Genomic DNA, 69,135 nt, shown 5'->3' with positions numbered 1-69,135 from the left:
AAACTATGCATACAGCTACATCAGCCCCCTAGATTGTGTAGCCTCGGAAATCCTTTGCCTTTGCCATAAATAAATAGGAGTCTTTCTTTTTAATCTATTCTCTCTATCTTCTTTCCCAGCTTTAAGAAGTGGAGGAGAAGCCTACATAACTTGAGTGCATTCGCCTAATCCAGCATTTCTGTTCCATTTTCTTTCTCCCCAACCTCCCCCTTTCCCCCCCCTCCCCAAGAAAAGTCACTCTGTCTGTCTGCACACAGAAAGACAGAGAGATAGAAGGAGAGAGCCCTTGGTCGTCGGCAAGTAGCTTGTTTTTACGTCCGTCAATAAAATTTTTATGAGGATCATTTGATTGTTCATAAATGTGTCTTTCATTAAATAAAAGTGTAGGATGTTTTTGGAACGAGAAAAAGGCAATGCTATGTTGGGAGAAGGCAATTTCTTCAAGGGGTATAAACTGAAGTCCAGGAGAGAGGGTAATATGGTTGCGTGGGAAAGGTAGGCAACTTTATTTACATCCAGTGGAGAAGTTGATCTTCCCCATTCCCCTTTCTCTTATGATTTGAACTAGATGCTCATCTCCACTACCTCATGACACTTCTGCCTGCTACTTCTGTATGTCTGTCGGTGTGTCTGTCTTTCTGTCAGTCTGTCTGTCGAGAGAAATAGGTAAGGGGAGATCTAGACAAGCATAGAAAATTCGATATGTGGGGAACCAGGGATGGAAGAAGGGAGAAGAGAGGGAAGTCTTGGGTTGGAGCAGTGCCCCCAAGAACAAATCGGGTCTGGCGCAGAGAAAATTATACAGAACGACTTAGGAGAGAAAGGAGGGTAACATTTCAGGGTCACGGTGCAGGAGACCCAGGATCTATTGTAGGGGGGGGGAGGGGAGGGGGAGCAAAAGAAATTGAGTTTGATGAGTCTCTGAACAGCGACGGTGAAAGTGGGATTCTCAAATCAGAGGAACATCTCACCCTGTCTCTCTTCCATCTCCCCCAGGATAGGACCAAACAGGGGAGGGGTATGGTTTTCTTTTTTGTTGACCCCTCTGTATTGGAAATGACAGGGGTAAATTCGTCCAGGAGAGGGAGGAAGACTGGGAAAGAGAAGGGAGGAAAAGAAGAGAAAGAGGGAGAGGGAGAAAGAGAGAGAGGAGAAGGAAGAGGAGGAGGAAGGAAGGAGGAGGAGAAGAGGAGAGGAGAGAGAAGGGGGAAAGGGGAGAGAGTTGGGGAGACAAGAAAGTTAGCAGGGACAAAGAAATAATGGAGGAGAAGACCTTAGAAGGAACCCCAGGTCTGTAGGCCCACTCTCAGCTACTCTTCCTCTTTCCTCCAACTTCTCCCCAATTCAGAGGAGTTCTCAGTTTCGGTGGAGCGGGGCTTGATTTTCGACGCATGGGGGATAGAGTGAGCTCTCACACTGACTATGCTGCCCGAGTCCCTTAGTCCGAGAGCGATCTCTCGGCTCTTGTTCCCTTTCCTCTCTAGTGGGGTGGATAGAAATGAATCTCGGCAGGAGAATGGCGCTGGGGGGGGGGGGGGGGTGGAGAATCGGAAAAAAATCTCACTAAGAAATACAAATATCCCTTTGGCCTTGATGGAGTGCGGTGTTGAACTGTCAATCAAAAATATCCACCGGCTAGTTCAAGGAAAAGACCAGATCCTGGCCCCTTAGGCAGCGGCTTCCTCAAAATTCCATGCTATCCAACAACTTCGCCCTGGCGATTGTCCCCAGCCTCGGTGGGGAGCAGGTCGACAGCCCTGGCTCTGTCCCGAGAGTGGTGACAGCAATGGGATATGAAAATGTCCTCTACAATGGGGGAACTGGGAAGCAATCACAGAGAGGGGGGGCGACCTGGGAGACAGATTCAGAGACATAGGCGGGAATAAAAAGGGAGGAAAAGAGAAGAGGGAAGGAAGGGAGGGGAGAAGGAAGGGAGAAAAAATAGATAGGAAGAAGGAAGAGAGGAATGGGGGAAGGAGAATGAGAGGAAGAAAGGAAAGAGAAATAGGGAAGAGCAGAGCCTGGAGAAGAAAAGGGAGGAGGAAAGAAGGATGGGCTAGAGTAGCGGAAGAGCTGCTCGGAGGAGAAATGCCATTGTGCAGACAGGCATGTCCAGCCCCGCAGCCGGCAGGGACCTGGCTTGTTGGCCGCCCGGCCCGGCCCGGCCCCCTCCCCGGATGCAGGGAGTATAATTCCATCCGGATGGAAGGACACAAAGGAGGGAGCTGCGGATAGGGGGCTTCCTCTCTGCTCGGCCCGAGGGGGTGCCCTGCTCGAGAGGCTGCTGCAAACCAAATTGAGGAGTTGGGAGCAAGTGAATCAAATACACCCTTTCTGGAAGCCTGGGGAGTCCATCTAGGGTCTAACTCACTTCCTATTCATGAAGAATATAGAGAAAAGGAGAAAATTCAACACCACCTCCCCCAAATCCCATTCCCACCCACTCCTGCATCCCAGTCAGCCTTAAGTCGAATCTACCTCAGCCCTCAGTCTCAGACCTACTGATAACCCTTCCAACAGGGTTTTTCGCAAAGAAAAAGAATATCCTGAAGCTTTATTTTCTTTGGGGGTGGGGGGTGGGGGGGGGGCAAGATACGATAAAGAGGGAGAGTGTCCCTGAAATATAAATTGTTTCTATGAATTGTGGTCTCCTTCTCTCGTCCCCCTCTAAGCACCCCCTATCCCTTTTCAACTTCATACAGCTGTCTTCCGATCTCCTGACTCCTCTAATTATTCCATGACAGTCCAAGTCCCCTGACTTCTCTTCTGGCCTCCGGATTTCTTCAGGAGCTAAATCCCCCATGAAACTGAGAGGGGATTTTCGCCTCCTTCTTTGGGGACTTTAACTTGGGCACTTCCTCCTTCGCTTCGAACCAAGTGGAGGAGGCGTACTCCCACCACCACCCACAACTCAGTTTTAAAATGCCATATTTAGCTCCTTAAAAACTCTGCGGAAATATCTCTTTGAGGACTAGAAGGAGGGGTAGGTTGCAAACCTACTGAGTACAAGTTTTGCCTCAGAGAAGCTCCCCAATAATGCCTCTTTCTTCTTGCAAGTTCCCATTGATTTTGCTAACCGCCCCCAATCTCTGAGGTCCGGTGTTTTGGGGTGGAGTGGGAGGCCAGGGAGATGGGACAGAAAGAAACAAGCTAGTCTTCAGGAGGCAGAGGAGCACAGTGGAACAAGGGGAGAGGATTGCTTGAAAAGACTAGATCATTTTTCCTGGCTTGTGCTTAGTTATTCGAATTTCCTGCTAGATTCTGCGCCGCCCCCCCCCCCCCCTTTCGCCTTTCACTTTCGCGCTGAGTGAGATATGAAGAGGACAGACACTGCATACAGCTGGATGAGTCCGAGGCCACGGAGAATCCCCATGGAAGGAGGGGAAAACATTCGCCAGTTTGTTTTGTTTCTAATTTTTGTTCCCCTGCCTCCTTTCTGCTACCTAGGGCTCTCTCTCCCCCAGTAATTCCTCTCCAGGCATATGATGCACACCCCCAGATCGCTGGAGGTCTTGGAGAAGGAGGAGACTTGATGATTCCTTACCACTCCCCCACCCACGCTGGCCTGGGCAGCTGCGACCACGCCAGGGCTGGGGGACCGACAGACAGACAGGCAAAGAGAGTTGTCGTTCCCCCCCTCACCCCGTTATTCCCCCCCCCCCCCCCCACTTCTTCTCTCCTGCTTTGAATTCACTCCAGTTCAATCCACACCGTCAAGTTCGGATTAAAACTAAAATAGACTTTTCTCTAGCGTCAGTCCCATCGGCCCCTCTCTGCCCGCCTCCTTTCCCTAGCGGCGGGCGCCTTCAGCCCGTCTCCCTCACTCTGCCCGGAGCTCCCCTCCCACCCACTACCCAGCCCTGACTCTCCCTTCCTGTCTTCGGTTCATCTGCTTTCATTCTCGTCTGTTCCAGATATAGGTTCATTTAAAGTATTCGGGTACGTTCTTTTCCCCTACCTTTCTCCCATCCCCTTTCGTGCTCCCTCTTCACTTTCGCCCCTTGTTCTGTCCTTTCTCCCTCTTTGTTTCCGAGGAAAGGCTTGTTCTAAAGCCTGGTTTGGAAGAAGAAACTGAGTCTGGAGCAGCAGGTCTGATTAGGGAGGGAACCCAGACGTCCTGGCTGCATGCAGGACACTGGTTTGTCCTCTTCAGGTCAGTACCTATGATCCGTCAATACAAGAATTGGGTCTCCAAAGAGAAAACGGAGGAAAATGTGCACCAGCACTATCAAACATACACAAACACAGCATCACACACACACACACACACACACACACACACACACACACACACACACACTCAGCAAAGCAAAGCAAACTGGATGGGTTGCCTTCCGATCAACAAACATTTCCCAGCCGGCCCAGGAGCCTAACATTCTAAGGAACTTGTTCCAAGGTCTCAACATAGGGCCTATTTTTCCAAGGAACGAAGCTGAGTATGGGCTAGGGGTGGAGTGGGGGACCAGAAACAAGGGGAAAGAACTGGGGACCTGCCCCCAGGGCTGGAGGCATCTGGCCGCGGCCCCCCTCCCCCCCCCCCCCACTCTACAACCTTCATATTGAGTTGTGTTACCTGCCCCTTTGTGTCGTGTTTGTGTTGCAAAGGATTTTGCAGTGACTTTGGATTCTAGACTAGGGAGTCGAGGTGGCGAGAGAAGAGACAATACAATCAACCCGAACTACAATTAAGGAGCCTGAGCTGCTATTCTCTCCCCCTCCCTCCCCGCCTACACCTACCCCACCCCCTCCCCTGGATGGAAGCCTGCCTGCAAGCCCGAAATCTCCAGGCGACGCTGGAGCCCCAAGCTCAACACAGGACCCACGATCACCACGGAAAGGAAGAAAGAAAAAAGAAAGAAACCCCCAAACTTCTTATATTTAGGCTCAGTCCTGAACAGTGCAAAAGAATAAAAGATATTTCATCTTGCATTCCTGAGATCTTGCAAAGCAATTTAAAGCCGACATCAATGACTATGTTGGTGGTGGACCTTACATCAACAGAGACATTAAGCACCCAGACACACACATCAGTGTGTGTATAAAAATCAAATACAGGTTCAACATGACATGGGGCCTTATGACGCCGCAGGCACATTTCCCTACCTTATCTTCTTTTTCTGTGGCCTCCCATGCCAAGGACCAGGACGCCATGGTTCCCCTTCCATGGGCCCATCTTGCCCCTAGGAAGAGCCTTCTTTACCTGCTGGTCTGTCTCCCTGCGGCGGCCGCAGCTGCCGGGTCGGCTCCTCCAGAGGCGGCTCCCCTCCCCGCCCGCCGCCGGGGAGAGGAGAAGCCCCCAGCAAGCCGCAGCCTCCCTCCCTCCCTCCCTCCTCCCGCTTCTCTCTGGGCCCTCCCGCGGGCGACCTGCTCTGGACCCTGTCCAGGTAGCTCCAACTAGGATAAAAAAAAAAAAAACCTGGCCCTTTAAAAAAGGAAGAAAGAAAACCCTAACTTTTATTTATTTTCCGTTCTCTGGCCATTGGTCCATATCTGTGGAACCTCCTGGAAATTACCCAGTCATCAAAGAACAAGAATTTCAGCCAGTGTTCACAAGGGGGAGAAGTCTAGAGCATTGGCTATGCTATATATCACATATTAAATAAGCAAAGCACATATGAATATATATAAATATATACATGTATAATACATATATAAATGCACAAGCACAAATAGTTCTACATATAGCTTTTTACCCCCTGATTTTCCCCAACACTAAATCCACCGAAAATTCTCTTAAGACAAATAGGAAGGCCGGCTCCTCTCCCAGTTTCATAGAAGGGAGCTTTACCTGAGTCCAAAAGCAAAGCTGTGCTCACCTTCTTCTTAGACTACTTCTGTACCAGTGGTCCTTTGCCTTTCCTCCCCTCCAGCTGCTGCTCCACTATAGGTCTCTGCAGTTCTCCCTACCCCCTGGGCAATCCTTCTAAGGACCCTAATCTCTCCCCCACAAAAAAAAAAAAACACAAAGACCCCAACACTAGTTTCTCCTGCACTCCCATTCTCCCCCTCACCTCCCCCTCCCTATTACAGCCTGCACTGTGGTTTTCACCTGTTCAAGAGATCGTCTGTCAATCCCAAGAGATAGAAGAGAGTCGAGGGTACCAGAGTCGGGGCCCACAAGAGGCCAGAGGGGAAGCGTCAATTTAGATAGGAAGGGTCCGAGGAAAAGCGAGCCCACTGTGGCTGGTTGTGTGTCTCTATGACCAAGCCTCTCCCTCTCCCTCTCTCTCTCCTTGCCTCCTTCCCCTAGCAAGTCTCAAACACACACGCCGAGAGTTCAGCTCTATAAATCCTGGCTCCTCTTTCCCATATCATAATTAAAAAAAACCAGTAGGGGAGGTTTTAACTTTTATTGCGATTTCTGGAGTTGGGCTGAGGAGCATATATTAAGTTTACGCTTATGCGCTCTCGGCGGGGAGGGTCCTTTAAGAAATAAAAATCCATCTTAATATCCGCAGACGAGAGAGATAATTTTTTTTCCTCCTCTTCACGCTGTTCTTTCGCAAGACGCCCTTCGAGCGAAGCGAATAAATAATAATCACCATCTTAGATAAAACCTCCCGAATCAGGGCCAGAGAGCCACCAACTCAGGAGGCGAAACTTGGCCCTCGCCAGGGCCCTGGAACTTCTGGCTAATTTCTAGGGATCCAGGGAAAGACATTCCCACAGTTCACCCCCATAGCCACCCCCTCCCTGGCCCCTAGAGAAGGACCAGCGAAATTGGGAGACCCAAAGCCAGAAACCAAGCAAATCGTTTGAGCATTTCGGTCCATCTGGGAAAATCTCATTCTCACTGCAGCCGGGGATTGGGGCCCTCAGCCAGGAAAAGCCCACAGGGTCTGTACTCCCGAGGAACTGGAAGCTGTCCATCTTCTGCCCAGTTCTCAACCCAACATCATAGCCAAACCAACTAGCAATAGGACTGAGAGAACTAGCAGAATCAGCAAGCAAAACTCCCAGGCCAGAGGAGTCCCTTGCTTCCCCCCAGGCTGAGGCGGGCCTCTGTTCGCTTTTCAGAATTCCTCCCTGCCCCCACTTCCTTCCCAGGGATCCATCCAAATGCCAAGGGGTGATCCCCTCCCCCCCAATTCCAAAAAGTGAATCGGGATTCCTGGACAAGAAGAAGAGACAGACAGACAGACCAGCTCAGCCCGTAAAAGGAAAGACTTTCATTTTCCTTTCCAGCTTCCATTTGGTTTCTGAGGAGTTTCAAAATAGATCCCTTTGTAATATAGTGATTGAAAAATAAGTGTATATGCATCATATTAAGTATATGTATATGTTTTAGCATACATTTACACATTATACATGAAGAGGATCTACACACATATATACATCTATATACATGTACATATATACGCATACATCATATATACATATGTGAATATATAATGTGTATATATGTGAATTTGCATTATATGTGTGTGTGCATTGAGGAGAAATCTAGTTTTATAGTTTTTTTCTTCCTCATTAAGAAGGATATATAATGTAAAAAAAATTAGAATAATTAATGGAGCTTCCATTTCCTGGCTCGTCTGTCCTTATCGCCCTGGGTAAAGGGGGGTTCATCTGCCCCATATTCCCTGCCTACTCTACTCCTTGACAGGGAATCCACGTCTTTGAGGCCTCAGAAGTGACCTAAAGGTTCCAGACTGAACTGGGAAAGTGGAGGCAATGACTTGAGCAGGAGTCTTTGCAAAGTTTTGGTATCTCTCAATGCCCCCTTTCCCATGCACTATCCAATATCTTGCCAAACTGATATGCTAACAGACGAAGAGGCAATGCCCAGCCATTTACTGCCTAGACATTTCTTTTAGGAAAGTGGGTCAGATGGACTCATAGCCTCAAAGAGACAGAAGACACAGGCAATTTCCAGGAAACATTGGCCCTTACTGTCCAGTAGGATTGGGGAAGGTCGCTGTTACTTCTACTTGGACTTGAAGGCTTCCTTCCAGTGCAACATACCCCGAATCAACCCACATTCTTTGATTCAAAGATCAAACGGGGGGGGGGGGGGAGTAGCTTGGCTAGAATCCAGAGCTCTCATCTTTCTTCAAAGTCACCTCCAACTTTCTAAAGGATCCTTCCCTTTTTAATTATATCTATATTCTTACAGCTCTTCAAAGAGATTCTTTCCTAGGACCATAAGCTGGGGGAAGAGGGGGAAAGAGAGAGAGAAACAGAGAGAGAGAGAGAGAGAGTAACCATCCAAGAGAAACTCTACTCTTAATTTCCCTATCAGATTCTCCCCCTTTGGCTCCCCATCTAAACTGGACCGAGCACCAGTCTCCACATTTTCATAAAAATTCAGCAAGAGTTTCTTTGTCTAGTTAGATCATATGGGGGACTGGAGACAATGGCTGGGGGGAGGATTCATCTCCCTCCACAACTAGAATTAGGTAAGTCTGGGGAGGGGCTGGTATAAAAGAGGGGTTCCCCAAGACCTATACCTTCCGTCCTGGGCTTCTCCCCCCGTTTATGCCTCGCCCTCCTCAGCTTCCACCAGCTTGATCCCTGGTGGGGTGGTGGAATTGGGGTGAACCCCCAGGGAAGGTAGGGGGCGGGAGTGGGGGTGGGGGCCCTCGACGAAAACCGACTGATGTAACTCAGGCAGTTTCTTGTTGCCGAGTTCAAAACTCAATCCCAACAACATGAAACTACCTAAGCCACAGATCAGCTGAGCGAGTAGGGCGGGAGACTCGGCTCTCCGGAGGAGAAGAAGGGAAGGGGGAAAAAAGGAAGAAATTCGCCCCCCGTCCCCCCTTTCCACCCCCCATAACCTCCCTATCCTTATCCTTTTGTAGAGAAGAAAGACTAGCTTGTGGGTTGGCCAAGCATCCTGATATAAGAAAATCTCCCAGAGAAAATAGTAGGGAGAAGATACCTTCCTTTCTACCCTAGCGCCCTCCCCGTCGCCCCCCCCCCCCCCCCCCCCACTGCAGTGGAGAGATTGCTCTGTCTGTCCCTAGTCATCTATGAGGAGAGGTGGACAGTTGTCTTTCCTTCATCAACAGAGCTCACTTCCTGGAGTTGTCTTTCTGTCTAGCTGTCTGTCTGACTGTCTGAGCTTCTGTTTGTCTAATCTTCCATCTGTCTGTCTGCCTAACTGAATCCCTTCCCCCACCCACCCTTCTTTTTCTTCCCTTGGCTTCTTTCTCCCTCTATCTTTTCCTTCAGGGCACACACTCTGATTTGCCCTCCTTTGCTTTTCAACTGCAGGAGCGTGGACTGGAGACCAAAGCGTTCAGGGCCGCTCCAATCCGCTAGCCACTCGGTTTCGAAACCACAGCGGCCACGGGAGTGAGGATAGAGGGGAAGGGAAAACGTCAGGAAACACCAAGTCGACCAAAAGACACCCAAACACTAAATCTAAAACCCCACTGCCACACTCCCTACTCCTTCAGTCCATCCCCAACAGGCGCTCAGACCCAGCAACACCTAGTCAGAGAATATCAAGACAGTGGAAACCCCTCGTGCCCTCGAGAAACCCGAACAATCTGCTCCCCAAGCAGTGCAGTCCTTGCCTCCTAACCCCCATCCACCGCTGTTACGACGAAAGGAGAAAAGGTGGAAATCTGAGCTGCTCACCGTCTTTCCCCTTCGCTGGTAGAAGCGGATAGAAAAGTCCCCCGATGGCGCCCTTACACGGCTCAGTCGAGACACCTTAGACTCTTCCCTTCCCACCTTGCTCCTTCACCTGGGGAGCTCGATGAGTCCCCCACTCAGCTTCGAAAAGGAGAGAAAGAAATCTCTTCTCTTACCTTGGTGCCTTCTGCTAGTGGTGTCGAGGTGGAGGAAGAAGGGGGGGGGGGTTGAGTTCCTCTCCCCCCTCAGGCGCTTAAGTTTATTCCTCTCCTTAGGTGGGTGGGTGCGGGGGGGGGGGGGGTGCCTCTCCAGGTCCCCCCCTCTAGGAGCATTGGGGAACGGCTCCCAGCCCTAACACCCCAGGCAAGCAGATCCGTCTGCCTCTCAAGATTGCAGCTTCGTCTCTGCCTCTCTTTCCCTCCTCCAGTCACCTTTAAATGCATCTTTTACTGCGGCACCACATTATATTTGCAGATCATAAAATCCACCTCTCGCGCGTACCAAGACCGTCCTGACATTACTGTTTTATGACCTTGACTTATTGTGGTCACCTGGATAATATTTAAATCAGCGTTATGGCCTCTCACTTATATTAAACCCGCCAAGAGACGTTCTAGAAAGCCTTTAAAAGATGAGTCTAACACACAAAACACACATACACACTCACACACACACACACAAGCTCCCTGGGAGGAGGAAAATGGAGCTGAAAATCACTTTTAAAAAATATACCCATTTGAGGAGTAAGATTCTGGAAATTTATTAGGATTTTTTTTCTCCATTAAGGAAGCTACATGCAAAAGATACAACATACAGAATATCTTTAAATAACACGACGACCAGAGCTGGACTTGTTCAGTCTTGGGGGGAGGGGGGACAGTCATTCTGTCTATGCCCTTTCCTTTTCTTCAGAATTGTTCCTCTGGAGAGACTCTCTGAGATGTCATTTCTCAGGGTAGGGATGGAGGTGGGGGTGTCGGGCTGGGGGCTGGGGGGAGGTGGGGGACAAAAGCTGTACAAGTACAAGACACGGAGCAGATTTCTCAGCTTGACTTAGCGCTACACTCATGGGGTGGGGTAGGAATGGGGGAGGGGGGCGTCGGAAGCGCTGGGTGGCTACAGCAAACACACAACACTAGCCAAACTTTCCAAAACGTCTATTACCCTAAACATACAATGCAGAGGAAGGAACGATTCTTATCGTGCTGCTGGGGATACCTTACATTTTTTTGTGTGTGGGCTTTTCTCTCTCTTTCTTTGAACAATTTGGATGGATTTAACCTTAACTCTACATGGATTACAAGGATGCTGAGTGAGTGTATGCACACACATATATAGTCATAGGTATAGATATCTAGATCTTCTCTTGCTTATATTGAACATTCTTCGCTGCACCAACATGAAGTCTCTCCGAAGGAGAGTCTGAGATCATTTTTTTTTTCTTTTTGCATACACAGTGCATTTATACTGGGGGAAAAGACTCAGCCCGCACAAAGGGGGAGGAGGGGGCGGGGACAGAGAGGGGGGCGGGAGGGGGCGGGGAGCCTGCGCGCTCAGGTGAAATTAAAATTGGAGGTCAGTTCGCGAATTCGATTCTCTCGGTTCATTTTCTTGAGTTTCATTCTGCGATTTTGAAACCAGATTTTGACTTGTCTGTCTGTAAGGTTAATCGTCTTGCTAATCTCCAGGCGGCGCTCTCGGGTCAAATACATATTGAACAGAAACTCTTTCTCCAGTTCCAACGTCTGGTGTTTAGTATAGGGGCACCTCTTCTTCCTTCCGCTCTTTGCTGTCAGCCAATTTCCTGTCGTGTTTTCTGCCTTTATATCCTCTGTTAAAAATAACATTATTGATATAAGTATCCCACTAGGACTCAAAACATCGCAGCTCTCTATAGACTTACAAGGACTGCGGTGGGGAATAGGAACTAAGAGGGGAGAGGAGCTGTCCCCACCCCCACCCCCTCCCAGAGATAAGGTGTCCGTGGCTCTGACTTTAGGACTGAACAGTATCCTTAGGGCTTAGTCCTTTTTCAGGAAGGGGCAAGAGGGAAGGGGACATTTTCGAGTTTCCATTGGGTTCATTCGTTCTTATTTTTTAGGGCATTAAATCCAGGAAGAACTAGAAGAACCCAAGAGATCTAAATTCCTCTTAAGTATTCTCTTCTAAGACTGGTACCTACGGGTCACCCCTACCCGTCTAACCCTCCTTTGGCCCTATTTCACCTGGGAAAAATCACCAAGAAAAGTCGTGTTTGAGCTGAGGGAGTCCGTTTGCTCCAATCCAAGAGACAACTGCAAGGAATCGTTGGCCTCCAGTGGCCTTTTCAGACTCTAACAAGGGAACTTGCCCGAGTCCTTTCGGGTTGGTTACTTCCACACTTTCCTCCACTAATTGTCCCTTCCCCTCCTTTACCTTCCAACCCCCAGAAGCAGCGTCATACAGGACCCTGACTTTCTCCAACAATACTTTCTTAACTCCTCTCCAGTTCCCTCCACAAAGGTATGTTGGAGGAAAAGGGGAGGGGGAGGCGTGGAGACTGTTAAGTCCCACATATTAACACAGAGGCATCCAAGAGACACCTACTTAGGAAACCTCCTTGACTGAGAGGAGCTAAGGAGGAGTAAGAGGAAGATTTGACCAAGATATCAACTCAATCTTATGGTCCCAGAAACTGTATATGTATACGTGTGCATACACACACATACACACAATACACATATAAAAGTGTGTGTATATACACATATGTGTATATGTATAATATGCATATGTGTATATATTTCTGCAATACAAATATTTATGTACATAAATATTTTACATATATAAACAAAATGCTGTGTAGATAACACATACGCTAAGTGATATATACATGTATATATTGTGTACTTTGATTAGATTAAATGTATATGTATGTGTAATAAATTTCAAAATACACAGTGATATTGTGTATTTAGATTAGATTATAATGCATACACATATACATGTGGGGCTCTATGGCAGGACTCTGTATCTTATATGAGCTTTATCTGATTCAGTGAAGAAGACCTACAGCCTAGAGAACCCCATACCTTAGCCATATGCATCTCACAAAATAGATCACAAATACATTACATCTGAATTTCCTGAGTTTCCTCACCAACCAAACCCCCAAACCCTCTCCTGTATGTATGTGTGCACATATAAAATATACAGGTATATGAATATATGCTTTCATATGTATATATGAGTATGTACGCACAAGCGCACAGATCCCTTTCCTTTATACATTGCTTAATAAAAAAGGAGAGAAGGCTTTGGAGATTTGGTTGTGGAAAAAACTTAGCTATTTAGTTTGGCTATTGGCAAATTAAGAAATAGTTTTCTGGAAAACATACATATTGCTAAGCTATTGACTTCGCTAAGTTACATGTCCTGGGCCCCTCCTTGCACCAAGTAAAGCTCATATCAGCTCTGCCATTGTTTGAAGAAATTGAGGAGAATGACTAGGCATAAGAAAAATGCAAACTTGAGTATTCAGGGGAGAGAGCCGAATACCCCAAATTGTCTACCGCTTGTTCTTTGCCACCTCGACCTGTTTTATGAAAAAGAAGGCCACCGGACCCAACCAATATCCTGGACATTTTAATTTCGGTATTGTAGGGGTTGGGCTTTTGGGGGGGGGGTAATGACTGAAACAAGAAAATTGCCTTCTCTACCCTCTACCACAGCCCAGGTGGAGGAAGCTGGAGTAGAGGAAATGTATACATATGAAAAAAATACTGGTTGAGTGAGATATACCCACACAATAATGGGCTAAAAAGGAGAGGGGCGCATTTGGGGTAGTTGAAGAAGGAGGAGAGGAAAGGGGTATTGGTTTTTGTTTTTGTTTTGTTTTGTTTTTTGGTTAACCTTGACTTTGTGTTGTGTAAGGTTGCTTTGCAGCTCCCAACAAAGTACATCTTCCTGCATGTCCGGGTGCATGTGTGTATCGTAATATGCACGCAAATATTACAGACTCCCCAAACCTATATATGAGCGTGAATAACGCAAACACGCACGTATCCTTCTCAGTCTCTCTCCCTTTGGGGTTAAGGGATGGAGCCCTAGAGGGCTGGATTTTGTAAAGGCCAATTCACCAAGGTGATTTTAGGATGCCTTTGCATAGCAGGACGGGAAGGTTGAAAGTCTCTTACCACAACCCACCAAAAACCTTATATGTGAGTGTGTGTGTGTGTGTGTGTGTGTGTGTGTGTAACACACACGAGTTTCAAGATATACATGTATATGTTTCATTCATATACAAAGAAACATAACCACGATGGCTCCTGGGCACTCAATATTTCATCATCCTTTATACCCAAATGAGTACCCCTTATATACAGCCTCGAGCTCACCAGCGGCGTGGGGAGCGGGTTTATCCCTCCCTGTTGTACTATTCTGATGCATTTCTCTCCAACTTTACTGAGAAATTCATTTCCCCCACTCATCTAGCCCCCCTCCCCCTTCATTCCAGCTCCATTTCCTCCGAATCCTTTCTAGGGAGCCAGAGAATCATCCTGATCATAGAGATCCAGATTCCTTCAACACAACTGAATCTTGAACCCTGCGCTTCAGCGGAAGGAAGCTTCTGTCCCTCCAACCAAAATCACATTCATACCCAGTCAAAGCCACATTCATCCCGGACTGAGAAGAAACCGCTCTCGACAAGCCACACGCCCACATAGCTCTCAAGCCCTCACTTGCAATTTACCCTAGAAGCCAAAATTCAAATAATAATAAAAAAAAAAAAAGAATAAGAAAGAGAGAGAAAATCTCAAACTCCAAACCGAAAGATGACCAAGCTCAATTCTCAGTCCCAAATCCCAGCAGTCTCTGGACCAGAGCATCGAGGAAAGAAGGTCTGAGAGCACCTTCAGCTCCTAATAGCCTCTCTCTCTCTGCAACCTCGCAGCCCAGAAAGCCAGAACAAAAACCAGTCAGAAATATACACAAAATATTCTAACGAAAACAACCACGGAAACAACTTTCAACCGGGAGGACGCAATCAATTGAATTTTCGTTTCTTTCCCTAAGCGCTCGGCTGGGCCGCTCTCTGCCTGCAGATCGCCATTTTAAGCTATTTTCAAGCCTCTGACTTCAGGCAAAAAAAAAAAAAAAGTAAAAATAATAAGCCTCCAAATCGGCAGCTCCTAAGAGGCGGAAACGCAGACACTGGGAAGCTAACAGAAAGCCCCCAATAGAAAGGAGCACCCCACCCCCAACCATTCTGCGGGCAGACGCCCAACCCTGCGCCTTCCAAGCCTAGTTCGTTCCGGTTCCGCAATGTTCTCTCCGATATTAATAATAAGAAGCCACATCATCCATTCCAGTGTTATTAATATTGGTGTTGTTATTATTAATTTCGGAGAGGGGGCAGGAATCCTCTTCCTGCCCCAGAGTTTCTGATCCACTACTCATTTCTCTCCCCCGCCCCCCCTCCCCGCCAAGGTTAAGAAGACCAAGTTCCCACCGGTCCCAGCCGGGACCCCTTTCCCTCTAGCCCGAGCTTACCTTTCGCTTCGTTATCCGAATTATCGGTACTGGTGTCTGTAGTCTTACTCAGCTCCTTCTCGCTTTCCGAAGGGCTGGTTTTGGGTCCTACCAGGCTCTTCTCCGTTTTGATTTCGTTGGGGCTTGGGGTCTGGCTGTCCGACTTGGGAGTCTCCGGGAAACTCACTTTCCCCCCAAGCGGAGGCGATTCCAGATGTTCACTCCGGGGATGGAGGCTAGCCCGGGGTTCGAAACTCGCCTCGAACTCGGTCGCCCCGGAACAGTGGGGCGGTTTCTCCAGGGTGGGGTAGCTCTGGCTGGCTCTATAGTAGCTGGGGACGGGGACTTCATGCTCCCCGAGGCAGGACTCGGACAAGGGGTTAGGGTAGAGGGCTGTCTCAGGACCACTTTTTGCCCTTTTCTCGGCGCTATACATGCAACACACATTCTCCTCCTTGACACTAGTTGGGTAGGAGCAGGACGACAGCTGTCTGCCAACAGGTTGTTCTATACGGTACGCGGTTTTGGGATCGCACCACGAGTCCAGCTGCGAAAGGTAAGACGGGTAGGTGTTGAGAGAGAGACTGGGGCTGCCGCCCTCGTCTCTCTTGGAGAGAGAGGGCACGATCCCACAGTTCCTCATCACCCCACAGTTGAAGTCACTCCCGGATTGCATGTACATCCCTGGGTTGGACGTATAGGTCTCCGCTCTGCAAGACGCAGCCAGGGGCTCCAAATACGAGTTAGGAGTTACATGGCGAGGGCATGTCATTTTCAGAGAGAGGGGTTTTTAAGGAGCAATACTACAGCCGAGGAGCTGACATCTTTTTTTTTCCCCATCCGGGGGTGGGGGGTGGAGGGGGAGTGAAGGGAGCGACGAGGGAGGGAGGGGGGGAGGGCCTCGGAGAAAATATCAGCTCCATAATTATCCAAGCACCCGGTCCTCACCATGTGACCGCTAGACCAATGGGATTTGAAAATGGCCTTGACGATTCAGACGGCCGTGACGTCAGAGGGGTCAAGTTGTAGGCAGAGAGAGAGCGCATCGTGGAGTAACAGCGCCACCTAGCAGTCGACGCTGGGTAAGGCCGTCAGAGACCTTCACGTTGAACAAAGGAAGAGACCTGAGAACTGGTGGACCAACGGGCGGGGGCGGCGATGAGGGAGGGGAGAAGGTGAAGGAGATAGAGTTGAAGGGGTTATGGGGTTGAGGGGAGAGTGGGGTTTATTTACTAATAGCTAAAGTGTATTTGCTGGGAAGGGGGGGAGTGAGTGAGGCAGGAAGACAACTGGAAATAAAAACAAAGTCAAATTCAAATTAAAAGGTCAAGATATGCTTCAGGTACTTATTTCTTTCCACTTCTTCCTTTTCTCTCCTTCCTCAACCCCATTCTTTCTCTCAATATATGTGTGTATGGGGGTTGGTGAGCTTTTAGGAGCTTTAAGTCATGGGGGACCCTAAGGAAGGGGGAAATCCAAGAGGGACTTCAAATTGAACTAAACTTTTCTCCTTCCTTCCTCTTCTTTCCTAGATCTCTTCGGGTGGTAATTTGAGACTGAGACGGGCTAGAGCAATGTTTCTCAAGGAGAACAGTTAAGGGTCAGGTTTTTGCTGGAGTTTGTTGGCAGAAAAGAAATCCACTTTTTTGGGGGGGGGGGGAGAGTCACGGTAACTTGGTGGATCCTGCCGAAGGAGTTTCTGATAGGATATCATGCACTCCCAGAACAAGAAAATATTCTCTCCCTCTCCCCACCATTCCTGTTTTAACCCCCTTCCCCCATTATTATTGCCTTCTTTTCCACTTCTCTATCCTAGCCCGACGGGTTTGTAAATGCCATTGTCTAGGAGGCTCGCCTTATATCCGGTTTCGTCTCCACTTGAAAAAGAGCAAGGAAACCCTCTCTATGTGATTCATGAACTTGCTCTCCTTACTCCTTCCCCAAATGGGGAGACATGTACCTGGAAAGAGAAAGAATGGGAAAAAATCAGGAAAATAGTTTCGTTTGTGAGGAACCAGCGGCCGAAGGCAGAAACCCAGGAGACAAGTCGAAGAAACAGAATCTAGCCCAGGATAGCCTAATGTACGAATTGAAACGAGGGACGAGGGAGACTTTTAAGGCAGTAGGTGTAGGGGAGAGTGGGTCTTGTATAATAGAGAGAAACAGAAGCGATAGAAGTTGGAAGTAATTATTTTCCCATATCCCGCTCGCCTTTCTCCCAAAGCGAACTACATTCTCGCCCTGTTTCTTTCCCCTTCCTCCTCTTAGAAACGGGACCAAAGAATAACTGGTCATTCCGGTAGCCCCACATTTTTTCCCTGGCTGTCTGATCCTTTTCCTGGGTTCCCGCTTCTCCAACGGTTCACTGCTGTCCCGAACCCGCTAGGTTGGGGCAAAAGAAAGAAATAGAGCTGACCACCATTTGCTGGGGTTTGAAGAAGCAAGCCGGGGTGCCTCCAAGGGAAGGCAGCCCGGCCTTGACCAGCAACAGTAGTTCCAAATCCTGGGGCCAACTAAGAAAACATGAGAGGTGGAGGGGATTTCGAGAATAAATTGGATTTTCCGTCCTCCAGGTCAGAAAGAAACAAGATTTGGAGCTCTCTGAGGTAGAAGACTCCCACCCAGAGAACAAGAAGTAGGGTGACCCAGGTCCCCTGCCCCCAATTTCCAGAGGTGGAATTGGTTTGAAAATGGTTTGGGCCGAGAGTCTGCAGGCGTCTCTGTACTTGCTTGGCAGGGGAAATAGCTCTGTGGCCAGCCGAGCCATGTCGCGCCGTTTTCTTGGACAAGGTTAAAGGCTTCAGGCAGCAGAAGAGGCTCAATCGGCTTCAAGCAAAGAACCATTTGTCCCCCCACCCCAAGCCTTCTTCATCCCCTCCCCCCTTCCAAAGCGACCCGACGCTTTACGGCCAGTCTGTTTGTATTATCTGCATAGTCCTTTCCCACCAGTTTGATCGAAACCGTTCGCTTTTACGAGGACCCAACGAAAATTCCCCCGTCATATTTATCAGCCGAGGATAAAAATTTAGTATGGGAACTGATATTTCCTCATTTATAGGGCGATGAAATTAAAGACCAAAGCAATTGAGAATTATATGGCTTTGGGGGGCTCTCCCTCCCCCTCTTTGGCTGAGCTTTTATTTTCCTTCCTTCCGGGCCCTCTCCCCTGTCTTTATCATCCACGGCCCCCAAACTCGCCTAGGAATTTGTGCCTCACCCCCTCCATCCCAATTCCCCAGCCCCACTATTTTTGCGGGCTTGTCTGTGGCTTGACGGTTCTCATCGGCTCCCTGGGCCTCGGAACTGGGGGGAAACTGAGCCCTCTCCGCTACTGCATCCGTGGAGCCCTTGGACTATGTGGCTGTGCTGAGTCTGCGGCCCCTTGGACCTTGGAAAAGGGGCTGGGGGGGGGGGGCGAAGGACTGGAGAGAAAATCCAGATTCCCCCTCAAAGCCAAACAAAACCTCCATCCAGACCCAACCTAGGATTTAAACAGAGAAAGCAGAGGGAGTAAAGTTCCCGCCCTGCAATTCTCTCCCCTCCACCCTGCCCCCCCATAAAATATCTACCCCCACCCTTACCCTCATTTCAGAGCTTGTGAAGGGGGGATGTATACTAATAAGAATCTTCAGGGTTATTAATAATAATAATACCCCATCCAAGGAGGTGGAGACTGCCTTTGCCTCCCACCTCCTCACCAGAACAAATAGTGTTTAAAGTTGAAATAATTAGAAGTATGATAAACACGGTCCATTAATGAAAAAAGAAATCAAATTCATCAGCTTAAGTGGGACCCCCGGTGGGACAAATGTTCGCCTCTAATTACGCAGGATAAAAGCGAACGCGGCTCTATTAAAGCAGGAGACAGTGAACAAGGAGGACTTTAATAACTTATTGAGGGGGGGTTAGAGAGTTTGGGAAGGGAAAGTGAATGAAGACCACGGACCCCAGAGTGCCCTGGGAATAGGAAAAGAGACAACTTTAACTGGGGGGGGGGGGGGGTGAGGGAGTGCGGCTAGAGGCATTCTCTTTTTAGGGTTCGAAATTTGGAGAAAATTCAAGATCTTCCCTGGGCCTCCGCCCTCTTTTCCCTGACTCTCCCTTTCTCTAGGCCATGAGCAAAGACAGAATCCATCCTATTGTCCCGATCCTGGCGTTCAAAGACACCCAGAAAGCGGCGGCAGCGTTTCCCCTGCCTGAGGGCTCTCGACCTAGGCCCTAGGCCCCAGACTTCAGGGAATGGGAGCTCCCAATCACACACTCCAAATACTTTTGCTCCCTTCTCCTGGCTCCTGCCCGCCAGCTCAATCAGTAGAAGAGGAAAGAGGGCAAATTCCTTTCCAGAATTTCAAAAGTTTAGTTTGAATAAAAATGGGGGGGAGGAGGAATTTTACTTTGGTACAGATCCCATCAATGCCCTCCACTTCCTTTCTTTTCAGAAATTTGTTCAATTTTTTTCTTTTAGTTGCCATCTCATTTCCTTTCCCTACCAGTATAGTAAAATCAGAGATCCCCCTTCATTTGATGCGGGTAAGGATTTGGGGGATGTTTCAGCCATCTAGGAGATCCATATGTCTAGGCATAGGCCCAGTCCCTTCTTTGCACACATCGTTTCCAATTTCCTAGTTTATTCCGCTGCTTCTCTTTCCTCCCTAATTCTAGGGCCAAGAAGAGACATCTTCCTTGGGGTGGCCCAAGGCCATTCAGTTAAAACTCTCTCAGAGTTGCCTGCTGGGGACCCCACTCTCCAGCTAGGAGGATCCTTATCAATGCTACATTTACTAAAACCGGAATCCGCTGTACTAGAGATGATTCTGCTCCATAGTGAGGATTATGGTTCTCTGTCTAAGCTTAACTCTGACTGTGGATAGAAAGAACCAGGCATCAGAGACTGGGCCAGAACAGGCTAAGAGGCCTTAATTTTAAAGCAGAAGATGAGAAGGCAGGAAAAAATGACAGGAGACCTCGAAAAGAGACTGAAAGGACACCCTTACTTACTCTCCTAAAAAATAAGGGGACTTTTCTCAGAGACAGGGATTCTTTTTTAAATTCCAGAGATGGTTAAAAAATCTAATGATTCCGTCCCCAAACCTGGTCTTTTTTTGCACGTTTGCTTATTTCTACGTATGTGTTGTAATCGCTTCCAGCGAAAGGAAGATCGAAGGGCACAGAAGGCATCCAGGCTTTTCAATTACAGGAATTTTGAGATTTTTAGATTTCCCCAAACTTGTGACCAAAGAAAAATCCATTTTTCTTCCCCCTGAAAGAAAAGGTTTTGTTCACTTTGCTTAGTCCTGGGTATGGCTGCCCGTCATAAAAATTTTTTGTGAAATCTAAAGAAAGCTGACTGACCCGAGGAAGATTGAAAAGAAAAAATAAGTAGATATCTTTGGAGGCCTCAAACATGAAAATATACACAAATTTAGGTTTTGAAATCTCTTTGGTTATGAAGAAATGCAATCATGTGTGTCTTTAGCTGCCGTGTTTTGATACGTGTAAAATAAGCAGCAGCCTTTACTACATATTTGAATGTGTATTTACATATATATATGTATGTATTATATTTCCTACACGTATATAGGTATCTGGATATTTACAATGTACATGTTTGTATCTAATAAACACAGATATGGATGCAACATGCACAGAGCAGAAACCTTCAGGAGAATGTAGCGATCAAAAAGATCACCACACACCGATCTGATATTCTTTCCGATGTATACAGATAAACATTTTCCGTTTCTCACTATATATACAAGAGCAACACCACCACCCCCAGTCTGAGCACTAATCCTGCCAATTATTTTCTTACCTCACTCAACATTTACTCGATTCCCTCCTCCCTCCCCCCCAAAATGACCCAGACAACAAAAGCGTCGAAGAAAAACAGCAGAAAGCAAGCAATTCTGGGGGGTTTTTTTGAGGGCCACAAGTGACCCCAGCCCTTTGGTTTTATGGTTTATTTCCCAAATGCCCCTGTCTCCCAATCCCTGAATTTGTCTCTCCAACCATCCCCGGCTCCTTGGGAGGGCATGAGTTGAGGTTAAGTGGGACAGGCGGGCTGGGATTCTGAAGGCAGAAAAGGCAGAAAGTCTGTGTTTTCTTTAACCTTATTAAATTCCTCTTTCAGGGATGGATCCCAAAGTTTCTTAGTCCACTGTTGCTCCAGCCCAGACCAAGGCACCTTTAGAAAATTGATTTTTGACCCTTTCCTTCCCATTTTCTTTTTTCTGTTTTTCCTTTATTCTTTCTCTTTCTCATTTCTTTCTGCTTTCTTCTTCCTTATTTCCCTCTTTCCTTGTTCTTCCTTTTTGTCATCCTTTAAAATTTTCCTTGACAAAATTAATACTGCAGCAGTTCTCATCTCTCCTGTCTGTCTGCCTTTCTCTAAGAGAAAAGCTGTAGGATTTTTAAATGAAAACTCTGAGGCTCCCCACCGAACACCCCAATCCTAGTAGATTTGCTGTTGACCTTCTCAGGTTGCTCCCAGAGGGCGGCGCCAAGGAAGACGAGAGCTCTTCCTGGATAAAAGGTGAAGGATAGGGGTGCCATCATCCAGGCCCCAGAAAAGGCCATTTGAAGTAAGGAATATAGAAAACAAGAAAGTTTCTTCATCCTTAGGAGGGCTTATGGATCACCGGCTCTATGTCCATACAACCTCCAAAAAGGTTGATAACTGATTCTAATACTCTCTATCAGCTCCACATGACTTTCTCCCCTAATAGGACACACCATACTTCGTTTTCTCAACCTTGATTGGCACCATAGGACAGATATTAATTTGGGGGCACTTTGCCCAAAGTCTGTAGGACTGGGAAGTGGAGAAGAAAGATTTAGCTGGTTGGGAAAAGTAGGTGGCTTTCTCACTATCCCTTCTCCATTCTTCCCCTTGTCCTGGTATCCCGAAAATTAGTGGCAAACTGGATCAGATAATTCGCCCAAAGACCTATGGGCAGTGAGAGAGCTTCTAGTTTTGCGGCTTCAAGTCCACTTTCCAACGCTCAGAGCCTTTGTTCTCAGTTCTCCGCCGGGTCCCGAGGTCGACAACTCTCCGGAAGCGACTGCTGAGGACCCTGGGTTTCTTGACTTCTCAGTCTCTCTGTTTCTCGCCTCAAAGCCTCTTCAAAGCCATTGTTGGCCCAGACTGGGGCTCTTGGCTGCTAAGATTTCTGAACGTCGACCCTACCCAAATCGCTTCCTGGATGGGAGTCAAGGTTATGTTTCTGTACTTCAGGGTGTGTGTGTGTGTGTGTGTGTGTGTGTGTGTGTGTGTGTGTGTGTGTGTGTGTGTGTGTGTGTGTGTGTGATGGGGGGGAGAGAGAGAATAAACCCGCCTAAGTGAGACAGTGAGCACAATTGCTTTGTGTTGTGTGTGTGTGTGTGTGTGTGTGTGTGTGTGTGTGTGTGTGTGTGTGTAGGGGTAGATCTGTCCCACTTATATAGGTTTCTCCTTGAGGTAATCCTAGAAGATGTCTTCATTTTGGGAAACTTTGAGCGAGGGTATGTTGAGAATAGAAAAATAAAACTATTGGACTTCTGAGTCCTCTGCGGGAACTCAGGTCCAAGGTGGAAACTCTTGTAGGAGTCTATTCATTCCGCCCTCCTCCACCTTTGCTCTAGGGAGTGCTCTTTCGTTATGAGTTGAGAGGGAGTAAAACCTAGGCCCCCCAACCAGCACTGACGCCCTGTCCCTTAGGGAAACATCGGGCATGGATCCAGGATCTAACTCTGGGCGTGGACAGAAAAAAGGGAGGGGGGAAGGAAAAAGGGGAGGGGAAAATCTTGTAAAACTTTTTATGCCAAACAAAGTTTTGAAAACTTCCCCAATGTTACCATTTCAAAAGGTTTATAAGAATAATAAAGAAGTGTTGTCGCGTGGACTGGTGTGGACTGATGGGAGATTGGTTAAGGGATAGGAAGGCATGAGACTGAACCGGAATATTCTCTCCAGACACCGAGAACAACTGCCCCAAGGAAGGATCCACCACCACCCCCTAGCCTGACCAGGCCTAGTCTTTCGGACTCTTCTTTGCGAGGGGAGGGGTTAGAGGTGGCGCCCTTGACTCCTTTGAAGTTCAAAGTTCTTCCTTTCCTTGGTGAGAAAAACCCCTGAATTCCCTACCTGAAAAATCACGCTTAGTCTTTCCCTCAGCCTGGGGAGGGTCGTCTGCACTCCCAGCCTGGGCTAGAAGGAGAGTCTAATAGCTGGACCCTTCTTGCCTCTTTCCAATATGCTGCATTTATCCGATGCTCCCACCTCCCTTTGTGTCCTGTGTTTCTTCTCCAGAAATGCACTTTGGAAGGAGTGGGAGATATGAAGAACTAGAGTTCAGACTAAGTATATTCTAAGAATTCCCTCAGTGCCTCTGGATGAGCATCTGAACTTGAAAGATCCCCCAACACCCTTATCTTTTTCCTTTACATTCCAGTATGTTTTCAAGTCCCCCAAAGTCTCCCTTGACCCGTCTCCCTAAAATGGTAGGGGGAGGGACCCGGCCAGGGCAAGGGGCCCAGCGGGCTCTCCCTCCTGGGCCACACCACTTAATACCCTTGTAAACTCCCACGTGCGCTATAAACTTGGATTTTACGACCAGCATTCCTCTTTAGCTCCAGGAAACTTTGAACTAGGCCTCGGGTTTATTTACTGGGAGGGTGGGGGGAGAAGGAGAGGGTTTGGGGAACCGAAGAGTTGAAAAAGGAAGGAGGCAGGAAAAAAGGCATGGAAAGGGGGTTGGGGTGAGTGGGTATTGGGGAGGGGAGATCCAGGAAAATTCCCTCTCCGATTTGTTTACTGTTTAGTGCGGAAGCTTTCTCCCACAGGCCAGACTGGGTCGTTAAGGCCAAAATGAAGCTGGTTTTAGAGGCGCGGGGGGCGCTTTATGGCGGCGTCTAGACTAGTATCTTTTGTTCCCGGGAAGCGCCGCTGTTGGAGGGGATTAACCAAAGCTACAAAACTCGGGAGAGGGCTCCACGCTGGAGCAGCTCTGACTTGGTCCGGGCACTTAGTGAATCAAAGGTGAATTTTCTTAAAGGGCAGAAAAATAACCTTTTTTCCCCTCCCTCTCTTTTTGGGGGACAGGGGGTAAGATTGCAAGAGTAGTAAGAGTCAGTATCTTGAAGATTCCGCCCCGGGAACGATTAGGTTTTTCCGAAATAATTGTTTTCTTCCTACCTCAACACTGCAACAAACTATCCCTGTCGTATCCTTCTACCCCCTAGCCTGAAGCCGGCCGCGGCCCAATCAATTCGCCTACACGCGACTCCTAGGGGACTTCCTTCGATCATTTCCCTAAGATTTCAATTCTATTTTCCCCAAAGCCAGCCGAGTCTCCTCGAATCAATGGAGTTCGTTTATTTTCTTTCTTTTTATGTGTTTCACATATTCGTCCCCATCTTATTTTATAGGAAACATATCACCCTCCCCAAGTCAGCCAGCCACCTCGCTACTCTCATGACCTTACAGCGGGGAAACATACATCGCACGGGAACACACACACACACACACACATACACACACACCCATTCACACTCACGAAAATGCTTTCACGACATTTCAGCACGGAAACATGCATTACACACACACACACACACACACACACACACACACACACTCAAATGTTCTCGAATACATTCTGCACAATTACAGCATCCCTCATATAGACAAACTGTGTGTATGTGTCCATGTGTATAAAACCAGATATACAAAGAGAATTAAATAAGCACACAAACCCAGGAGAAAAAATCGTGCTCTTCCGCAGATTCACCTCTTGCCCAACCCACTCCTAAAATAAACGTTATGAATAAACTGTATGTGTCCATCTATACAGGGTCCTATACATTGGTCCTAATTTATCTAAACTAAACATAGAGTCTTGGGCTCCTGAACTGGCAGCTTCTCCGACTTCAAACGAAGCATAATACTGGTCATTTCGCTCCTTTTCTTTTCTCTAATAGACTTGTACTGAAAAATGTTTTCTGTGAATTGAACAAAAACATGCCCGAATATAGAGAATGCTTGAAGGAGGAAATGGAATCCTCCCGATACACCCCACCTCCAACCTCTCAACCTGAGTCTAATATAACAAACTAGAGGGCTCCCACCACCACCACCATAAGTCCGTGACTGAAAGGGTGAAAAGACACATCGAGAGAGTCCCTCCTTCTGTTTTCAGGAACCCTAAATGCAAATACAGTTGGGTGCTGAGGCTCCTCTCCTCCCCTCACTCCAGCAATCTCCTCCCTCCAAGCCCTAACCTCCCTCCCTCCCCACTTCGATGTCCCTCTCCATAAAACAAATCTTGTTGGTTTTATGCACTGATAGGGGCAATGTTGTAAGCAGACAGAAAGCCCCAATGGATGGTCCGAGGATAGTCCTAGTTCTCATTTGTTATGTCTAGAGAAACCGTGAGGTGTCCTTGCCATTTGTGCTAGGGAGGGGAAAAAGGGGAGGGAGAGTGGGAGAAGGAAGGAGAGCGTATTGGCCTTCCACTTTATATTCCGACGGTGACTTAGGCGGGAGGGGGTGCTGTGGGTAATTATTAGTGTGCCCCGTTTCCCCTTCCCTCCATCTCGGGGCCCCAAGATTCTCCCCTCCTTCTCTCTCCCTCCCTCTCCCAATAATCACCATATATAAAAATTCCAATACAGTCTTCTCGTGAAGGGGGTGGAGAAAACCCTGCAAATTTAAGTGCGACAGACGGAGACATCTGGAGGGAGGGCGTCGGAGCCAAGAAAATTCCTATAAATTTCAATTCGATGATGGTTACAATTAACTCCACAACAAACATGTGCTTAAAAGCACAACGTTGCTGGTAGTTTGGACCAGGCCCCGAGTGCACATGAGAAAGGAGAGGATTAGGAGGGAAAATGGAGTCTCCGTTTCCTCGGCCTGAAGAGGAAGCTACACACATACACTCATCCACACACGAGCACAGAGGGCATATAGTATTCCATAAGCATATAAAGATTACATGTCACATGCATCTCTCGTTTCTGTCTCCCGTCTCCCTGTCTCCCTCCTCTAGTATCCCACCCTCAACAGTTTTGCTTTCGCCTCCTCATTCAGAAATGTCCATATCTACAGTGTCTGTCATGCCATACATGAAGTGGTTGCTACACTGAGGATTTGGAGAAGGGGAAAGTCTAATGAAAGGGATAAGTGAAATAATAATTTTGAACAGAATGGAATCTCTTTATTTTCCACAAAAATTCACAGAAATCCCCCTCCCAGGATGGGGATGGATGGAAATTGCACACACACATACTCACACGCGCACGCATACATCCAAAGAGTTGGGTTCTTAGACTTTTCATTCTTTTTTTCCTCTCCCCAACATAGGTGGGGGAATGGGTGGGGGACACACGGGAGGAAAAATTCTTGTGAAATGTATTTACAAAAATCCCAGGGACAATGTGGGGAAAGTGTTAAACTTACCCTCCCCAGTCTTCCTCTTTTTCCCCTTCCCTCCTACATCTCCCCATTTTTCTTTCTTTTTTCCCTTAAAAAAAAAAGAGAGAGAGGTAACAACTGCATAGACTATAGATATAGATGTAAAAGACCTGGGAGGGAAGAAAGGAAGGGTTGGGAGAAAATGTCAGGAATCTCGCACCAGAAAAGAGGGTTCAACATCTGTACAGGAGAAGACAGCTCCATAGGTTCACAGCTGTGCACCTAGGTGCAGACGGAGGTAGGACACGGACTCTGCACACCTAACACCAAATTGAAGGTACATCAATTTCACACCGTGGCAGGGTTGAGTTGCTGCTCCCCCACCCCACCCCCCGAAGAAGGTGAAAAGAAATTGGGGAGGGGTTGGAGGAGGCTTAGGGCTCTCTAGTTCTCAGGCAGGGGAAGTTGCCAGGATTTTGCTCACTGGGGATAGGGAAAGGCATCATTTCTAGTATAAGGTTAGACTCAGACGCCCACCACCCCTTTCCTGTTCCCCGTCCAAATCCAACTATGCCAATAAAATATTGTGTAGTGTGGTTTTGCTTTGCTTTTGCTTTTTAAATAAAGAATTTTCATCTTGACCAGAGAGGATTTCCACTGGCAATTGGTCACACACTCCCCACTTCCCATACACAAAGTCCCTGACATCCACAGCGACAGTCACAGACCAAAATTGTGGAGACAGATAGTTCTGGGGAGAGACTGAAAGGAGGGGTGGGAGAAATGGGGAGCCCCACAGCCCCCCCACCGGTTGACATAGTCCAGCTTTCCACCCGCAGAGAGAAGGCGAGTTAGAAAAATAAAATAAAATAATAAAATAAAATAACCTCACACTTTCCTCCCTCCCCTGACCTCCCCCTCCCAGTCCAAGGTTTACAGTAGAGGGTTCCCAGAGAAATACTGCAGCCGGTCTCTGCTCAGTTTTTTCTCTTTCATTCTTCTGTTCTGAAACCAAATCTTCACTTGTCGGTCTGTCAGGTTCAGCATCCGGGACAGCTGCAGCCGCTTCTCTTTGTTGATATAGACGTTGAAGAAAAATTCTCTCTCCAGTTCCCGGATCTGGAATTTCGAATAAGGGCAGCGCTTCTTGCGGGTGCGGGGGGCGTCTGAAAGGAGGAGGGGACAAGTACAAGAAGAGGGGGAAAGAGAAATCAGAGGTCAAAGACCCCAGAAACCTGGGGAGGAGATTCCCTCCACCCGCCCCATCCCTGACCTCCTGCCTCTTCCTTCCATCCTGACGGGGTACTCTTGGAAGCCGGGCACATGCAGTCTCCCGACCCCACTGACTCCAATTTATATGGATCGAGTGGCTCTGCAAGCGGATTTCCCCCGGAATTGCTCTGCCTGATTATGCTATTACTAGGACTCATCTATATTTGTTTGCATGTCCTGTATGTGAACTATTATTTAAAAGTGGAAACAGGAAAGCAGAAGCAGAAGTTGGAAGGAGAAATTAGGGAGAAAGAAAACCAGTGACTATCTTCACATTTGCCTATTTATTTCTTCACCCTAGTCTTTCCCTAAATCCTTCCAATCAAAGGGCCTTCTTTACTCGCTCAACCTCTTCTGTACTATTTCCTATAGATCGGTCGGGTCCTCACACCATCCTCCTGGCCAAAAGAAGTGGAAAGCGGGGAAACTGTTAAGTACAGGCTCTCAACCCACTCCAGCAACCCAGGCCAGAAGCTAGTCGGTGGGAAGAGAGAATGAACATTTTTCAATAAGGCCACCTCTTCCCAGAAGTCTGCATTTTTAGTTATTAAATTTTGCAGTTTAGGAAAGCCTTGGAGTTGCTAACAGGAGGGGGAAAGCCCCACCATTACTTCCCCCCGACCCCACAGAAGTGAGATAAAATATAGCTTCCTGCAACGGTGCCCTCACCACCACTCTCCACCAATGGACTGTTCTGCCCCTCGCCCTAAGGACCCCCAGACATTTCGTTTCAATTTTTAAAGAAAACTTAAAAGGAGACGAAACTAACCAGCCCTCGATTGCCTCTCTTGTTAAATGTTCTGCTCAATTGCCTCTCTAGCCCCCCCACCCCTTCTCTCTATTCTCCCTGTCTCACTCTCCCTCCCCTTTCTCCCCCTCCACTCCTCCCCTCCCTCCCACCCCCCTCAGCAGTCCGGCTCCCCGATCCTTCCTTCCTTAAATGCTCCTCTAAGTTCACGATCAAAGTTAATATCGCCCGCGATGGTGGCGCTTTTAAAAATTTCACAGACTAAGGGAGATAAGGGGAGGGTGGGGGTTCACAGAGCATTTCCAAAGAGCGCTTTTCCCTGGCTCCCCACCCTTTCTCCATCGTAAAAAGTCGAGTCGTTGGGAGAGAGGGCTTTGTAGGTTATAATAAAATCCTTTGAATGCTTATAAAACTCCACATAAAATCAGACCGACCCAAAACACGAGTCAACACCCCCCGCCTGCTTCCCCCCTCCGCCCTTAACCTCCCCCAGTTTACTGGCTAAGAGACTCGCTACCTACTGGAACTGGTTCCCTTGCTAGCCTCTTTGCTGGCTGAGTGGGACGAGCCGGATGAGCTGGGGTTAGTGTTCTCCTCCTCGTCCTCCGGGTCTCCGCCGGACTCGGGCCGGGGAGCTAGGACCCCGGTCTGGGGGGGATCGGGTTCCCCCTTGCCTTCTCCCTTGCCCACGCAAGGGGGCTCGGCCGGCCCGTCGCTCCCACAGTAGGCATTGTCGAAGAATCGGTCGAAGGCTTGGGGCAAGACGCTGTTCTTGTTGACTGACGAATAGAAGCCGGGACCCGGGTGGGGGGCGCTGGGGTGGTGATGGCTGCCGTAGGAGCCTTCGTTTTTCATGAGGATTTCGGTCACGGTGGAAGGAGGGAGACATTCCCTGTGCATGAGCTCGTCCGCAGCGTAGCAGGAAGAGTAGCTGTTTCTGTGATGCCATTTCCCCGAGGTCTCCAGGCCATAGGAGACCTCCCGGACTGGGGGCACTTGGGTGGAGTAAGGGTAGGAGATCTGGCGAGAGGGGGCCTGGGGCAGGAAAGAAGAGACGGTAGAGAACTCGGGCACGTAGTAAGTGCAGCTGGGCAGATAGAGATTGGAGGCGCAGCTCCCTCTTTCGCCGAAATCAGCGCCCCTCTCTTTGCGCGACGGCGAGCAGAAGTTACCCAGGTTAACCGAGTTAAACATCGTTCTCCTTTTCTGCCTGCTCTAGATGGAGGTTTTGGACCCAGTCTAGCGAGGGGGGAAAAATTTGGGAAGGCGAGATGACGCGTTATCCGTCTTAGTCTCTCTCCCCGAGCACGTGATCCAAAGTAGATATTGTCATATATCAGTTCGGAGCACTTCAGAGACGTAGGAGGGGTTCTCTCTTAGGTAAGACCGGGAAGGTTCAGGCGATTGGTTTGAGAACACCGCAGAAACATTATGAAAATCAATTGCAGATTTGTATTCCTCTTCTCTCGTCACTCCCCTCCTCTCCATTCCAGGGAGTGAGCAAAAGGGGAGAGAGGGTGGGGGTGGGGGCGGGCGGAGAGAGGGAGTTTGGGGGGCTAGTTATATTTTCTTATCCCTATCGCTTTTTCTCCCCTCAGGATTGGGGGAAGGGGAGGGAAGTTCTCACATATGGGGAAGGGGTCTCGCTCCTTCTCCTTCTCCTTCTATTTAGACAGGGACTAGGTGTGTGTGTGTATGTGTGTGTGTGTGTGTGTGTGTGTGTGTGTGTGTGTGTGTGTGTGTGTGTGTGTGCGGGGGGAGGGTTGACATTCACTTCTACATTGGGGTAGAAGTGTGTTTATTCCTCTTTCTCCTCCACAATTTTAATGATTTACTTCCTTGCCCCCACTATACACAGTAACCTGTTTGACAGATTAGGAGAGAGTTTGGTAACTTCTTGCTCCTGGACCTGGGGACGAAGGTGGGGAGGGGAGGAAACCTTTTCTTTTCTCTTTGAGTGGACAGCAAGGTGAGAGAAGTTTCCCAAAGGTCCTTGAGCTCAGCTCTGAGCATCCTAACTTTCTCTCATTCCTCTGCTCCTTTCTCGACCGCTTTGGGCTATGGAATTAGTCATCTATCAGAGGGGCGAGCCAAGGAGTCCAGCCGGTGCCTGGCTAAGTCTGGGAAAAACCTCTTCTAATGTTGTGTTAAATATTTAGTGAGAGAGAGTGGCCCTGGTGAATATTTCATACCCGCCTTTATTGTCAATCAATGCCGAGAAAGCTACATCCACGGTGGATTCAAACCCCCAAACCCCATAGAAAAAGACCGATCCAAACCATTTGTCTTATATTTCCCTCCCTCCCTTCTGCCCTTCTGGGTCTGACTCCCACATATATCCACTGCCAATTCTTTATCCCCTTTCTGGACCCACCGCCCATACCCAGACGAGGCTGTGGGCAAATGCTGGGGTTCTGGGAATATTTCTTCAGTTTTAGGATTCTCCTCTCCTCCAATTCCCTCTTCCTGGAAATGATGGGAAATTGGAGGCTTCGAGGCCGGCTCAGGGTTGATCAGAACTACTTTTCTAAACTGATGAGGCCCCCCAGAGTAGGCGGGTCTCACGTTTGGGGAAAATTTCCATCTCTCAAGGCAGGGGTAGTGACAGCTGCAGACTCGCATCCCGTTTCCTCGGAGTTGCTGTTGGGAAAGGTTTGGGGACAGGGTATTTTTTTTGTTCCCTTACTCCCAGGCAGGCAGAGTTGTCTCTCTCTCATCTCTTTGATTTTTGGTCCCCTCTGGAAGGGCCAACAACTTGATCAGGGTCCTATGATGGGGAGATCCTCCCCTACCCCAATCCTTCTCCCACTTGCCCTCTATCTGATCACACTAGACAAAACTGAATAGGAAAAAAAAGTTTATTTGAAGAAAAGATAGAATTTGGTGGGGAGGAGAGACCATGGCTTGGGACTTCAAGGGCATGGCAAATAAGACTTTTCGAATAGTGTTCTCCATTTTTCCTCTAAAAAAGAGAGATGGAAATACCCCTAAAATTAATTCAAATCTAAATGCTGGAGAGGTTTGCTAGCTTCCCTTTCCAGGGAAAAAGCTGGCCGGGTTATGGTCATTTCTATCTGGAGTTTCTATCTAGGCAACTTCTGCTTTCATTTTTATTTCATTTCCCAAGGTTTTGTTTTCCTTTACCCATCCAGGACTTATTGGGGACCATAGCAAGAAGAATTTCTCCAACCTCCATCTAGCGACCCCTTAACCCAGTCTTCTACCCTCAAACTAAATCGTCTTCATATACTCTTTGGCGCCCGACTGCTGCTGCTGCTTGTGGGTGCAAAAAACAAAACAAAACAAAACAAAAAAAAACCCAACTTGTATTCCATTAAAGACAACATCTGGAGCCAGCGGTGGTCTCCGTCCCAGCCTTGCGTCTGGGCAAGCTGCAGCGGACACCAGCAATCTATTGTTTTTGTTAATATCCTAATAAGCTCTCTAAACCAGGGATAACTCAAGATCCAGAACTTCATTCAATCCTTTAGCTAATCGGCTATGTTCCCTTTATTCCATCTTTCCTTAGTTCCTAATATATGCTTAAATGGAGAACTTTCATATTCACTATAAATATATGTATCCACATTTATGCATATGTGTGTGATTATATATGTGTGTATATACATATACACATATGAATTACATAATAGAATTGGTGATATGAGAGAGTTCTCAGAAGAAAGAACAGGTCAGAGGCAGCTCAGAAGCTGGCCCAAATATTGGTTGTCTGCCTTCCGCTCTACCCGTTTATAGGGAGAGTTGGGTCAGAGCTTTTAATTATAGTGTTAGAGAAGTATGGAACTGTAGCTTTTATAAGGTCCACTAGGACCCCACTGTGTTGTTGCCTATGGGAGGCCAGAAGAGCCCCGTTTTGGGGCAGGACCTTGGGTAAGGAAAAGAGAAACATCCCTCTTTTCTAGGAATATAGAACTTGGAAGAGACAAAGGGAGTTGTCACCACAGGTCAAGGCTATGACTCTCCCCCCTTCCCCTAGTCACAATCTTAGGGCCCCTAGGCTGAAGGGTTGGGTGGGGGCGGACTGGTGTGTGTCGGGGGGGGGGGGGAAGATGGGGGGAGTTAAGGATCAATGGCCTAAGAAGTAAATAGCTGTGAACACCCAGTGTAAAAGTGTGTGTTTCGGAGGTGGGGGGAGTTGCCGCCTTCCTGTGAGGAGACAGCTGTGCAGCCTTAGCACTTGAATTTGACCACCAAAGTTTATTCCGGGGCCACCATAAAAGTGAGACCAGCGACGGGAGGGAGCTGCCGGCGGCTCCATTTCCTTGAGACAGAAAAGAAAGAAAAAAAAAGAGTCAAAGGAGTTTGTCCCCATGAAACTATGGGATTGCCCGAAGCAGGCGGCTTGGTGCTTAGCGAGAGGGTTGCTTGCTATCTTTCCTAAAAATTAACTAAAGTTAACTAAAATCTCCCGTATTTAAATTTGATCTTTGTTTGTTGGCAATAATGATAATAAAAATTTCATAAAACCTTTCCTTTCACTCCAGCCCCAACCCCTCAGACTTGGGGGTGGTGGGTGGGGAGAAGAAGCACATGGCTAAGGCAGCCGAGGTCAGTGAGGCGTTGATTGGCAAATATGCCCATGGAATGGCCTGGCCTTCTCTTTCTGGCTTCAGAGTCCCGCCTGGGAGCCTGGCCCTGGGACTGGGCCATCTGGAGAGAGACCGGGAAGCTCTTCCTATGTCCCCTCCCATCTAGTCCATAGGCAATTCCCAGAGCAGTCCCTGGCCTGGCCAATGGCCCCTCTGTGTCTGTCTCCAGATCTGGGGCTAGGTAGTGAGGGCAGCCAGAGGGTTCCGAAGTGCTCATTTATTTCAACTCCCAGAAAATTACTCCTGGGGTCTCTGCCTTCCTCCCATCCCCAACCCCACACCCACCAAGTAAAGCTTCTCTTATGTCAGAGCCAGGAGAGTGAGACAGGCTAAGGGAATAAACTGATTTCCTTTTTTTTTTTTTTTTCACCAGAGAGAGAAGGGGAACACTGTTTCCATAACCTTCTCTATCCTCCCTCTTCTTCCACCCAAAAACAGGGAAAAGGAGGGTGTTGTAATGCAAGAAAACTTGAACAATGGAATGAAGGGCAAACCCACCCCAGTCCTTGAACCAGTGCTGGCCCCTGCCCTCAGTTCTCTGCCTGTACCAGACATTCCGTAGGCTCACAATGTTGACCTACCATCAGCTGGCAGGCAGGCAGTTACAATTTCCTCAGGTTCCCTTATATAGTCTAGACTATCCCTTGACCAGTTTGTAAGACCTTGGATTCTTCTCTCCCATCCTTGTCTCCCTCACATTTCTTATAGAAAAGGGGAGGAGGAGAAAGATCCCCTCATGGGTCCTATGCTTCTGATGTCTGAGGAAGTCAGGGAGGCCATAACTTCAGGGGACTCTCCTCCTAGTCTTCCCTTGGTGGTGCTTGTTTCCCTCATATATTGCAGAACACTTCCTTCTGCCCAAAGGCAGTCCAGCAGGTTTTTTGGGGATGCAAAGAATCCAGATCATTTTAAGTAAGAAGTATGGGTTTGGGGTGGAGATACTGAAGGTCATCCCCAAATGTCAGAGATCACTGTCATTGGAAGGACGTTAGTTCATAGGACCTGAAGACATTCCAACAGGGGAAAGGGAAAAGGGAGTCATTTAATTCTTTCCTCAGACCTGAGCTCTAAATTCAGATTCATGTGGAGTCAATAAAGATAAAAGGAGAGAAGACTCTGTGAGTCACGCAAAGGAGATGCTTTGAGAATGGGGAGGGTCAGTAATTTATTTTACATTTATTTCCTTTTCCTCCGTTTGTTTTGTTTTCTTTTCTCTTCACATGCTTTGTGGAGTATTTTATCCTGTCTTTTCTGTTGAGGTTGTATTTCTCAGTACGTGAGTAATTCAGGTTTTTGGAGAGACTCTACCCAGATCTAATTCGGCGGCCAGTGACTGGTGGTCGAGTGGAGACTGTCTCTGTTTCACTTTGGGGCCCTGGGAAGCTGCAATGAACAGAACGAGATAGAGTGGGGTGGCAGGCAGCCTGAGTCTAGACTACCCAGACTCCTATTTTTCCTCTAGACCCACTCTGGTTCTCCCACTCCCTGCCTAGGCTGAGACTTCATCCCACAGGGTGGGAAGGAGTCAGCCTGCCAGGAACTACTGGGACAGTGGAGTGTGGAAAAGCTCCCAGTTCCACCACATCTCTTAGTCTCAATCTCACATCCCTAGCTGGAAAAAAAAAAGATATTAAAAACCTGTAGCCACACAATTTCTGCCATTTAAAAAAACCCATTCCACAAACTGGTTTCATTGGTCCATTTGCCAAATGCTCTGAAATGAAGCAGATAGGAAACATGTCGGCTAGAAGGATACCTTCCTCCTTTGGAAGAAAGAAATACATGATTCTTCCTCTGCCTGATTCACTTGCTGCATTGGCATGGAAAATCAAAAATCCTTTCCCTTTCCTCCTGGGTGACCTGAGTCCCTACTAGGATCCCCAAACTCCTAATTCAAAAAGAGACTGAGGGAAATGAGAGAAGGTCCAAAGGAGAGGAGGAGAGAGGAGAAGAGATGGAGTGGGGAATAAGAGTGACAGAGGGAGAGAAGGAAAGGAGGAGAGAGAAAAGACAGATAGAGGGAGAGGTGAGTAGGAAGAGAAGAGGATGAGAGGTGTGAGGGACGGGCCACCGGATGCCATTCCCCGCTTTTAGCACCTACTTAAGTCTCCTACCCAGTTTTCAATGATCAAAGTGAGATGGCGGCATTTTTATGAGATCAACTTCAGGAACTCTTAACGTCTAATCAGACGCCTGGGTCGAAAATGAAAAGGGTAGAAATACCTAGAAAGAAGAAAAAGGTGGTGGTGGGTGTGGGGGGCAGTGGTCTAATGAAGAAAATCAAGACACTTATCAAGAAAATTCTGGTGACTAAAATGTTTACAAATCATCTTGGCTTCTACAAGTATAATCTGTCCATCCATCATTCCACCAGTAACTCTATCTCCAAAGTAGTCATTCATTTTCTTGTTCTTTGAGAATGGCAGTGGTGGTTATATTCAGGTAGAGCTATAAGCTCTGTATTCATAGGCATGATGTAGAGGTACCAGTCTTGGTACTCAGTCTCTGTGTGTGGGTGTGAGCAAGAGTGAGTGCATGTGGAAGAGTATTGCATCCATCATATACTACTTATTAACTCAGCCTCTTTTATTTCAGTCAACTTTTCTCTTTGGGATCTCTTTCCATTATCTCTCGTTACCACATCCAGAAGTTCAGTATCAGGAAGATATCCCAGAGATTGACTGCCTGGCCCCAAACTTTAAAAGCCTTGTTGCCATAAATGGCTGTCTATTGTTTGGACTTCTAGCTCGAACATTTGAGAAGCAGAGGGGACTGATGGATCTTTGTATGTTGGTGTGAGTGTCCTGCATGCATATATAGGTGTGTACCCTTTGTAAATGAATGTTTGGGGTTGGTGTGAAGCCAGAGTGTGTTGAGTGTATATGTTTTTGAGTATTTGTGCTGTCTATATATTAATGTACATTGAGATTGTGTGTGCATGTGAGTATCTTGGATGAGCATATGTGTACGTGTGTGCATGTCATGAATACTGTGAGTAGACTTACTTATATGTGCACTTATTTACTTTATCATGTTGGTTTCTGCATTAACTTATATACATCTATAATAATATGGATATGTTGTGTATAAATATTAATGTACTTTTACAGATATTTGTACTTGCATTGTGTGTATTGGAGTGTAATACGCATCTGTGTTCAATGAACCCTCATTACTATAGACAATAGAATTTGGGCATGATCTTTTTTTCAGTGAATCTGAGATGGGGAAATTTATTTCAATGTGTAGAGTCTTCACCTGTATCTTCCTGGTTTTTATATCCATGTGTATTGGTATTTGTACCCAGAAGGGATGACATATACTTATGTCTGGGTGTGGGCCCAGTAATAAGTCTGTAAAGAGTAGGTCTCAGGGGCTCCCTGACCCCTCTAGCTTGTCTGTACCCTTACACCTCCCTTTGAGGACCAGATCTGTCTTGCTGAACCTCTGATAGTATTCAAAAAACCGAAGAAATGGTCCTCAGCAGCCTTGCTTGCATCCCTCCTCTTCAAGTGAACTCCAAACCCTGTATTTTCTCCCCAACTTTTGTTTGAGGATGAGATATATTGCCTTCCTGAAACATTTAAGGGTTCATTATGATATTGTTGTCAGTTTAGGAGATGAGGATAGGTAAGGGTTCATTGACTCTGATGAGGTGCCCAAGTTCCCCCACTCAGATAAATCCCTTTGTCCCCATATATCTCTAACACTTAACATCTGATAGTTAAAAACACAGTATGTCTAAGGAAAGTAGACACCGATACAGATGGAAACCAGGAGGGTGGGTCTGTGCTGGGTTTCCCAAAGTGAAAATTTTCCTATTTTGACTCCTTAACTATCTCAGTCACACCTCCAGTTAGGAAACAGGAATTGAGCCTGCTGTGGAAAGTCAGGATCTTGTTCCTTAGATTAGGTGTCTTGGGGGACACACTTATCTTTATATGCAAGGGGGTCAGGAACTTGCCTTTAAAGTCACGAGACTTTAAGGACAACAAAGAAATATAAAATCCTTCTTTGTTTTCTATTTGGGAGAGCGGATTGTCTGAGGGCCCTCAGGGAAATAGGGACTACATGGCAGAGATCTGTCTATCCCTGGGCCTTTGGGGTCTGAACTATAGGATTTAGTTTCTAATCACAGCGGAAACACGGGGGTAAGGAGAATAAATGGGAGAAAGGGAGGGTATTGGAATGAGGACAGAGGATGGGCTGAAAGGCAAATCTTAGAGGTGGAGAGAAAGGGAGAAGAAACATCTCAGCTATTTTTCAGGGCAAAGTCGGGTTCAATCCGAGGAGTCCTACCTCCGTTTCCCCCATTTTGTGGACTCCCTCCTTTTCCTCTCCACTGAGAGTTTATTAGAATTTTTAAAAGATGTAATTCTGGATTTGAGCCCAAGAGCAGGTTGGAGATATTTGGCAAGGTGTTGGGAAATATCCATGTGGAAAAAATGAAAAGAACTTCAGTTTGAAGAATCAGAAAGGAAATTCCAGTTTGCGCTCCCTTAAAACACCCGTGTTCTCTGGCTCTTTACCCAGAGGACGCACAATATATTCCCTCCTTCCCTTCTGCCCCCCACAACCAGCACTGTAGCCATCCGTCGGGCCCAATCCAAGAGCTACGATATAGCCTAATTTGAGTCTAACTCAGATTCCGATTCTCTCCTCCTCTCTCCATCCCCCCCACCCTTTCTCTCTCAAATTCAATCTCTGCTCTCTCCTTGATAGCATACTAAACCCTTTATTTCTCTATCCAGACTGGAGGCAACGGGGTCCAGTACAAGCGACTGATATGTTATTGTTTTGATCAAGACCTCAGCTTTTTCTTTAACAGTACATTCCCATTCACCCAACTTCTCAACCTTTGCTAATTTCAGGTTTAAGACACTTGTTTCTGGGTCCCACTTCCTTCTTTCCTGACTACGGAGCTAATAAATGAATAAATAAATAAATAAATATCCTCCCTTTCATTCCCTCCCCTTCTTCCTTTCCCCCTTACCGAGTGCTCTTCATTGTTTTCTGAAGGAAATCGTAATGTTCAGACATTTAGACGGAAAATGGACTTTTCTTTATGACGTTTAATTTCCTCTTCAACTCTTACGACCTGCTCAGCATCTTGCAGGAATAGAATGGGTTTTGAAGTCGGAAAGGGGGGGGGGGGGGGAAGAGAGAGGGGGAGGAAAAGAAGGAGGAGAGAAAGAGGAAGACGGAGGGAGGGGGGAGGGGGGGAGAGAGGGAGAGAGAGAGAGAGAGAGAGAGAGAGAGAGAGAGAGAGAGAGGCAGGACAGAGAGAGAGAGAGAGAGAGAGAGAGTAGGCAGGGCAGGAGGGAGAATAGGAGCTAGAGAGTTACCGAAAGAGACACAGCAGAAGAAGAGACACTAAGGGAGAAGAGAAAAGTTTCCAGGCAGTCTTTCAGTCTTCATTATCTCTGCTTTCATTTCCGCCGCTTCCGCTGGGGTTAGGGGCTGCCCTCCGGCCCCCCCACCCCCAATGAAAGGAGTGGGGGGAGGGCTTAGGGGGGAAAGGCCCCAAAGAGGCCAGTGTTTACAAGATCAGAAATGCCACGGCCATGTCCCTGGCCCAGAGAAAGCCCTGAAAATGGAGGACTAACGCCTTCCTTATAAGGTACGGTGCTAACTTGACCTTCACTTTGTAATGGCGCCCCCCGCCCACCCAGACTGCCAGCGGCAGCCACAGCCTCTAGACCAAACAGGAGAGAGAGGAACGGGGCAGCTGAGAAAGGGCGACCAAGGCACCACTTTTCTTTTCGCAATTATTCCTGGTCATCATCCTCTTCATAACTATCATCTTCATCATCACCATGATCGTCTTCTCTGTGTGTCTGTCGCTTTTCCTCCTTGTTCTTGTGTTCTTTCTTGATTTTTTTTCCTCTTTATTTAGTTTTTTCCTTCTCTCTACCAGGCACTCTCTCTTTATTTGCTTCTTTTCCTTCCTGTCTGCCTGTCTCTCTTGTCTCCCTGTTTATTCATGTTTGTTCTTTCTCTTGCCTCCACCCCATCCCCACTTTATCCCCACCTCATTCTCCAATTTCAAAGACAAGAAGAAACATTTCTAATTCTCCCCTAGAACTGATCCTTTCCCATAACAGGAAAGAAGTTCCTCACAGGACAGTTTAACTCGGGAGTCAAGTGCCAAAAATAAGAAAGATTTGAGGAGAGAGATTTTTCTGGGATTTGAAGACCAGAAGCTCAGCTGGGGACTGGGTATATCCGTGAACTTGTGGATAATATGATCATTTTATCTCCTTCTGTCCTATACTCCTACCTTCCCTAAATCCAGAGCTCCTGCTAACCGGGCCTTGGAACCAGGACAGAGAGGAACTTTGCATTTAGCTTGGGGGGAGGGGGCACACAGAGAGAAGTGAGGAAGTGGAAGCTGTTGTACATGAATCCTGCCAGACCTGCAGCCTGTTAGTTTGGGGCTCTGAATTAGTTTTTCCCTTTCTCTGTTGTCACAACTTGCCCTCCCCAACTTTGGAACTGTGAAAGGAGAAATTCCAAAGTAGCTCCCTAGGTACATATTTACTCTCCACTCCTTCCCACAACTCCCAGGAACTGGCAAGAATTAGGGATTTCTTCAGAATGCCCCCCAAAAAAACACAAAAGGAAAAGAAAAGGCTGCTGTGTCTTACTGGCTTGATTGTATCCACTCCTCATCTCGAAGGCCTCTTGCCTAATAAACTCTAATCATATCCTATGCAGCCATAAAATGAGATTATCGACACCCATATAATTATGTATTATTCACTTAATTGTGATGATTAAAAAACATCAGGGGCCAGGTCTACACTGGCAAAGGCAAACTAGGAATTGAGAACAGATCATGGAGGGAATTGGGTTTTGGCATCACTAGGACCTCAAATTCCCCTTTTTTTCAAGAGGAGACTTTAGAATCAGAAGGATCTGGATCACTGCTTACTTTTCAATCTGCCCATGAATCCACATTTATATCTTGGGTTAGAGAAATATCCTATTTTCAAAAGGTTGTGTGTATTTGTGTGTATATAATAAACATATATGTACACACATATGAATAGCACTTAAAACTATGCATTCATACTCTCCCTTAGCTGCTTTTTCTCCCCAGCAAATATCCAAGAAATTATCCAGACCATAGAAGTAAAAAAGGTCTTCTCTCTACCCACATATACAGACACAATTATCCAGGTAATTTCCTGAATTCTCCATTTTACAAGGCTATGTAGACCCTCCAGAATGTTACCAGGAAGATCTAGAGTATATGTGGAGAGGGGAGGGAGAAAGACTGCATTTCAAATGGGAGACACTGAACAAGTTTTTCGATCTTGCATTCTCAGACTTTAAAGTTCTGTCTAGTGTTACAGCTCCTTCAGGCCAGGATCTTTGTTTCCCTTCAGTCATATTTTTTCTCTCGCTCTCGTTGCCCCCCCCCCCCTTTTTGGGTCCCTTTAAAAGAGGCTCAGATCATCTCCTGCTCTTAATAGATGACTATAAAAATAAAATTAATTTCCCCCCTGCCCTTTAATATCAATATCTCTCCATTAAGTGCGATCATGGGCGAGAATAAACAGAGAATTAAGTGCTTTAGCCCAATGCTGCAATTACACTCAAGTTTTTATTTTATTTTATTTTCATTGAATCAGGTTTATCTTGAGGTATTTGGTTTACAATGGTGGGGGTGGCTTTTTTTTTTTTTTACAAGGTCTTTGGGCTTGAGTCAGTGCCGATCTCTGAGAGAAAACTTAAAACCAAGCTAGAGAGAAAGAAATTAACATAAACCTCGTGAAAAGAGAAGCAGAGAGAAGAAAACTGAGGCTCAGAAAGAGAAAGGAATACACAAAAACAAGCGTATACACACAAAGAGAAGAGAGAGCAAATGGAGCAAAAAAAAAAAAGACATTTAATTATATGTAGATATTATATGTATATATAATTATTAATCTCATGTTTTACATTTTGAATTTTTGAATCATCAGAAAGGAGAAAAGTAGTTAGAAGAGACTTTATCAAACACGACTTTGGTAAAATTACAAGGGAAAAATCAGAAGAAAAAAAAACCCAGCAAACCTTTGACTACTATTTCTGTTCCCAGACAAGTAGGTTTTGGAGTCCTGCTCCCTGATTTTCCTCCCATCAGAAGAGATTTCTCCCACCCTCCATGTCCCCCAATCACTGCTGGGGACCCATTAAGTTCCCCTCTCAATCGCCCAGTCTCTCCCTGTCTCCCTTATCCTTTCCATCTTTATGATAAGTCTTGTTAACAGGAGTAGTGAGCCGGCTACATATATCTCTTCTGAGCCCACTCAGGCGTGGAGCTGGCGGATGTAGGTAACTACCAATGCACTAATTAATTGATTCCCTCAGATAGTAAAATACCATCATGTCTACACAGAAAGTCACCAACTCATAAAAAATATCTTTACACACATTTCACCAGAATATGCATATATGTATTTATAGTAAGTACTTAATAAATATCTCTTCTATTTAATAAATATACATTTAATGATTTTGTAATATATGTTTCTACATTGGTTTTATTTGTTTTATATAGATATATATACACACACACATATATGTATACATTCCCAGTTGGTTATATATCATATATTGTATGTATACAATATACATGTGCGTGTGTATATGTACATATATTTTATATATTCCCAATTTTTAGCTGCTTCAAGAGAAAATATGAACTGGGATAATTTAGGAGATTAAAATAATGCTATTTCTCTATTAAAAATTTACTATATGCATAATTAAATCCTTTAAGAAAAACCAGCGTTGGAAGCGGGTTTGGGGGAGAAGTAAGTTATTTTAAGCTCCCTGAAAGCTTTTGTCAATTCCCCATCGGGGCAAGGAGCTAATCCAGAGTCTGAGCAAAACTGGGACTGCTTGATTTCCATGTGCAAGAAAGGAAGCCTCATCAATTGGCAGCTTTTGGAAGCGGATGGTAAAAGACTTTGGATGCCTGGTCTGAAACATTCCATGGACCTGCTAGGGCCTTCTCCTCTCCTCTCCTAACACTAGAAACCCCTTCGGCATTTCCTGATCTATGAGAACACTGTAGGATCTTGCAGTATTTATTAAGTCAGTGAGCAACACTGAGACAAGATTTGCTTGGTGTTGAGATAAATAGCTGAAGGGAGCTGGGGCTATTCAGCCTCTGATTCCTTTGCTATCCCGGCTTTCTGTGGCTTCCAATAATTTACTATACTTGGGTCTAGGCAAGAGTGTTGTGATGATGAATATACAAGCAGAATATAATTATATGTAATACACTTGCCCACATAATTATGTATTTTGACACCTGCAAACAAGATTTAGAAAAACAAATAAAGACAGAAGATAGAGGCACTAAACATAGAAACAAAGATAGTGTGTGTAGAAGACTTAGTATCTGCAGATAAGAAAATCAAAAGAGGTGTGAGATACAAAAATAAGACTCAGATATGCTCATAGATTAGATTGCTGGTTAAAGTTAGGTCATCTTCACTCCCCACTTTATTAATACAGAGAAATGCATGTTGCATACATCCATGTACATATCATTACATTAGAGATGTAATATAGAATATCTTTTTTAACTGGTGGAGGTGCATGAAATTTGGGCACCCTGATGCAAAATAGGAGATTGTCCTTGAGATTGCTCCTTTCTTCTCTAACTCTCAACCCTTTTTTTTCTCAGCCAGAAAAAGAGGATAGTTTTTCTTACCTGTCCCTATTGTTGGCAAGGGCCAGGGTGGCTTCCAGTCTAAGTAAGACAGAGTGACTTACTCGTGACCATTCTTGGCCGCGCCCTACCCAGTCCTTCTCAGAGACATAGGGGAGAATCTTAGATGACTGGATAGAAATAACACATCACAGGATCCAAGGCATTTTTTTCTTCTTTTCTAGTAATTCTTTATGAATTACTAGAATGTGGCATCAGGAAGATGATTTCTACTCTTCTAACACATATTGGAAACAATCTCTTGTCAAAGACCCAGTTCGGGAACCTAAGTCCTAGAACTTGTGATACCATTGACTCCCTGAATTCTTGGGCTCCCTGCGCAGGGCCCAGGGACTGGTCTTTGGAAGTACAGCGCAAGGAGTATCGGAGTAGCTGGATGGTGGGAAACATAGGCCAAGAGAAGTACCTACCAGTCCAATTCAAGCAAGACACACATAGAACTGGAGCAAATGGGTTTGGCTAAAATCTGTAAGGTAATTTTGTGGTCTGGGAAGGGTGATTGGGGATTGAGAGGCTTGGACCAACAGCCCTCTCTGGGTTACTGGAAGCCTTTAATGCTGAACTGAGGTTAGGATTTGGTTACAAATTCCTGTGATATGGCCAGAAGTCTGAAATCTCCCATATGCCAAGCTCTAGGAGAGTAAAATGGAATTAGATTTAATAAGATGGACCTAGACACCCACTCTTACTAGTTAGTATAGGTCATCCGGCCCTCCTCTTGATTTCAAGAGGAGCTCCCTGAAGGCCAGCCCAGAAGATGGTGTGTGTGTGTGTGTGTGTGTGTGTGTGTGTGTGTGTGTGTGTGTGAGAGAGAGAGAGAGAGAGAGAGAGAGAGAGAGAGGAGAGAGAGAGAGAGAGAGAGAGAGAGAGAGAGAGAGAAATAAAATTCAGGTTTTTTTTTTACAAGACTTCCTGGGAAGTCTATCTTCCAATGTCTCTCTTTTTAGAGCCCATACCTATGTTATCTTATTACATCATTTCAATTTGTATTGTGATGTATTACACTGAGAATAAATTGTGATCAGTTCTTATATTCTACACTGTAATAAGCGTGTGCCAAGTTAAATTACCTGACAGCCGAAAACAGAGAACCAGCCTGATCGCCGGGTAGAAAACAGAGAAGCAGAGTCCTGCACCTCCAGCTACCTTAAAGTCTTTTGGCCTTTCAAGGAGCAGGGCTGTGTGCTGGGTAACACACCCGCTTCGATGGAGCTGCTACGGTCTGAACCTCTGGGACTGAAGTCTAAATAGCTGCTGGGGCGAGAGCAGCCCCCAGCGTCTTCTGGGTGCCCCATCCATCACCGACTCCAACACTTCCTTTGTTTCGAAGGAGCTGCCACTTGAGTGGGCAGGGCGCCGGCGGGCGGCACTGTGGAGCCCCTGGGGCGGCTTGGAAAGACAGCATAGGGGATCAGAAAACGACTGGGGGAGGGTGTAGCAATGTTTCTGAAACTGACAAAGCCGGCAGATAACGCACAAGTAGGACTTATGTTCCCAGATTACACTTATCTGACGTACTCCCAGACTTACGCTCCTCGAAAGACGTGAGGATGTACTCTTGCCCACTTCTAGCCCAGGCACATATTAATACACACAGACGTACGAAAATGCAAACATTCTCAGAGGTGTGGTTATCCATAGATAAGTCTATTGAATGCTTTTTTTTTTTAGTTGGGGTATGGGGTGAAGGAGTGCATTTTCCATCTAGTTTAGTTCACACTGGAATCTGCAGGAAGGAGTGGGCAAAAGGCAGGGCCGAAAGAACTTTCTTATGTTGCTGGGACAAAGACCCAAGTACCAGCTCCTGGAAGCGGGCTCAGTAAGGATCGATTGTCAGGCTCCGGTTCGAGCGGGAAGCGGTGAACATAAGCGTTGGTTGGGCACTGTGGAGCCGCTGGGCCTGTCTGCGGCCGCTCAATACTAGGCTTCTTTAAATAGCTCAGCGGCCAATGCCGTTCACACAGACAGAGCTGAGCAATTATGCGAATTATTAGCTTCAAAGACCGATAGCTTCATCAGGATCTTTTACATCTAAAGTCTGATTTTCTCTCTCTCTCTCTCTCTCTCTCTCTCTCTCTCTCTCTCTCTCTCTCTCTCTCTCTCTCTCTCTCTCTCTCTCTCCCTCCGCCTCCGCACATCACCACGCATAGAATTATTTACCCCCGGATATTCTGAATCATTTACCTCCTTCCTTTGACTTTAAGTCCTATCCTGAACAAAGATTTTTACTTTTCTTTCTGCAATAAATCTAATATTTTCTGATTAGGAGATCTGAATAGAGGCAGTTGTCAGAATGAGTCCCCGAAAGAAACCTATTTTGGGCCAGAATCGGAATTTTCCTCTCTTCATCGCGATGCTCATGGGGGGATCTTATTTCTGAGACTGGTGTAGGGAGGAAACAAAAGTCTTCATCCTTTCCTGATATTCTGCAATCTTTGTCCAAAGGAGTCTAAACCTGTGGAGAGCTCAGCTGTTCTAGTTACATGTCCCCCATTATGCCTTTCACCTAGTTCCCCAGAACCAGGAGGCAGTATCGTCAGATAACTCAACAACAGGGGCAATAAGTCGGATATTTTAAACAAAGAAAAAAAATGGTCTTAAATATCCAGAAGAATTAGGTCAAAGTCTATTGTTTTAATTTTTGGAATAATGACCTTTGCTCTGAGATTTGAAGGTAAGGAGAACACCTTGCTCCCTCCTGTTGAAGGCAAAGACTCATAAATAAACCTATTTCCATTCTCGTGCCCCGTACCACCCGCTCTCACATCTCTCAAGTCCACTGGACATTCCCCAACTAGGCCTGAACTCTATAGACTGTTTTGCCAAGTGTATCCTGTTTCCAAGAAAGAACTACCAGGACGATTCAAACATTGCAGGTTGAGGGCAGTAGAGAGATTTCCACCCTCCTACTCCTGAGTTACATGCACACGGACACACATTCGAGCGTTCATATACTTTTGGGAAAATCTTTGTAAAAAGGTACCATGCCACCTACTAGCCTCAAAGAGGGAGGGTTCTTGCTTTAGGAATAGGGTGGTAGGAAGCTGAACACGTTCCTCCTGGAGCAAGAATGAGAAGCGTAAGGAGGGAAATCGAGGGACCCAGAGCACAGGAATAAGAGACGGCAGGAAGGAAGGAAGACGGAGAAAGCTGAAAGGAGACTGGAGAAAGAGGGTCGAGACTTTGGGGAGCTAATTGTAAGCATTAGTCCCAGAAGGAATTAAAGGGAAAGAAGTCAATTCCAGTCTTCAATTTGCGCTCATTGCGGGTGAGGACTGTAAGGGGCGAGGGGGGGGGGGAGGCATTTAATAAACTCAGAAGTGTATATTTTTAATCCATATAGATCCTGCCTTTACAAGGTTTCTTTAAGAAGCAATAACAATTCCTCCTCCTTTTCCAGAATCAACCATTCAAAAGCCACTCGATTGTATACATCGAAGTGCTCCCGACCTGCCCCATACAATTCCCCTCTTTTCCGAAGAGACTCCCACCTTAGGGCTTTCCAGTACATGAGTCAAACTTCTCCGGAACTCTACAGGCTCCCTCTTACCTGGACATTTTCCTAGCTCTATTCTCTATATTCCCCTCCCTCCACTACTCTTACCACCATCATTCTTGTTCTAGGACCCACGGGTTTACTGCTCCCATTTTATCTCTACCTTTAATTATTTGGGGCCAAAAGAAGACAGACGCCTCAACGGATCTAGGCTGCTAGTTCTGTCTTCTTGTTGTTGCTGCTGTCGCTGTCATTTTATTATTATTCATTATTTTTTATTATTCACCTAGCCAGGGAGAGAGGTAGAAATAAGGAGCGAACCCGGGAGGCGAGTTTTCTGGCTTCCCCCCTCCCTGATGAGAGGCAACAGGGCGAGAGGAGCCGGTGGTTTTTATTGTTCTCAGAAAATCACATCGTCATACATTCATGTTTTAATTATTATTAATATTAATATCGTGAAGCGACTTTGTACAAGGACTATATAAAGCTGAAACGTGCTAGAGACAGACATTTGCATAGGGACCCTACAGAGAACTAGAGAGAAGTGGCGGGGAGGGGGACGCAATAAACAACAGCCAGGAAACTAGACGAAGTACACGCGGGAACAGGGGCGACACGGGGAACAGAGACACAGACTGACAGAATCTCACGGAAGAGTCGTATTTAAAGCAATGGGAAGAGGATATTGCATATCTTTGTCGTCCCTCCCACCAGCACGCCGCCCCTTCCCCACCCATTTCCACATCTGGGGGGACTGTGTTTCTTGGACAAATTTAATTTTGAGATCCAATCTCAAGTGATGAGTTTTGATCTTAGAGAGGTGGCCAACTGCAAAGAGCTGTATGTGGGTATAGGGGGTGAGTGAATGTACTGGTGCAAGTGTGTGTGTGAGAATGAATATGCCTTTGTGTCTATGTTTCTGTGACTGTGTGTGAATAGATGTGTGTGTCTGTGCTTCATGTGTTTCTGTATGTGAATGAATGTGTGTATGTACATCTGTGCAATCGAGAAAAAGAACAGGTGTAAGGTGTGTGTGTGTATGTGTGTGTGTGTGTGTGTGTGTGCGCGTGTGCTTGGTGTTTCTGTGGTTAAATATTTGTGAGGGTGAGTGCACATTAATGTAGGCATGCGTCCATTTGGGTGCATATGTAAGCCTGTATAAGGCTGACAGACTTATCAATGTGAATTTCACTGCCTGGCCGGGAAAAAGCTATTGAAGAGAGGTATGGGGAGGAGATCCCAGTTGATAAGAATTGTTTCTCTCTCTCTGGAGAGGGGGCAGTTGCTTGGGTGGGTCTCTTGGTCATTCTCCCTTTCTGGAAGAGTCTGACACCCTATCCTCCTTGCCTGTTGGTATACTGTACACTTCCCTACCGTTTGGTACTCCAATCTCCATGGAAGATACCCTGAATCATTGACTTATTCCTTGAACCTAGTTGCTTTATATATGAAACCACCATCACCACAAAAATCTCATTCAAAAGGTTCAGGAACAGGAGGCTTTTTTGGAGCCAATCTATCAAGTCACCCACCCCAAGCTCTGGTTTTGTTTGTTTACAGGGAATTTGTTCTAGTGGAATCATGACGGTATTCTTAGGAAATTCATTTAAAGAAGAAACTATATTAAATCTATCTTAGTTTTCCTAAGGACATTTCTTGTTCCAGACTTTCCTCTTTGCTTGGCCTTGTCTTTCTTTACTCCATCACGTTCACTTCGGGACAGAGTGTAGGCAAAGAGAAATGGAGACAAAGGCCAGTGTTTTGGGGCCAGGATTTAGAGTGGGGGGAGGGTGGCAGAAGACAAAGTGAAAAGAAAAGAAAAGAGAGGGATGGAAGAAAACAGAGAGAGAGAGAGAGAGAGAGAGAGAGAGAGAGAGAGAGAGAGAGAGAGAGAGAGAGAGAGAAAGAGAGAGCAGTGCAAAGCCGGACCTGGGGGAAGAAAGTGGGTGGTGAGGAAAGAGGAGGAGGAGGGAGCTAGGGCCCCCAGTTCATTGTCACAGGCCTGGGAAATTAGGGCTGAGAGGCGACAGGCTCCCGGTATCTCCGTAGCCCCCTTAAGCACTATCCTCCCTACCTCGTAAATTACAAAGTTCTAGCCTCCGGCCATGACCATGAACGCCAAAAGTAAAGGCAGACTGGACAGCTTTCACAGTTGGTAAATCCCGCTCAAATCCTCCTTTCCCCTCCCACCCTAGTCTCAGCTATATCTCGCCTTGAACCCAGATTCTTTCTCCCAGACTTCACGTCTTCACTTTCTGCTACTGAATTTAAGCTTCGGTTCCTGCTCCTCTTCCACATCTCCAGAGCTATTTACCTTCAACTCCTTCTCCCCCCACCCCCATAACATAACCCAATAGAAATAAGGGGGGTAGGGGAGGAAAGGGGTTCTCTTGCTCTCACCTAACAAACCCAAAGCATCTTGAACTCCGCTTTGTCTTGCAGTCTAGATTGGAAGCTGTAGATAGGTAGAATACCATCTAAGTATGCACGAGTAAATATCTCATCCAATCGGAGGCGAGCCCCTGCCACCCCTCCGATTAAGCCCGCCTTGCCCATGTCTTTGCGAAATGGGGGTGGGGTGAGATGGGGTGGAGAGACTAGTTTTTTACTGGACCCAAAAGCAGTTTTCACCCCTATCCAGAGAAAGAAAGCCTTGACTGAGGAGATCTGGGAGTTGGAGACCCAATCTGAGTCTCCTCTTCTCCCTCTGCCAGTTTTCCCCATCTCCCAAACAATGTCAGGATCCATCTTCTCCTTTCTCCTCTTCCTCCCCACTCCTCCTTGCAGGAGTGGACTCACCTTTTGGCCTTCAGTCTAAGAATTTGGGAAAACACTGGCTGCCTACTTGTCTCAGAGGATCCACCACTGGCTACTAGCCTAAGAATCACGAGGGACAAGCAGGAACAAGGGATTTCTAGTTGAAGTGTAGGTTGTACAGACGTTAGTGGAACGAGGGAGGGGGGTCGAAACCTGATACTCAGGAGATATATCTTCACTTCATTCGGATTTCAGGTTGGGAAGCAGTACAAGAAAAAGTTCCCACCTTCACCTCCATATATGCGAACAAAAATTGCTTTAAAAAAAAAGCAACCAAAAACCTGGAAATACTTTTGACTTCTTCCTCCCACCCCACCCCAAGCGATCCGCTTATTTCTTTCTCCCTCTCTGTTTCTCTCTCACTTGGCCCGCAGAGTTGATGCATGGTATGTGTAGGAAGGGACCTGATTATCAAAAGAGACATAACAAAAATACCCGGAAAGGGGCAGAGCCCCGGGGCCTCGCGTTATAAGCGGGTGACAATGTCTGATGCGGGCGGTCAAGCGGCCAGGCGGCCAGGGAGTGAGGCTCTCCCCCTCTCTTCACCAGGGACTCGGCTTAAGTCTGATGTCTCCTTCTTCTGATCCCTCTAAAAGAAGGAGAGGGCCTGCTCCCTAAGCAGAAGTCTTTTCTTTTTCATCCTCCGGTTTTGGAACCAGATCTTGACCTGCTGGTCACTAAGATTCAAGCGGTCCGAGAGTTCTCTCCTCCTCTGGCGGGTGATGAACTCGTTCACCATGAACTCTCCCTCCAGCTCCGCGAGCTGCAGCTTTGAGTAGGGTTTGCGCTTCTTCCGGGACCGGGTGTGCATGGGATACCAAGGGGCGCCTGGGGAGGAGGGAGTGGGCACAGGACAGTTGGCTTTGGAAGGTGAGGAGTTGACAACACAGAAAAGAAAAAAAAAACTCAGTCCTTCCCCAGTCTCCCTTGTTCCCCTCCCCATATGCCTTATTCCCTTTCTTTACGGATCCCAACAGTTCTCCCTCTCCTTTTTTAACCGCTCGTCCTTTTGCTCCCCTTTTCCAGTCATACTTCCCATCCCCCACTCCTTCTTTCTTTCTTGCCTCTGCTCCTCACTTCTTCTCTCTAACCCTTCCCTTTCTTTCTTCTCCCCAGTACTCCTCAGTTCCCTTTTCCTAGGGAACCCTCTCTCTTCCTCATGGAACCTTGAGCAGGAAGGACTGACATGGCCCAATGGGAAAAAATAAACAGTAACCACTTGCTTTGAGAGGGAGAGGGGAAAGAGAGAAAGAGAGAGAGAGAGAGAGAGAGAGAGAGAGAGAGAGAGAGAGAGAGAGAGAGAGAGAGAGAAAGAGAGAGAGAGAAAGGGAGAGGGAGAGGGAGAGGGAGAGGGAGAGGGAGAGGGAGAGAGAAGCATTTAGGGCGCCAGGGTGGCGTGAATAGGGTGAAGGAAGACAGAATGGTGGAACCATTGGGAGGGAGGAAATGGACCCTTAACTCTTACCCCCTGGAGCTTCCAGGCCTTCAACCCTCAGGCAGACGGAAAGGGAATCTCTCATTTTCTTTTATAGGGATATTTACATGTTTATAGGTCTGTCCCCCCTCCTCTTTTCTTTTCCTTTTTTTAAAGAGCTCACTAATGAAACATTTTGCCACCCCAGTGTACTCCCAGTTGCTGAATTCAGTCAGTCGTCCTCCCCACGCGGTTAGCCTCTAATCGCAACAGCGAGCCCGCTCTATGTTGCAATAGAGGTTCTTGGCTGAAATGGAAGGAGTCATCCTTACCACTGGTGGAGAGCCCGTTCCCCTGGCCTAGAGGCGACACCAGGCTGGCCCCATCGCCCGCGCCGCCACCCTTGTTTCCTTCGTTGAGCAGAGACGAACTGGAATCGGACTCGAGTGACTGACAGGAGGGGGGATCGTGGGGGGGCCCCGCGGCTCCGTCCCCCCCGCCGCCACCGCCGCCGCCGCCTGCAGCGTAGTCGTACTTGAATCCCATAGACGGCGGCCCCGACGGCTCGAGCTGCAGCAACCCGCCCCCCTCCCGCCCCCGCTCCTCGCGCTTCAGCCCACCGCCCTCGGCGCACGCCTCGCGATAGTAGCATTTGCTCTCCTCCACCCGGGCCAGCTCGCACGTCCGGCCAAAGGACGGGTTAAGCGACACGGGGCTGCCGAGGTAGGGCTGGGGATAGCCATTGCACGGCTCCGCCGACGGCCAAGGCAGGGAGCAGACGTTGTCACGCCGAGGGTAGGACAGGGAAGGCAGGCCGGGCAGCTGCCCCCCCGAGGCGCGGAAGTTGGGGAAGTAGAAGGTGTCCCCCGTGTGGATATTCACCAGCGGCCCCACAAACCCGGGATTAAGGAGATTATGTTCGCCCATTTCCGCGGGGCCCGACCGAGAGCTTCTACTTTATTGCTATCTGACATTAAACATAGTTAAACCTGCGGACGCGTCCCATTGGCCGCTGGACGGTCACATGGGTTCCTGCTGGAGGAGGGGTAGGAGGAGGAGGGGGTGGGGAATGAAGAGACCCCCCCCCCCCCCAACACACATAGACAGCCAACACCAACTTCTCTCTTCCCCTTTTCTTTGGGGGAGGGGGGGTGCTACTTTGTGCAGGGGGGTAATTCGCTAGATTCTAATTGCTAAAAAAAAAAAAAATCACACAAAATCCAACCCAAGGAGCGCAGCACTGGCCCAACCTGGGGCGAGGAAGGAGTAGGAAAAGAACACACAAAAATCATACACACATCAACGACATACGCACACCCCCACACTCTCTCCACCTGCCTCCCCCCATGTATCCTTTCGCCAACAGCTGGCCGAACACAGCCCGTCCTTCTTTAATTAGCTCCTTTATTAACTAAAACCGTTGGAATTTACAATATCTCCCCAATAAATTACTATTAGATATTGTGTCATATAAAGTTTACTGGCTGTTTAAGGAGACGGATGAGCCCTTTGGCTACAGGGTTTATTTACAGTAGAGAGAAGAGGGGGTAAGAACATGTTTCTCGCCGGGTTCTCTTTACCATTCTGCCTCCGGGACCTGTTCTTACTCCTTTTCCATTGGTTTCACTCCAGGAGTTGAGGGCACCACCGACTCTTTGGGGGTCTGGAGGTCCTCCCACTCAAGAACGGATTCAGAGGAAAAATGACGCCCCAGGCCCTTTTTGCCTCTTTCTCCAACCAGCAACACACCTTACCCATCCACCTCCACGCCTAGTAGCAAAAGACGAATGCGGAAGGCAGCAGGGAAGGAGACACCCGGCTCTACCCGCTTCCCTCTGCCTGAATCTGACTGGGATCGGCTCCTTAAAAGATTTCTTGCAACGGATTATCTCCTTCCTCAAGACTTGCTCTGGGGAAAAACAAGGAGGAAGGCTCCCGGGCAACAAGAAGAACCCAAAGAACAGAAGCAATTGGTTACCCAAGAAGAAGGAACCAGCCCAGCAGAGGACGCGGCTTCGGCTGGAGCCCAGGGTTTAGTTGCAAGACCGAAATCCGTACGGGTCTGGAGCTGAGGCGCAGTACCGAGCAGGGAGAATCCTAGCCCAGAACAATCCATACCAATAACTTCCATGGTGCACCCTGGAGTGAAAGTGGGGACATGAAAAAAGGAAATCTATACAAAAGTCTCCTTTACCTCCAAAATGGTATTGATAGCTTCGATTGAGCACCTAGCTGTCTGCAAATAAAGACAAATATGCCCTCCTTAAACTAGTGGAAATTAAATACCGAACAGGAAAATAGATAAATTTTGACTTTGTCTACGGGTTGCTGAATCGCTAGATTAAAAATAATAATAGTAAAAATCTGAATGTTTCATAATATCCTAGAGCACAGAGTCGGTGTAGACAAAATATTCGGATACTCGGGGCTAAATATTTCGAACTATACTGAAATTTTTGGCATATTGCAGACCCAAGCTTTTAAGAGAGACAAAAGGTAGAATGAAAGTGATAAAGTAAGAATGGTTCAGAGGAATACAGAGGCATTTTGATAGAGAAAGAAAAATATGTGGGTGATATATATGTATATGTGTGTATGTACATACCAGTGGATAACTAGATAATTAGCCAAAGAAAAAGGAAACCCACATAAAGATATTTTCCTTGCCTTCTGTCTGCTAAAGGGACATTTCATGGGGGTAAGGAGTGGGGAAAATCCAGATTCTTCAAATTCCACCGCTCCCTGGACGATTTCATATCCTAAAACCATCGCCTCTGAGACAGACATAAATACGTCCCATCCACCCTACCCCCAATTCCACCCGTCTCTCCACTACATTAGATGAGCTCTCCGGCTCTTGGCAACCTCTACCCGATTCCTTTTTCCCTATGCATGTCCTTCTATGGCTATTATTGGGGTGTCTGGGAGTTCGGTTGCCCACCCTCACCTTCCATCCCAGGCTACATCCTTGTCCTGACCCTGAGACTGCAGAAGCTCTCAGATCGGAACGCCTTAGGAAGGAGCCTGGCCCATGGAAAGATGATATTTCAATATTGGTCCTTTCCGGTTGCAGCAGCGTCTTAGCCCAAGGAATAGGAGAATGGAGTCGAGGACAAGTCTGTCTTTTCCTAACTGGGGGCAAGACTGCATGACAACCAATTCCACATTCAGCTCTCCGCTGGTACCATTTCTAGCTATCCTTGTGGCTAGCTGTTCCTGCTATAATAACAATTATGTTTATTGTCAAAAGTAACATTCCCCTTTTAAGTGAGACTACCGTCAATATTTTTAAATGACGCTTCTTATTATTTTAAGCTGTTTTAGTAAGATGAGCAATATCTTATTATTGTTATTTTTATTAGGAGAATCTGATGCAAATTCACACTGACATACAGGGCCCTGTTGGGCAGGTCCCTGGCAGTAGGCTTTTGTTTCTGTTAACATCATTGCAAGGGCTAGTTATTAGGACAGTCATATTGCAAGCTCGTACAGTCACTGTATGGGGAATAGGATTCTTCCTTCCCTTCCTTTTGCTTCCCTTCCCTTTCTCCTTCGCCGAGGGCAGAGGATAGAGAAGGGTTCTTTGCCTCTTCTCGCCTGAGTAAGCAGTTGAAAAGCCTCTTTTCTCGGGTACCCTGTTCTCCTAGACTACCAGCGCTCAGTCAAAGCAGAAAACCGGACAAATTGGCTATAGATGAAGCCAGATGTATGGGGGTGGGGAGGTGGAGTAGAGGTAGAGATGGCTGTAGACCAGGGATCTATTTTTTTTTTCTAGGTTGGCTTGACAAGAATAAAATTATCATTAGTGGAGTCAAAATATGCCGTCTCTCCTAAGTCATCAGGGCTCTAGAGGAGGAAAATCTCTATCTATACCGGAGACTGTTGTCCCCTCCCTTTTTCTGCGTTCCTTCCCCTCAGAAAGCACGAAGAATATGGTGCAGGGAATATCATATCCCTTCCCCACCCCCTACCCCCCCACCTCCTCCTAAGTTCACTCATGCCTCCCTCCTCAGCTCTTCCCTCATCTCCCTCTCTTTATGTTAGAAAATGAAATATTTCATTGTGTGGAAATCACCGACCCAGGCTCCTAATCTCCGCAAAGTCTCCCTTTTCCCCCAACCTATTTTGCTTTACTCTCACCTAGGTCCAGTTTATGTTTACCCTAGTCGCCTTTACCAATCTACCCCCAACCTGCCCAGAACCCAAGCATTCCCTTTATAAGACCCAAATTCCCGTGTTTGTCCATCTTATCGCGGTGGTAGACCCAGAGAAGCAACGAATTCAGGACACCACCGAAGACGCCAGCAGAGCGGCGCATTCCCGGGAAGCTACAGCGAGGACACACATAGGCTAGGTCCCTAGCCGAAAAACAGAGGGAGAGACACAATATCATCCTATTGTGGAAACCCTTCCACCTCAGCCAATTCTGCGATGCAGGATTAAGGTATAAAACAGAACCAATTCAGGTTCAGAGATGGGAAAACAGCCTTGGATCGAAAACACCAATCTTATAGGGCTTATTGACTGATGCCGATAGATACAGGGAGATATTCATCAAATAAAAGGCAGAGACAAAAATCATCTCCTCCATCTTGATCACCTAAATTCAGCAATTCCCTCACTAATTAATTCCTGGATTAATTAAAATGTATAAAAATGGATACTCTCTGATAAATTCTTTTTTTAAAAAAATCTTGATTATACACCTTCCTGAGGTTCCAACCCAAGGGAGACACGTACAAAGAGCCTCTCTCCACAGTCACACCTTTGTTTCTGTAGGCATTCAAAGCCCTAAATCGGTTTGAGGCGAATTTCCTACAGACTCAGCTCGCAGTCACACAGGCACTGTCCCCACTCCAGAAGGTGTTTCATTCATCAACCCGAGCTGACCTGCTTCTCTCCTACCATTGGTGAAGGGGCTTCCCAGAGATAGCTGGGGTACCACCGCATCTTTACTGCGACTGGGTTTCGGTTTGGAAACATTGCGGGTGCTGTGCTGTTTGCTTCCTGGTGGGCCCAGTTCAAGGTCACTGTCTAGTTTGCAGAGGGGAAGGGAAAAAAAAAAAACCAAACCAGGGTCTGCCATTTATGCAAATAGGGCTACTTACTTAGACCCCCCGGAGGGAAGTTAGCTAGGGAGGAACGGGAGGGAGGCAGAAGAGGAAGGGACTCGAGATGAGGAATGGAGAATGGAGATGGCCCTCCTCAACTGAACCCCTTGAATTCCTATCTCTTGCTGAGTTCTGCCAGGCTGGGTCATGTGGAATTGGGGAAATAGCTCTTGCTTTGGAGGTGTGCTGTGAGGGTGAGGGGAGGTAGGAGAAAAGAAATCTACTAAGGAGACTCACTCCACATATCATTTGTTTTTCTTAGAGCTGGGAATTAGGGATCTCTTTTCTCTTCTCTCAGTTCTCCCGCATTTGGAAGAAGCTGTATGAAAATCAAGTGGGTGATTCCGGGGGATTCTCTTTTTTTAGAGAGTAAGATTGAAGAATGTGGGAGAGAACCCACGGCGCCAGCCATCTGATGGGTTCACTCATCTCTACAGGCTGAGATTGGTAGAGGGTGGTGATGGAGATGGAATTGGAGGGAGGCTGTCCTAACTGTGGGCTGGAAGAGTCTGGGCTTGGCTTTAGGGGCTAGGAGCCCACCCTCACCTCCAACAAGTCAACTGACATTGTCTTAGTCTTCCCCCACCAGAGGCGCCCCTCGAAGCCTCAGATAACAGTTCAGAAAATGATAGGGAGGGAAGGGATGGAGGGGGGCGAGAAATACCTTCATAGTCCAAGAGACTACGAAGGTCACTTCTCAGTAGAGAGGAAGAGAAAGAAATTATCGGAGTGTTTTTTCCCCCACCTTCTTCCCAATCCAGAGAGAAATGGAAACCCTGTTCCCTTCTCCAGGAAGCAGGGCTGGCAAGCTAACAGTTAAATATTTTCGTTGTATTACATTTTTCCCTCCGCCGCCAGTAGAGGATCTCCTCCGCCTAGTAAATTAGTGTCAGGGACGCCACACACTCCAGAAAGGTGCAGGGATCAAGCTTAAAAAAAAAATCTCCAAAATACCACACCCACTCACCACCACAGACAGCCCCACAAGACTAGTGCTTCCTGTGCCTTACCTCTCAATCTTCGAGCCTCTGCCCCCTTCCCTGGTAGCCACGCTGCTACTGGCACTCCCTTCCCTTCCCCTCTGCCCTTTGCTCTCTTCTCCCGCACAGCCTTTCAAAGGAAGGTGGAGAGGTGGGGTGGTGGTGGTGGTGTTGATGATGGAGGGAGATTGGCCCCATACACCTCGGTCTCAGCAGGCTGGCCGTGACCCTGGCCTATGGTAAAACCCCCAGACTTCGGCCCTTTTCTTGTCCAGCGTTCAGGCTTCCACTGGGTTCGAACCCCCCAGGAAGGTGGACTCTCAAACCTCCTTTTCCCTTCTCCAATGGAAGGAGTAGATATCCCGACTTTTCTCCTTTCTTTTCCTGGGAAAGTTGGAGTAGGGGTGGAAGCTGACAACTGGATGAGAATGGGGAGAGAGATCAAGACCCGGGGAGACAACCCAAATTGTCCTCTGGCTAGTAAATGGCCAGTTACCCTGGAGTGTAGCCCGAATCAAGCGCGGCAAGAACTTACCTCTATGACTATCTTCGAGGGGGTTGGGGGTGGGGTGCTGTTAGCATCACGAAGTTCTCTTTTTTCTTCACACCCCTCCCCAGCCCCAGTTGGAAAGTTAAAGCCGGGGTAGCTGAGGAGGTTGGGGGAGGAAGGGCCCCGGCCAAAGGCTGAAGAATAGGGTGAAGACTTAGGGACAGTTTCTCTCCTCCTTTTATTGGTGTTATTAGCTTCCCTGTCTAGACTGAAGACGACACCTCCTCTATCTGTAAACAGAAGCGGGCGGGCTCCCTGGCAGGGTGGGGGGAGAGGAGGAGGGGATGGGAGAGAAGAGGGGGACGGCATGTCGGCCCTTCCCCTCTCTGGCCACCGGAAGATCAAGGCTTTCTCCCCTCCCCCCGCCCTCCTCCTCTCCATCACTCACCGCTCCCTGTGATGTCAAGGTCAGAAAGACCTAGTCACGGTCAAGGCTAAAAGAGGAAGAGACCTGGTTGGCTGCCTATTCTTTCCCCCCCATAACTCCCCCCTCTCATCGACTCCTTCGCCTCTGAAGCCCCCAATCCTCCCTCCCAAGTGTCTCCAAGTGCCCAGATATTGTGGTCAACAGACACATCTGTCTGAACTTTGCTATTTGTGGTGAGGAGAGGGGGAGGAGCTCAGTACTAAACCAGGGGTGTGGGGCGGGGTCCTGGACAGTAATATTGGGGACCTGTCGCCTTTCTCTCCCCCATTTCCTCTTTCACAGAGCTTAGGGATGAATTTCACACAGGACCTGACTCTTGGGCAGAGAGAACAGCCAGAGAGACAACAGGGAAATGTTAGGAAGATAACCGGGAGCCTCGGACACAGGCTGTGCTCTGAACTGAATAGGCACTGTCTTCCTTCCCCACTCATGAACCTGCCTTTACTTTAGCAGCAATAGATCAGCAAGATGATCAATGGAGAGAGTAGGGTGGAGGAGAAAGTGACGAAGAAGGGAACAAATTCATGGAAAATATCTTGGAATTGATCGACTCAAGGTGTGTGCTCCTATTTCTCTTCGCAGATCTCTGTGTACTCTGCCCTAAATCCCGCATACTGCGGTGGAGTGAAGGATGCCCAACTTTTCCAGGAATTCTCTTTTCCCTGTCCTGGGATCCTTCTGTAGGAGGGCAATCATAGAGCATAAAGGCTCTCAGAAGGGGAGAGCAAAGATTAGAGACCACAGTTGAAAGCATCTGGAATTTGAAGAGTTAGAAACTTCCAAAATGGGATCCCAATTTTCTGGAAAGAAGAATTTCCCCTACCTTGATATTTTTATGTGACTACACATATTACATTCTTCATATACAATCTTCTTTACTTCAGGTGCTTACAGTTACACCCTCTGTAGACACTCAGGAATACTTACACCAAATATTCACTCCTCTATAGACACACAGTTACACACAAATGCTGTAGCACAAATTTGGGGACTATCTGGGAGAGGGAAATGCACTAGTGGATATAATTTAGAAGAAAACATAAGGATTCATTCATACATTCACTCCAGGGACACGCATGTTTACCCAACATAGTTACACGTCCACGTGACACTCAAATATCAACCAAATTAAGAAAGAATATGATTTAGTGATACACACATCCTCTTAGGCACATACCCTTTTACACTTAGAAATATGTAAGTTATCCAACAATAACACCATACACATAACTGTTGCGGGAGGAGAGGCCTCTAAGACAAGTTACCGAGGAAGCAAAAATGTTTTTCTAGTTCCTCTCACACCACGCAGATCCAAACAAACACATCTTTCCACACAGCACCAGTCCCTATGTGTGTTGGTCTGTTTTTCTATCTTCCAGTCATACACACATTCACACATCTCCTTCCTAAATTACCCAAAGTACCTCTTGGGGGATAAGGTATGGTGCAAAATTATCCAACTTAGGAGCCCAACAAGACTGTCACCTCCTACCCCCACCCCTACTCTACACACATTCACACCAATACAAGCTTTTGGAGGGAATGCAGCCCCTCTGAATATCTACAAAATACCAAAGAACAAGCCTGTCTCTTCCAAACGAAAAGTCTTAACTTTGTGGTTCCCTCATTCCTCTGCAGGGGCCACAGATGGACCCTGGATATGCTTTTGTTTGATGGAGCAGGCTCCTCTACAGGAACTAGGGACTAGTCCTTCCACAGATTCCTCATTTGCTGATTTACTGTTCTTTTCTCTCACAAACCAGTCTACTTTCTTGATAAAGAAAATTTGAGCCCTCCCTGGAGTATTGGGGAGTCTCATCAAATGCCCTCTTCCAGGGTTCAAGACTTCACAAGCCTCTCCAGCTCTCCAATGGACTCAGTTACTCCTTTCCCCCAACATCTCCACTTTCAAAGTAGAACAAAGTGGTTTCTGGATGAAGTGGAAGGCCGAGGGACACAGTATATTAGAGATAAAGTCCCTTCCCGGGGGAGCCGACTTCCAGAGCTGCAATTCCCCTTCCCATTTAGACGCAAGATGCTACTCGCCTTCTCCGAATCCCCCCGGAAAGTTGAGACTACTTAGACAATGCCGACTGAGTAGGTGGTGGGAAAAAGGAGCATGCTGGAGGAAAAGAGAAAAATAATTGCATTTGTTTTGGGGATCTGTGGTTTGGGGGTGGGGGAAAAGAATCTTGCCACTCCCAGGATACATTTATTTAAATGGAATTGGAAGAGGCTTGAGGCACCCGGCTATCTGGACAATCATGCGGAGTCAGGAGAACTCCGATTTCCAACCCGTTGCCTCAGGTCTACTCTGCGTCTCAGGAGAAAAGAAAATATGATATATAAATAAAAATTGCCGCAATAAAGATTTAATCTGAGATAACATTGTTTTAGGCTATATTGCTTTTTAAAAGTCTCTTAACCTGACAACTTAACGATCTCATTAACTCCGCCAGATAGGGAGATAGGAACTGAACGAGACCAGAGAAACAAATTAGCGGCCACGTCTACACAAGCAAAGAGTAGTGGACTGACTCAGCCATTTGATTCCCCAATTCCTCTACACCCCAAGATGCTACATTAAAAAAAAGTGGGACAGATTTAACCAGCCTTTCGATTCTGAAGGAGTACAGTGGGTAGGATCTTTCTCTGCTTTTGGTTCCACTTCGTGGAACTGGATAAGGGGATCTCGCATATCATCCGGGGGAGTGTTCTCTGCACTTGTAGCCTTCAGCTCTGTTTATGAGTCAGACCCTGGTCCACCTCCCTATCCTCCTTGGAGCTAGATTCAATTGAAAGGAAAAAAGCAGGTTGTAGAGATGGTGGTGGAGGAAATACTTCAAGGCCTCAGTTGACTCTCTGATTGCCATCTGACAACCAGAATCCTGTATGAAACTTCTCCCTCACCCTGGAGAGGGACTCTATCCATACTGGTTTAGTTTCCCCATTTACATACAAAGCAAAATGCCCTTTTCATATCCACTCACTTGACCATCTAAGTACCCTGGGTTGTTTTTTTTTTCATTTCACAGAGCCACCATATTGTAATCAAACCCAATTCGATGCATATCATGTCCCCATGATATCTATTCCCCTGCTCTACTCTGATTTCTAATCTCAGATACTGTGTCTAGATAACCACAATAATCCAGATTATTCTTCAGAAAGGAAATCCAGGTTTAGGCCCTATTCAGTCAGATGTGCTGCCAGTTGGGTTCCCGTGAGACCAATTCCTCTGCTTTTGTACTGTGTAGATGCTGCAGTGATGGGGGAGAGCCCTCAGTGGCATCAGTGGGACAGGATTTTTAAGGAATCTGAGAAATAAGGTCAAGGCCAAAAAAAAAAAGATATTTTATTTTAAAAACAAGTTTGTTGTTATTTTTTTCTTTTTTTGCATTCAATACATTGTCATTCGGACACCACAATAATATATACAGATACAAGACATTAAAAAAAGAAAAGAAAAAGAGATTTTAGAGTGACATTTTCCAAAGAACACTGTTTTGTGAGGTGCTAGAGGAGGGTGGGAGAGAACTGGGAAAAAGCCTGGAATCCCAACAGCCCAGAGCTGATCATCATGGAAGGAACTATTAAGACATGTCTACTTTGCCCCAGAAAGCACGATTAATTCAGGATCCCTCTAAGAAAACTGATTTTGCTTGAAGAATCCAGATCCTGTAGGTCAAGGAAAGTGTTGGGGGCCAAAATGATTTGGATCAGAAATAGTTTTCTTGGTGTGGAAGCATTCTGAGGTCTAGACAAGGAGGAAAGGAAACCTCTGGTGTGTAAGGTTTTCTCCTGTTCACTTTGAAGTGAAATTTGTGGGTTTTCCCCCCTTAAAATAAAATGGATTCCTTGCCCCTTCCTCATTCTCAGTAAGAAATAAACACGTTAGCAGCTTGATTATCTTTGTGTCTTTCTTGGACTTCTAGTGAGAAATGAGGAGAGTGAGGAGAGATGTGGTGGATATAGTCCAACACAGGCTCAGGACAAGAGCCCTATGGGGTGATCCAGGACTGGGGTCTTGACATCTGAAGGTCCTCCAGATTAGGACTTTTGTGGGAGCCACAGAAGAAGAACGAGGCCACAAGGGGTGGGAATTGAAGCTTGTGAAGGAACAATGTAGTACAGAGATACAAAAGGCAGGTCCAGGCACTGGGTCTTGGACTCCCCCTACCCTCCCTCCCAGGCAAAAACATAGTTATTATTAATATTAATATGACTTTTAAAATATACACACAACTTATTGGGATACCTTTCTAAACAATTGCCCAACAGGAAGTGTCGAAGATCCAAGGGAAAAGTTAGCCCTCTACACCCTACTTCACAAACCTTCATTAGGAGGAGTTTATATTGCTCCCAGCCATATCACAGGCAGAGTCAAAAATCCGGATTCTACTGGAATGATACTAAACTTTATCTCTACCTTCCATATCTTTTTCTGGGGTCTGGAAGTGGTCTATGGGTGAGTGGCTGGGAAGGAAGACATAATGAGGAGGAGGACGTTGGAGGCTCAGCCTTCTTCCTGAAGGTTGTACCTAAACTGCTCCCCAGCCACTGACTAGAATCTAGCCCCCCAAGCCCAGACGAGCCCAAATATTTCTGGATCCAAAGCTCTATTTTCCACCTGGAACATGAGTGGGGTGGTGAAAGGGGCATGTGTATATCCCCTCTCTGCACCCACTACCAAGGTCATTCTTTCCTTCCTTCCTTCCTTCCTTCCTTCCTTCCTTCCTTCCTTCCTTCCTTCCTTCCTTCTTTCCTTCCCTCTTTCCCTTCTTTCTCCACATTAATATTATTTATTAGTATTAATATTAAATAATCAATTCACCGGCGAAGTGTCCATCGGTGGGTTCCTTTTATGGTACAAAGCGGGATATAAATAGATGGGGAGGCACGGGGGGCTCAGGGCTCCAAGGTCAGGTAGAGTGGAGATGGGGTGCCTTAGCCTTGCTGACCACCTTTTTCTCTTTGACTCGACGGTTTTGGAACCAGATGGTGACCTGGCGTTCTGAGAGGTTGGTAGTGGCTGAGATCCGCCGCCTCTTCTCTTTGGTAATGAACTTGCTGGCCGCATACTCCTTCTCGAGTTCCTTCAGCTGAACCTTGGTGTAGGGCACTCGCTTCTTTCGTCCCCTTCGGTAGCTGCTGACCTCAGGCTGCAGGGGGACTACGTCTGGGGAGAAACACGGGAGAGAATCCATAAGATGAAGCCAACACCCGAGGCCCACCTCCTGACCGGTGGGAAGTGGGAGAGGTATAGGAGGCAGAAACTTGAGGATTGAGACAAAGCCCCTTCAAAGATGTCGCTCCCTCAGTGATTCAACAGGACTTTACCTATTCCCAATTTTGGTTTCACTGATCTGGGTAATTTAGACCCAGTGATCTGGACTTTCTCCTAGCCCAATGAACCTCAATTATCTGAATAATTCAAAGACCAGCCCCCAATTCACCTAGGTTTTTACTGTGTGTTTTAAATAATTAATTTATCTCAGGTAGCTAGATAATTCATGTCCCATGCCTGGCACATTTTTACCTCATTCTGACAAATAAAACAAAAGAAGTCCTGATGATGTTTTCCTTGATTTTGTGTAGGGGAAAGGTAAAGAGGGGGAGGAAGAAAAGAAAAACTTCATTATTGCACTGCCCCTTCTAGACGTGGCCTCCCTCCTCCTGCCAGGAAACCCTGACACAGTGATGGGGGAAATTCACTTTTGCATTCTCCTCCTGGTCTTTGATATTTCTTATTAAAACAGGTACAGTTAGTGAAAGAAACAAAGCACTCCCTTCAAGGGGAACACAATCATTCCCATAAATGGTGGTCCCCAAACTGGCCTTAGGTAAGAAAGTCTCAACTGTGGCATCTTATGGGTGGCTTTCTTTGAGTGGAAGGCTTCCCCGGACACAAGCATGCTCTCCCTGATCACCATGTGTCTTCAATGGCTTTCCTGTGGTTGGGTGAGTCAGAAGAAGCCCCCTATCCCACCCTGCTTGGTAAGACAGAGGAATAGTTCTTTCTTAATTCTTGCTTCTCCCTTCCCCTTCTTAAAGATGGAAACTTTGCTTTTAACTCCATACAGACCATCAAAGAGGCACTGGCTTCCTTATAGGCACTCCAACTCAATCTCCTTCTCTCTCTATTTGGAAGACTCTGTCTTCCCTGCTGCACGTACACACCTTTCCACTCCCCCAATATTCTCTTTCTTCAGGCTCACAAAGACAGATCAAGGAAAAAAAGTAACTTTATCCTTCCTCCCCCCCCCCCCCCCCACTCCAATCCCTATCCCTTCAACAGACTTCACAGACCCTCCTAAGAGAAAAGGAAAATTGGGGCAATCATTCAGGTCCTCTAATCCTCACCTCCCTCACAAAAAAAATCCCCCCCAACAAATTTCCCTCATTTTTTTGCATTTAATTATGTGGATATTTCAGGACAAATCGTGTTGGGAAGTAGATAGGTCAGGAAGGAAAGGTACCTCCACTGTCTCTACTGACAATGTAGATATATCTCAGGAATGTAGGCGAAAGTTCTGCCAGGGAGAAAAGGACAAGAAAAGGTCCACAGGAGAGCAGGTCCTTGCACTTCTCACCCACTACATTCGGACAGGTTGCCACTTCCACAAACACTCGTCTGCAATCACTTAAGGCCTTATGTATTACAGGGACTAGATGGTTACTGTGGAGTAAGTATCCAAATAATTAAAGAAAAACAATCTCTGGAAAGAGAGAGAGGGAGTGGAAAGGCTTGACAATCTACATAACTCCAATTCCAACACAATTATTGCTGGGCTACTAGGAAAACATACACTCAACATCTTTTTCTCCCTGGATCTGCTGGCTTGCTGAATTACATGAATTTTTTTCCCCTTGAATAATCATACGCATTTTCAGATTCACAACGTTAATATCACTGTCTTTATGTTCAGAGAAATAGGCATCGAAATTATCTGCGCATTGATATGTTGAGGAAGGGGAGGGGGAGGTTTAAGTGTGTAAATTAACTCGCAAATAATTGCAACAAACTTTCTACTTAGCTTGGAGCAGACATCCCTTTATGCGTTGTATCTATACTTTCAGAGAGTATATAACAGGAACATAATCCATCATTTTGTATATATTTTGCTAAAGAACCTGTTTGATGAAGGTGGGTTGGTTTTTTTTTTTTTAAACACAAATGGATTGTTTTAGTCTCCAGAGCAAACAGCCCACTTTCCCGCTTCCTGTAAAAGCCCCTTTTTCATTTCAACTGGGTTATTTAGAAACAAGGATGAGTGTACAAATGGAGAGATGAAGAACTTCTGGCACGGGAGACCCAGAGTTGTGTCTTCTCGGCACAGAGCAGAAAGTCGGCAAAGCTGGCGGCGCTCCAGTTAATCCGAAGACCAAACCAAAGTATTCATGCACTCCTCCAAAATCCACTTGGCAGCCTGAACTATGCGGTTTGCGGATCAAATGAGAATGAGAAAATTCTCCAGTCTTCACTGGATTCGATGCTAAAGACAAAAACTGTCCATATCTTTGTGTGCCCCCATCCCACACCTCCAACATTCTCAGTTCACCAAAACACAGTGTAGCCCCGGCCACATGTGTCTGACTCTGGTCATGTTTTGCCCCTATTCCCACATTCTCAGTGGCATCAGGACCTTGGTGTCTAAAGACTGAAGCATTTGTCAGTGGAATCTTTCTCAAGTACATCCGGGAGCCCAGCATTTCCACTTTCCTTCTATCTCTCCTCCTTTTTCTCCCCTTGCATCTTCTCTTTCCCGATTCTTCTCGCTTTGCTTTTTTCTTTTTCACATCTCCCCCTTTTCCTCTTTTTTTCTGCTCCTTCTCTCTCTATCCCTCCCCTAATTTTTTTCCACCCCCTTCCTCTCTTCCTTTCCCTCTCCTCTCTTGCCCCTCTTTCCCTCTGGATTTCTCAGTAAACGTTGCCTTTCTACACTCGCACTGAAAATGAAATGTGGAAGAAAGGATCAGAGTAAAGAATTTTTTTTTAAACCACTCGGAAATGTTGCCTCCCTCCCCCAATTTGTCTTTTTCTAACTAATCATCTACTGTTCTCTGCCACATTCTACATATGGAGATCAAAGATCAAATCTCTTTCAATCAGAGATACACAAGAGAGACAGTCTATATGTATATACCTGTATGTAGGCTAAACAACACTCTCGATGAGTAACCTTTCAATCCTGGTCCTTCTAAAGGATGTTAAAAGTCTAAAGACATGGGCAAAAAGATGGAGACATATTTTAAGATAAAAATGTATCTGAATTTAATCTACTTTATCTCTCTGCACTAATTCACCACATCCATATGCAGAAAAGTGCACAACATACACATGTCAATATATACATACATGCATACACAAATACATGTACACGTGTGTGTATATCGACATGTATGCACATAATATATACTGATGTAGCTGCTGAGACACTGAATTTTACTTGATATGCTATATAGTATACATTTAGTAAATCTCCCAGGACTGTTTTAATTAAGTTTACTTTTTAAAAAAATTATTATTTTAAAACTCTATTAGTTTTCTCTAGAAGACTAGGCTAAGAGATAACTTTTTGGAAGGAAGATATATTTCAGAGCTTTTCATCTGCACAGAGATTACTTAGTCACCATGCAACTCCAAGGTTCCACATCCCCCTAGGCCCCTTAGTCCTTTTAAGCTGTCTCTAATTCCTTTGCCTTACCATTTCCTATTCTCTGTCTGCTCTCCAGCCCTTGAGAGAGGGTGGCACAGTGCCCCTTACTATGGTCTGTTCCTAGAGAGCTCAAGAAGTTCCCCCTCCATCCCTTCCTTGTTGGGAGTTGATTTCCAAAAAAGCTGCATTTGATTAGATGATGGAAGGATCAGGAGCTCCAGATGGAGAATTATTGGGACACACATCCAAAATTATGTGTTTAACCTAGGACTATGGCCCTAGAAATTGATGCTGTGTGTGGCCTGTCTAGTAGGACTCCTCCATCCTATAATAGAACTCAACATGAGATTGATTTGGTGTGGTCCATTGTGTGCAGTTCTATTTATGTTTCTACAATATCGAGGTCATTTTCTTCTTCCAATCCCGTATACCGAGGATCCTTGGGCCCAACCCTAAAAACGATTTATATTCTTTATTCTGCACCCCTAGCACAGGAGATCATAGGCAGTGATCTCAGAGGGAGAGTGGTTGTAGTCTGCTCTGGGATAACGCACCCCCCCCCCCCAACTCCTAACCCCCAGGGTCTTCAGTAAGGGTATATAATGGTCCTGTAGCTTTCTCATGCTGGTCCCTTCGACTTCTCTTTCTTGGTATAGGAGAAGCTAAGAGGATGAAGGAAGACATCCAAATGAAGACAGGTTTTCATTCGACTCTAGAGGGTCCCAGATCTGCCTTTCACTCTTTATGTTAAGGCTGAATCTCCTCTATTTGGAGACACCCCCAAACCTCAGTCTCTCCACTCGAATTTTCTTCCTTTGTGGTGAGGGATAGGTACTACCGAATGATTCCCTCCTATAGAAGCATCGTTTTTGGTCTGCCCCAGGTAGAAAATGAAATCACCCCAAAACACAGTGAAGGAGATGACAGAAGATCCACGTCTTTCCATCTCCTCTCCTTCCCATACATACGCAGACACACTATTTTTGTCTATCCACCCACCTCACCCCTTAGCCTAGGCATCTGTTCTTCTAGTTCCTTCTAGTTATCATCGATGCCTCTCAGTGCCGTGGGTACCCTCCCTAAAAGTCTCTCTATGTTTCTTGGATGAAGACGTCCAGGGACGCTACCCTTGTTTTTGTTATTGTTTTGAGGGGAGAAAGTTAACCAGATTTGAGCTCCAAAAATTAGAAAAGGGACTAATCTCTCTGACAATCAAGGCTGTTAAATTACACGGCTCCCAAGAACCACGATAATTAAGAAAAAATAAAAAATAAAATAAAGTCCTCTGGCTAAAATGTATCCAAACCATCTGTCTTATTCAGGGCCATTAAAGAACCTGAGTTGTGCCTGAAATACCTGAGCAATTCGACTAGAGGAGCACATTTTAAAACCCTGCATCCCATTTTCTTTTTCTGCTTGTTGTTTGTTTTGGTTTTTGGCTTTATAAATCAGGCCAGTTGTATGTCTGGGCCTGGGAGTGTGAAGGACGCCGGAGCCGGTACTCCCTGGGCGCTGGAAGCCCGGGGAGCCAGGCGCTCGGGCGCCTACTATTGCTTCATTTTCGGCGGGGCGGCTCAAGGGAACGTGTCGGAGCAGATTTCCTTCAGCGGCGCATTCCTCAACCCAGCTCGCCCGGCCGGCTCCCTCAGCAGCCGGGCGCGCCGGGGCCAGACAGCGGGGGTGGCTGGGGCGCGGAGCCCCAGGGTGTGTGTGGAGGGGGGGTTGGGGGGTGGGAGGCGGGAAATGGCGATGAGGATGGGATTGTGTCACTCAAGAAAAAGCCCCTTACCTGGAAAAGGAGACTTCCAGAGGTGGGCTGACTGCGACTGCTCCTTGGAGCAATACACCTGACTGTCCCAGCCGTTGGAGAGTGCCCAATGCTGGTAACCCTCGACGGGGATGAGGGCGTCGTGGCGGGGCTCGGGGTGCCCGCTGATGCCCGGTACCACGGACACGTCCAAGTAGCCGGGCATCGCTTGGTAGGAGCTGGCAAAGCTGGGATAAAAGGCGAACTCCTTGGCCCTGGAGGATAAATCGTCTCCCGGCAAGGCCCCCGACGGCTCGGGATATTTGTCCCCAGGGTGGTAGGCGCAGGGCTTCTGCTGCAAGTTCACGTTGTGGGACAGGCGGCAGCCGTAGTAGCTACCCCCGAACGGGTAGCCGTAGCCGAGGGTAGCGCTGGACGAGGTTGGGGGCGCTGGCGGCGGGGGGCATTGGCGGGCCGCCTCTGGGGCGGGGATGTCCGTGTAGACGGCGCCCTGTGGGGCGCCCAGGGGAGCCGGGGGCCGGCCCAGAACCTGGTGGGTGAGCAGGTCCCGGCAGTGGCTGGAGGGGCAGCTGCCGCCCAGTCCGTCCATGATAGGGGCTTTGCCGGGGCTGGCTCCGCTGCAGCTTCCCCCCCCTCCGCCGCCTCCTCCGCAGCTGCCGCCTCCGCCTCCCTCGCCTCCTCCGCCGCCGGCGCCGCCTCCTCCTCCGCTGCTCTCCGCCGAACTGTCCTCATAGACGTACATAAGGCTCTCCGGCCAGCGCGGGTGCAGGAGCAGCGAAGTCGTCATGACATGATCTGCTCGAGCTTTTTAAAAACTCCACTTGCCAGAGGGAGAGAGCGAGGGGAGAGAGCGAGGGAGACACCTCGCTCCCCTTTTTCCCCCTCCCCCCTCCTCTCTCCTCCCTCCTCCCCCTCCTCCTCCTCTCCTCCCTCCTGCCCCCCCATGCTCCCTCACTAGGCCCAGGCGCATGCGCCTTACCCTCTTTACCCGCTTCATTAAGAAATACGCTCGCACGAAATGACTCCCCTTCCCCTCCCTGCCTCCCACCACGTGACTTCGTCCTTGCACG

At 47.1% G+C, this 69,135-nt stretch overlaps 4 protein-coding genes across 5 annotated transcripts; all 4 read right to left on the bottom strand.

The window, feature by feature from the left end:
- Positions 1 to 10,320: 10,320 nt before the first annotated feature.
- Positions 10,321 to 15,993, bottom strand: HOXC10 (homeobox C10). Its single transcript, XM_072654890.1, has 2 exons — positions 15,115 to 15,993; positions 10,321 to 11,416 (listed from the first exon to the last, which is right to left on the bottom strand). The coding sequence occupies exons 1-2, from the start codon at positions 15,863 to 15,865 to the stop codon at positions 11,139 to 11,141; spliced, it is 1,029 nt and encodes a 342-aa protein (XP_072510991.1). The 5' UTR covers positions 15,866 to 15,993; the 3' UTR covers positions 10,321 to 11,138.
- Positions 15,994 to 26,263: 10,270 nt separating this feature from the next.
- Positions 26,264 to 29,962, bottom strand: HOXC11 (homeobox C11). Of its 2 annotated transcripts, none has more exons than XM_072654888.1 (2): positions 29,020 to 29,962; positions 26,264 to 27,648 (listed from the first exon to the last, which is right to left on the bottom strand). In XM_072654888.1, exons 1-2 carry the CDS (start codon positions 29,694 to 29,696, stop codon positions 27,051 to 27,053), a joined length of 1,275 nt encoding a protein of 424 aa, XP_072510989.1. In that variant the 5' UTR covers positions 29,697 to 29,962; the 3' UTR covers positions 26,264 to 27,050. The 2 variants fall into 2 exon arrangements, with proteins under 2 accessions (XP_072510989.1, XP_072510990.1); XM_072654889.1 differs by having other exon boundaries at positions 27,294 to 27,648; positions 29,024 to 29,960.
- A 19,602-nt stretch (positions 29,963 to 49,564) lies between these two features.
- HOXC12 (homeobox C12) lies at positions 49,565 to 51,496 on the bottom strand. Its single transcript, XM_072650345.1, has 2 exons — positions 50,902 to 51,496; positions 49,565 to 49,983 (listed from the first exon to the last, which is right to left on the bottom strand). Exons 1-2 carry the CDS (start codon positions 51,494 to 51,496, stop codon positions 49,745 to 49,747), a joined length of 834 nt encoding a protein of 277 aa, XP_072506446.1. The 3' UTR covers positions 49,565 to 49,744.
- A 9,478-nt stretch (positions 51,497 to 60,974) lies between these two features.
- Positions 60,975 to 68,852, bottom strand: HOXC13 (homeobox C13). Its single transcript, XM_072650344.1, has 2 exons — positions 68,087 to 68,852; positions 60,975 to 62,816 (listed from the first exon to the last, which is right to left on the bottom strand). Exons 1-2 carry the CDS (start codon positions 68,850 to 68,852, stop codon positions 62,560 to 62,562), a joined length of 1,023 nt encoding a protein of 340 aa, XP_072506445.1. The 3' UTR covers positions 60,975 to 62,559.
- Positions 68,853 to 69,135: the final 283 nt, after the last annotated feature.

Source organism: Notamacropus eugenii, chromosome 3, assembly GCF_028372415.1.
Source record: "Notamacropus eugenii isolate mMacEug1 chromosome 3, mMacEug1.pri_v2, whole genome shotgun sequence".
In the NCBI taxonomy this organism is placed as follows: domain Eukaryota; kingdom Metazoa; phylum Chordata; class Mammalia; order Diprotodontia; family Macropodidae; genus Notamacropus; species Notamacropus eugenii.
The sequence above is the reverse complement of the archived record's forward strand: the minus strand, read 5'-3'. Positions and strand labels throughout refer to the sequence as shown.

Excerpts from the sequence above, each read along its gene's own strand:
- HOXC10 (XM_072654890.1), bottom strand. The coding sequence starts at position 15,865 with ATGACATGCCCTCGCCATGTAACTCCTAACTCGTATTTGGAGCCCCTG. Across the intron at positions 11,417-15,114 it reads TTCGGATAACGAAGCGAAAG|AGGATATAAAGGCAGAAAAC; the intron begins GTAAGCTCGGGC and ends TATTTTTAACAG.
- HOXC11 (XM_072654888.1), bottom strand. The coding sequence starts at position 29,696 with ATGTTTAACTCGGTTAACCTGGGTAACTTCTGCTCGCCGTCGCGCAAA. Across the intron at positions 27,649-29,019 it reads AAGGGAACCAGTTCCAGTAG|ACGCCCCCCGCACCCGCAAG; the intron begins GTAGCGAGTCTC and ends TCCTCCTTTCAG.
- HOXC12 (XM_072650345.1), bottom strand. The coding sequence starts at position 51,496 with ATGGGCGAACATAATCTCCTTAATCCCGGGTTTGTGGGGCCGCTGGTG. Across the intron at positions 49,984-50,901 it reads GAACGGGCTCTCCACCAGTG|GCGCCCCTTGGTATCCCATG; the intron begins GTAAGGATGACT and ends CCTCCTCCCCAG.
- HOXC13 (XM_072650344.1), bottom strand. The coding sequence starts at position 68,852 with ATGACGACTTCGCTGCTCCTGCACCCGCGCTGGCCGGAGAGCCTTATG. Across the intron at positions 62,817-68,086 it reads CTGGAAGTCTCCTTTTCCAG|ACGTAGTCCCCCTGCAGCCT; the intron begins GTAAGGGGCTTT and ends GTTTCTCCCCAG.